The following is a 72,089-nucleotide window of genomic DNA, read 5'->3' on the forward strand; positions in this document are numbered from 1 at the left end:
AAGAGTAGGAAATAACTTCATTAAAGTTAATATTTTATATCAAAGTACATCTATCTAACCATCATAACCAACCTAAACAAAGTAGTCATACCCTGCCTAGGCATCATATTATCAACAAAATATTCATAACTTGCCTACACATCAGATTGTCAACAAAATATTCCTAACCTGCCTAAACATCATAATATCAACAAAAAGTAGTTCTTCACCATCATGGTGTCATCTAATTAGTCATTAGCTTTACAAAACATTCACAATTTTCCTTGATATGTTATCATGGCAGCGAGCACGTCATTGCAAAAAACTAGCATTCATATTCTTTGGACCATCACTTAGATGTCATTATGCATCCAAGTCTGCAACAAAGTAGTCACATATGTACTCTTCCTTTCATCAGACATGTTGAAAAATACCCTCAGAAAGTCATGTTATTTGGCCAAGAAGTTGGTGACTTTAAATAATTCCATGGGAGCCAAAAACTCCATTTTGCTCAACTCACCGTCAAGTTTTTGTTGCAACCAATGAAGAGAGCTCAACCCACAACTTTGTCCTCACTCTTTCTAATTTCATAAAGATGATGAATATTTGATTAATAAACATTTGTGAGCATAAAGTATTAGGGATAAAGTACTCTTCCTAAAAATACAACATTTGTGAGCATAAAAAAAATTAGGGATAATGTACTATTCCTAAACAATACAACATTCCAAAGATCATAGGTACACAATCCTGCGTATCAATCTTTTTCTTAACAAGTCAAATCATACCAAACAATGATAATCTTGTATCAGATGATCTAAAATGTCGTGAGTCCTAAATAACCTTCAGGGAAGATTATTTCTATGGTAAATAAATACTAGTCAACTATCGTTGTAGCCTTCGAGATCAAGACAGTGTGAACCTCACCAAGAAAGACAATGATGAGAGAAAATTCAATAAGCTGAATCAAACTCTGACCTTTCTGCTTCAAATTAAGACATGCAACTGGAATGTATCCTTGCATCATATGCTCTTCAAATACCTAGCTTTCTAAACCCAATAGGATCAACAAATTGCATAACCCAATTCAGAAGATCATCAAACACACAAATCCCAAATATCCCTGATCTAAGCATAAGGTCAAACAAATCCAAAAGGCAAATAAAAATAAAATTTTGCATCTTTGATTCTTCATACACCCAACTATGAAAAAAGAGATCCATTATGCAAATAAATAACTGTAAATCAACATTCAACTCAATAAATTCCCAATAACCCAATAATTCAAGTAAATTACATAAATGTAGAATATGCAGTAGAACAACAAATGTCAATCTACTTCAATCCACCATTTTCCCACATTTTCTTTGCAACCAATCACTCCCCCCAATACAAGATACAAAACAAAAAACATCAAAACAAATCAGACCCAATTCACAAATCCAAAAACCAATAACAAAGTTTCCAACTTTTATTGAAATTCAAAGTAAAAAACTTACAAGAACTAGTGGGTAGGAATCAACTCAGCCCCCTCTCTAACAAGTGAAGTGAAGTGAAGTGAAGGAAGCAATGAAAGATTCAACAGGATGCGAGGAAACACAATTAATGGAAAATCTTTCATTTATTTTGTATAAGAGGTCAGAGTCTTCATCCGAAAAACTCATTTATTGACTTCCCCATGTAGTTCAAAGCAAAAAATTCAAAACAGAGATAAAAATGCAAAAGAAATAGGAATTTACCTGTCCGTAATTATGACAAGAGATGCAGCTGAGAGAAGAGAGAAAGGAGTTGCGGATAAGAGAAGAGCGAAATGAGCTGCGTGAAAAGAAAAATGACGGTCTAGGGTTAAGGATAATCTTGAAAATAATGAAAGTAAGTGAGGGCATGAAGGGAAAAAAATTATCATTCTGATTGCTTAGGCAATCCGGAATCCAAATACCTTCTCTATGTTATGAATCCAAATCAGCCAAATCTTGGAATTGGATTTCATTTTTTGTGTGGGCCCCACACACTTTTGATTCTTCCCAATTTTAGTAAACACATGTATAATCCGTAATCGAAATCGGATTCCTTATTTTCATTCCGATTATGGGTTTGTAAATATGCTATCAATTCCTCCCACTCTCCTCTCTCTCTCTCCCGTTCTCAATCGAACCCTAGGCTTTCTCTCTCTTTATCTTTTCCCCAAATTTTTCTATTTCCCTCTTCAGTTCACATCGCACACCTCTCTCCCCCTCCCAACTCCTCCGACTCTCATCTCTCTCTCTCTCTCGTTCCCAATCGAACCGAATCTCTTCAACCCCAGGCTCTTTCTCTCTCTCTTTTATCTTTTTCCCAAAATTTTTCTATTTTGCAGATTCTATTTCTCTCGCCTCTCCCCTTCCCAATCGAACCGAGTCGAGTTCACATCTCACGCTAAAACAAAATTTGCAAATCCTTCCCCTTCAAATTTCACACACACTGCGAATAGGTGGCTCTCAACTCAAATCTCAAGTCGAGTTCACACATTCTCACAGACTCTGCAAATCATTCTCCTTCACACAGAATCTGCAAATCAGTCGGGCTTAACTCTCATCTCATCCCCAGTTCCTCTTCAGTTTAGTGTCTGCATAATGCAATTCCTTCCTCTCCACTTCGTTCCAGGTAAAATGGTAAGAACTTAGAACTTGTATTGGTTAATTTAGTTAATAATGATAGGATCAGACATGGTATAAAAGGGAAATTGCAAGAAAGTAAATGCAGAGAAAGGAAAAGAAAATCAAAGGAAATTCATATCTTCATTCATGCCCAATTTAGATGAACATAGTAGTTTAAATACACAAAATGATAGCTAGGGTTTAATAATCTTAGTGGGCTTAACATTAGCAATGGGCCTAATAAGTACTAGTAACCTATGGTGGCCCAAAGGGTCCTAACAATCTCGCCCCCTTAAAATAAGGCTTGTCCTCAAGCCTCTCAAACTGGGAAAGAAGCATTCAGCAATTGGGAAAGAGGTCAGCCATTTTGTCCAATGGAGTACCATACGCATATACAGTATTAGCTTTTGTATGGTCTTTAAATCACGAATCATGTCCATCCAAAGCTTCTTCAGTGTGTTCACCCAAAAAATAAAGATCAGTAACTGATATCCTGCCAAAATGGAATCATGCAGATTTGCCAAATACGCTGAGATGGAAGAAAATAGTTAAGCACTCTAATCTTGACAGCATCGAACAAGATAACAATCGGCGTTGGTGCATCACCGACCACCAACTCCCCAAAAGAATGACAAGTGTTGTCCAAATAGTTTTCAACATTTTGTGAAGCTGGTACCCAAGTCTCAGTACTTGTGGTCAAGAGTAGCCAACGTCGAATATTGGTATTCAGATTTTTAGGCTTAGTAACGCCCATTGGGTGGTCAATCCAACTTGTAGCGCTACGGATAATGAGAACACTGTTGGTGCTCATAAACAAATGCTCCCATAATTTGCAGACCCAATTACGGAAAATATGGAGAGATAAAGATACCATTGCGATTAAAAGTATCCCAAAACTAGTGAGTGAAGACAGCCATACACCCATACAATCAGAAGAGATCTTCCACCCGTGGAGGAATTCCATGATTGTGCTATGGAGACCAATGGTGTCTGAGTCTGAACCAAGTTTAGAGCTTACATTTGGCATTGTCAATTGAACAACTTGATAGTCCCTCAAGTAGAGCAGCAAATGTGCACGAGGCATCCCATACTTTCTCTTCTTATAATGCAAAAAGAGTGCTAAATTACCTAGACCCTTCCAATAATCGAAACATTTTGGCACACCACCAAATGGGTTTGTCATATGGTGCACTACAGAGCAAATAGGCCTGATCCAAACTGTAAATGAGATAGAGCTTGTGAAGAACCATATTATAAACTGTAAATGAGGTAGTTGCTCATCCACTCTCTCGTGTTTGACCCATGTCCACCTTGTGAAAGTAACAGTTGTACTCCTTCACCATAAAGAATATGAATCATGTTCACCAGAGCTAAAGCAAGTAAAGGAGTGTTATGGTCCCATTCATGTCGAACAGAGTAGAACTTCCAGCCATTAGTAATGAATTCCATGTACACTAGAGAGAACCATCTTCCAAAATCTAGTATGTCTCTCATATTTCCCGACGGAACTCTCGCTTTGTCATGATAATGAAAAAGATCTGCTAGAACAAAATTTCTGCTCAAAACTTCACTCCATGTGAAAAGTGGTATGAAAACTTTTCCCAACCCATTTGGCAACAAACACAACATCCACATTCAACCAATAATGAAGGGTGGCAGCAACAGGAGTTATCATCCCCACTGAGATATTATCTAATTCATGCTTATGAAGGTGAAAAAGCAAACCATGAATAAAAGTGGCCACCGGAGGCAGAACATGAGCATGAGACATTGAAGTAGTAGGACCAGAAAAATACCCCTTCATTAAATAAATGAGTCGTATGTGTCACAAACAGGGCTGCCATAAGATCGACATTACATGTAACATTGAAGTGGCACCATGTTAAACATTCTTCACTATCCCCATGCTTGCCAAAAGCAGATCTCAAAACAATGGAATCAATACCAATAAGTTGCATGTTCAGCGCTTCTTTGTGATGCATACCAATAAGTTGTGTTATCCAGCTTATCCACATGTTCTCAAATATTTCCATGAATTTCTCAACCGGCTTAAGGTGCAGGTACAAGGCAATTAATGCAGAATCGCTCTCTTTTAACCCACTCTTATGAAAAAAAGTAGCAATAACCCTATATAAGTGCATAGCTTCTGAGCTCCAGTATGCAGATGTCAATGCAAGGATAATATCCTCATATGAAAGGATATTAGTGTGAGTCATAAGAGGCATCAACACGAAGTCGACAGTACAACTAGCCTTAAAGTGATACTGCATATTTTCCTTGCTGGAGACTGTTTGGAAATGTCCAGAAATAATATAAAAATCTTCAAAGGGCAGAAACACTGCTGTAAGAATCTGTAATCCATAGCCTAACAGACAGCAGCGAGAGGCAACCCGCCCATATAGCCAGCGGGGAGGATGGCACATTGGTGGTCTTGTACCATGTAAATTGCTTAATTCCAAAGTCAAGAGAGTGAGCACTAGACTTATAGGAGACAAAACTGTAATGTCCACAATATCTGCATTTCATGGGAAACACCAGTGTCCATTACAGTTGTCGCTATTTCAGGTCCAATTTTTCTTCAAATATACTTCACTTGCAACTCTTAATATGAAAGTGACAACTCATTTTAAACAAGCAAGTAAACATGAAGCATGACCTCTGAGCCAGACTCAGTTGCATTATGATACAAGTCATGAATAAAATCCTCATGTGGACCCATCTACTTATACAAGAGTAAACAAGAATAGAAATTACGGTTGAGCTTCTACTGTTTTGTGTGTCCTCCCGGAGTTATTTCTCAGGCATTACATTTACATAGAAGGTTTACTTATTTTCTCTCTTAATTAATTTGAGGTTTGCATTTGGTATGTGATTTCTTGGTCTTGGAGTTAAATAACTGAGCTTGGATTGTGCAGACCTGGGTTTAGCTAAATTGGCTAAAGCAATGTGGTCCCCTATGTTGGGGAAAAACTTAGAGTACACAACTCTAACACAAGTGTTGGAGAGACAACACAAGTAAACAAATTACTTGTATTACACACACAAAATATTACAACACTCACAAGGACACAACTTAGAAGCAATGACACTCACTCACTTTCTAGAGACACACTCTAGATCACTCACACTCCTACAAGACTATTCTTGCTTCTCACTCTCACTTGGTTGCCTTCTTGATTGCTTGGTTGGTTACTTGGTTACTTGGTTGATACAAATGGTGTGGATGCCTTCTCCTTTTATAGGCATGGATGGAACCTTGGAGAAGCATGGAAACATCATGCTAGAGTTATCTAGATAATTCTACTAACTTCTCAAGCTAGAATTATCTACACTAATCTTGCATGTTGGTGGAAACCTCGCCATTCTTCTAGAATCTTCCACCAACTTAAGGAACAACCTTCTTTGCTAGAGTTTTCTAGCATATTCCCATTATAGAATCTTCTAGAGAAAACCATGCATGTTTGAACTAGACCAATCTAGTTCCTTTGTACCGATTGATCTTAATGGGCTGGTGTTGATCTTTAACACCCTAATCTGCACCCTAGTTTGAGTCCCTTTTTTCCAGAGTTTAGATAGTTTAGTGTAGATTGTCCCATTGTTTGTTCGAAAAAAGAAACTGAGGTTGCACTACTACATTTGTATAGTGATATCAAAACCTCAAGTGAATTGGCCACATTAGAAAGTTTTATTTTATTTTTGAAATTGTAGTATCAACTTAAGCATGGCTGAAGAGCAGGATTTGCATGAGCCAGTGAGCAAGTGGAAGATTCCTGTTGGTGTTTTCTTCTAAGATGCAAGGTATACAGTTTCAAATTTACCATATGTTAACTAGTAATTTGCTCTCTCTAATTTATTTTCTTCTTTGGGGACACCCTTTGCTATCTTAATTTAAGGTTGATAAGGGTAAAGTGCTAATTGATGTTTGGTTCTATGAACATGATTGCAGATGTGTTTTCAAATGGGGATATGCTCGGGAAGGAGATATTACAGAATGCATTCCCTGCTGCTCTTGCTGTAGTTGCTGATCCGGTTGCTTCTTTGATTGACACAACATTCATTGGTCATATAGGTATGTGTGTGTGTGTGTGTGTGTGTGTGTATATATATATATATGCCTTTGCTTTATATCTTGATTGTTCCAGGTGCTTATGTTTGCTTCGAATGGAAGGTGACTTGCTGTCACTTCGAATAGGTTTAGACTGGAAGGTGATTGACTAATTAACAAATATTGAGTTGTACATGTAATGTATTAGCCAATGGTACTTTTGGCTTTGGAAACTGTTATTCAGCTTTTTCATGGCACAATAATTAATTGGAAGGCCGTTCTTCCATTTTGCTCAAATTTGTTCATATTTCTTATTGATTGTACAATACAGGTTGATTGTCCACATTTGTGACTTGTCATTATGAACGCATTTGTACAATTCAGGTTGATTGTACAGCGAGTGGTTTTTCTTATTTGTACAGTAGGCAATGATTCTTTAAGGAAGTTGAACTGCCCAAATTTTTGTGTACTGACCCCGAATCAAATTGTTTGGGATTCCAAAGTGAAAGAAATAAGGCCTAATTGAAAATAAATCGAATTATTGATTGTGTACTTGTAAATGTGTGTTGGTTGTTCAGGTGCCATGGATACAATTTAGCAGGTCCCTGTCCCTGCTGTTAATGGTTAAGCCTCCAGTTTTCCTTGTGGTTGTTGGAATGGGAAGGTATGAAATTCGCCCTATTTCGTTGTGTTTTTCTGTTATCACGAGATTAATGCTTTAATACTATAGTAGAAATGGGAATTTATGCTCCTTTAGTTTATTTCAATGAAGTCACTTTTAGAATTAACAATTACCATGCATCCAATTCTAGGACTTTATATTTACTTGTTGGGGAGTTGAGTTTTTTTATACATTTTGTATGTGACTCCACTTCACATACTCTGCAAGTAGCTGAACTTGGTAATGGCAAGTAGCTGAACTTGGTAATGAATTTTTACAGGCAAGTCAGATGCTTTCTCAAACATGAACTCAAAGACAGATAGTATAATTGATATCAAAATAATGATGTTTTTTGTATGTTCTTAGGGTGCACTCCGTGTCTAATGATGTGTAATTTTTGTTACAAAAACAAAAGGTTTGTCTCTACTCAAAAATAATAATCCAAAAGTTATTATGTGATCTTCTTATTGCCTTTGTATCTAATAACTTTAAATCCAACGGTGTGTTCAAACTGAGTAGATTTGTTGGACATTATTCGTCTTAAGACGAGCCAGACTTATATTATGAGTGAGAAGCAACATTCATGTGATGAATTTGAATTTAGCAGTCTCTAGATAGCGTCCTAATAATTTGATGGGATGAGTGCATTGGCATCTACTTGCAGATTCTGCACATCAGCTTGTTAGTCTTTAATGCTCTTGCGATTAAGGGCGTTTCAGCTCTCTAATGGCAGTCGATTAGTGTTTTCCAAGAAAGAAAATGCTAATGCAGTTCTCCTTGTTGCAAGCCTAATGAGACATATGTACATCTATCCTCTCAAAACCTTGCACATTTCTTTTTCTTTCTAAAGTTTACTTTCTCTGACCACTATGAAATTTGTTTGCCCTCCAACTATTGAACTTCCTATCCTTGGTGAAAATGTGACTTGGTTTGCGATCTCTTGTAGGCCAAAATGACATTATTTAGGATAATTATCAACTTTTGTTGTTGTAAGTAGCAACTTACTACAAAGAATTATCAACTTTTGTCTTGCTTATCCACTTACTGATGTTTAGAATTTCAAGGTACGATGATGTTCTTATAGTGGAAAAACTTATATTTCAATTGCATATTGTTGGAGGTTCTATTCTTATGTATTAAGATTATCTTGTTTTACATTACCATAATCATTAAATTATTGAGTTTACTAATGTTGTTGTGTAGGAGGATAGGGAAAAACTATTTGAAGGAATACTTAAACAGAAATGGAAGATCTTCTCCTGATGATCATCTTCATTAATTCGTTTATGGAGCAGCAAATGAGGTGCAAGGATTGCTAGGGAAGATGCATTTGTCCAAAAATGTATGCTTTCAAGTTCTTTTTGCATTAGAGATGAAATATGTAACATTACAATATATGTTTGTGAGATTGAGAATGTATTGTAGGCTTTCTACATTTTATGAAAATTAAAAAATTAAAAAAAAACCTCAATTTCAGTTTCAAATTTTCAAATTATGATTTTTTTAATATTTAATTCATGCATGCACAATTACATTTTAAGTGCCAACATGGCTGGAAAAGGTAGTTTGACAACTTTGTCAGAACGAAGGCACAAAACACCCTTTATTTGTGCTGACATCATGAGCACATAACTCAGTATTGTGCCGTCTCTAGGTGTGCCCTCCTCTGAACAAAGGGCACACCTAGAGATGGCACATATACAAATTTAGTTGTTGCACTACATGCTATTGGTCTATGGGCACAATTGTTGGTGTTTTTTTGGCCTCAAAGGGCACAGATAATTTATTATGTGTAGTGCTCATTTTTGTTATAGTGTAGCATATGTAGGGCTGGAAAAAAATCCCAAAGATACCAAACCGAACCGAAAAATTCCTGAAACCAAATCGAAAAATTCCCAAACCAAAATTTCGGTACGGGAATCGGTCTCAAGTTTTTGGGATTTCGGTATTCCCAAACCAAACCGAAATTTTTTTTTTTTTTTAATTTTTAAATATATATTTAGAATTTTAATAACCGTTGGATTCTGTTGAGATTTATTCTCAGCCGTTGCATATAAATCAAAGTTACCCGTGTGTGTGTTTGACTCTCTATCTCTCTCAGTCTCTCGACTCGACACACACACACGGACCTCAGACCTTACTATCTCGACCCACCTTTTCTCTAGATCCTTCCCCCACCGTTTCACTCTAGACCCACCTTTTCTCTGCGTACTCCTGCTCTTCCCGTTTTCCTCCTCGTCTCACTCTTCTCTGCACCAAGCAGCTCGATTTAGGGTTTCACCATTTCTCTTTGAATCAAGGTCTCTATTTCTCTCCGTATTTTGCCAATCTAGGTTTCCCTCTCTCTGTGGAAAAACCCTAGATCTCGCCACTGCCGGAGATTCGAAGCTCGACACTTCGAGGTTCAATCCGCCTTACTGATCGCCTCCTCTCGGCGCCTCCACGGAACAACCTGCAACACCAGACGACATTTCAGAGCCTGCGTCTTGAACTTTCTTTCTCACGGAAACACCGCCACCACCATCTTTCGGCTCGAATTTTGTGTGTTCTGAAGAGCAGCAGCGACATGCAAATATGTGGTACCCTTTTCTTCTTTCTGTATATATTTTTTTTAATTTTATATTTTTTATTACATGCATGGTGGATTTATATTTGGTAACTATTAAATCGCTTTTGAATTGTGTTTAATTTGGATTTTTGTGTTTTGAATTTTGAATTTGCAGCCTGATCTTCCATTGGAGTATCCAAATTTTGCATTTGTGTATCCATTGACGGAAACCTTTACAAATTCAAAATTTGAAGCCAATATACCACCGTCCAAATACTTGCAACCCAAATATTGTTAAAAACGAAGAAACAATGTAAAAAATCCAAATTTTACATTTGGTTATAGCTTTTGTGTAAACGGAGCTTCTACTGAGCTCTTAGTTCTGGGTACGTCTTTGTTTTCATAATCCTTTAGAGGTTTTGGAATTTTGAGATTTTCTTCGTGGATTTTTTTAATTGGCTTGCTTTGTTGTGAATTTTCTGTTTATTTTATTTATTTATTTATAATCTTTAACTGATAATATGACATGTCTTTCAATTTCTAGCTGTTAATTTATGTTGTGATCTTTTGGTGATTACTCGGGTAATGATTTGCGTATGATTATTTATAGAACATTTGTTTATAGAACATTTGTTTATACCATATTTAGGGCCTCGTATATTTGGGCCTTGGGCCTTGTATTTGGGCCTCACACTAAAGCCCATACTTTGTAAAAGAGGAGGAGCCCCTTATTCTATAAAAGGGGACTCCTACCCTCATTCTAGAGGAGGCAAGGGGCCAAGTCTAAGAAGGCTAAGAGAAGCTCTCATTACATTCAGGAGAGACCTCACACCACCGAGGCTCTCCTCTCCCTTCTCTTCTTTCTCTGGGGGACTTCCCTCAAACACTTGTATCCATACACTTACAGAGAAACAGAATCAACTATCAGTGTGGACGTAGCCCAAACCTTGGGGTGAACCACGATAACTCTTGTGTCATTTACATTACTTGCAGATTCACGGTCGGATTTACGTTGTACCAAGACCATCCGGTTTTGTGCATCAACATTTGGCGCCGTCTGTGGGAATCGACACGAAAAGCTATGTCGGTTCTCCCTCAATTTTTCATACCACTGTGGATCTGCTAAATCACAAAAATCCAAAAAACCAAATCTCTATCTTTCTCCACTCTCGGTCAGTCCTACACAGAAACCAAAATAAAAAAAAAAAGAAATCAAAAGAAATAAAAAAAGAAATCCAAATGTAAATCTCTCTCTCTCCCTCTTCAACAGAGAAATACAATACAATCAGTGTGGACGTAGCCCAAACCTTGGGGTGAACCACGATAAAATCCTTGTGTTCTTCGTGTTCTTGAGCGTTTGTGCAGATTCACGGTCGGATTTACGTTGTTCCAAGACCTCCGGTTTTGTGCATCAACAACATTCATAATTATTTCACAAGATTTGTGCTTGCACACATATGCTATTAGGAGAAATTAAATAGGCAGATCACATAACTATTGTGCACAGATTCACATTGCAAACTGCACAGATTGGGCCACAGATTATGCACAGATTGCACAGATTGCAGATTGCAGATTTTAGTCCAACAAGAGCTTGGGCTGTAGATTGGCAGCCTGCCCAAAAGCCCAAATTTTCAATATAAAAGGTTGAATTTTAGCCCAAAACCCCAAAACCATTTCGGGATTCCCGATTTGTCCTGAAATCCCAAAACTATTTCGGGATTCCCGAAAATGTGGTTTGGGATCGGTATTGGAATTGGGATTCCCGAAAATTTCGGTTTGGGAATTGGGACAAGGGTTTCAGTATGGAATCTCATACCGAATCACCCCTAAGCATATGGGCACACACAAATTGTGAGAAAATATTTTTTTTTTGTTTTTGAAATAGAAGAAGAGAGGAAGAGAGTGATAGAGAAAGTGGGAGTGAGAAATTTATTTATTTATTTTTTTTTTAAATTAGAGATATGTTAGGATTACATGTAGGTGAGGCTTTGAAAAAAAAAACAAAATTTGGTTGTGTGAAATTACATTTCTACCCTATATTTCTTATTCATGGTTTGTTTTAATTAGATGGTTAAACTGGTAATTTCATAGGATTTTGGTTGACAATGAGTGTTTTATTAATTAGTAGAGATAACACGTACACTCATCCATGGTTAACTGAGTTGAGTTCATCATTCACAAAGCCATTTATTCTTTGCTGCTACTGTCTACTTTCACTGTATTAAAAAAATAGAAAACTAGATTTTAATCCCTAAATAAGATGAAGTTTAGATTAAAATTTGATTTTAGTCCCTAGACTCTATTAAATGCTAGCATATGTATTCAATGTCTCTTTTTTTTTTTATTAAAATTTTATGGTGTTCATAAATTAAATTTTATGAAAATATTATAAATTTTAATTCTCATTATGGTGAGTATCTTATATAAGAAAATATTTTCGTAGAGATTTTTCAGTACACTTATATTTTTGCATATTTTCTTATGTGCCACTAATTCATTATAATATATTTAGGTATGAACATTTTGATATATTGGGTTAGTATAATATATTTAGGTACAAACATTTTTTTTTGGTCAAAGGGAATTTTTATAACAAAGTCTAGAAGGACAAATTACAAAGACTCCACAAGTAAAAGAGAAATAAAATAGCCCAAAAACAAGGATCGGTACAGATAGGACGCCACATATGCACACAATGCATGAGTAAAAGTTCATTTATACCAAAAGCAAAAAATTACATAGGCGTCTAAAAGCTAAGGCCCAATTGTAGAGGCCCAAAAGTGACCACACAAAAAACCTAAAAATCCTAAACAAATCTTCACACGCCGCGTACGCAGCCAAATCGGTGAAGACACCACAACAAGGTGCACAACTCAAACCCATCATAGTCATTATGTTAGGGAAAAAGTGCCAAATCTTCAGATCTAATGAAACCACACCAATACCGAACGCCACGTTTCTAGTCCTCAGCTGATACCAAGCACACAAATGGCATCTAAATGTCGAGGACCAAGCTGCAACCAAAAAGGTCAGGTGGTGTAAACACCATTATGAAGAGATACCAGACCTTTGTAGGGGTGACAACATATAGTTGTCTTTGACTGCAAAGAAGCACGAAAAAAGCAGCAAGCAAGTGGTGAGGTGAGATCTACAAAATTTGGAATTTGATTCGAAGTTTTGGAAGATCTTGAGCTCAAAGCCCCAAATCATAGCCCAAAGGCTCCAAATCAGATTACCATGAGACATGGGCAAACAACCCGGAGATAATACTCCATCCACACCACCCGTAGATGGTGGGTTGCTCCACCATTCCTTGGCGGGAAATGGGACCATCGTAGGTGCGGGGAAAAACAAAAGGCCCATAGATGGTGCTTCATCCACTTATTCCGAAGAAGGTGTGTCGATCCCCAGATTAAAGATGGAAAAGGGGGCCATCACATGTGCTGGGTAGGAAGGGAAAGATAGAGAAGAGAAGGAGGAGGAAAACAAGCTTGAAAAGTTAGCTGCCACCGACCCCAAGCAGAAGCCAGAGGCCGGCGACAAGATAGGGGATGAAGTTTAGGGTTTCTTCTGAAGTTTTTTTGCTAGAGAGAAAAGGTACAAACATTTAGGTACACTAGTTTAATATAATATATTTATGATCTACATTTCAGTACACTAGTTTAGTATCATATAGTTAGGTACGAAATTTTTGGTACACTTATATTTTTGCATATTTTTTTATGTGCCACTAATTTACGACAATATGTTTAGGTACGGACATTTCGGTACACTAAATTAGTAAAATATATTATGATATGGACGTTTAGGTACACTAATTATAGGAAGTTAAATAAAATTAATGAATTAAAATGTGTATAATAATAAATTTAAAATTTAATGTAATGACATTAAACAAGATATCTATTAAATATTAAAACAAAAATATAATATAAATTTGAATTAAGTACACATTAAGGGACTAAAATCAACATCCAATCTAACACCAGATTTTTATTAAATTTTAATCTTCTTGAAGAATTAAAGTTCAAAAACCTCATTAAAAAAAAGGAAAACTAATGAAAAGGGCTTGAAAACTTTGAGTTTTAATGATAAGGACAAAATAAAGGGTAAAGTGAATAGTACAAGGATTGACTTTTTAGTGTAAAAATGTGGTTTTTTGTTAAAGTGAACAGTACCGGGAGCTTTTCGTTAAAGTTCCCTTAAAAAATGAAGATATATATATAGGAACTCTTTAAGGATAGGGATCCTCATTTTTTTTTTATAAAAATTGGGACTAGTTGTGGGGTTCACACTACATTGAACTTTAACGATCCAAACCGTCTATATTTTAAGTTGCACCTCATATATCATCCTTGCAAAATATTATCCAAATCGAAAATGTTTAAGACATCTAATTGAGTTCAAAGAGATTAACAAATACTTTGTTATATAAGAAACAATGAAATTTTATCTTGATAATTAAATAGACAAATGGTTTCGGATTGAATTGCATTTTTGCAAAAATGATCCATGAATCGAGACTTACAAAATAGATGGTTCGGATTGTTGAAATTCGATATGAAGTGAGCCCCACACCTAATTCCTATTTTTTGAAAAATAAAAATGAAAATTCCCTTGCATAAAGGCCTTGTATATAGGTAATGTAAGAATTTTAGGTACATACTTTTTTATTATAAAGTAGATAATAATATATAATATATTTGTTTAATAGTGGAGTAGGTAACTTTTTTTTATTATAATTAAGGGGTGTGATATCCACACACCTCATATTACTTCCCACACACCTTTTGAATTTTCGACCGTCGGATCGGATGAATTGAAGAAGATCAACGGACATAAATTATCAAGGGGTGTGTAAGAAGTAAAATGGAGTGTGTGGATAGCACATCCCATAATTAATAAGCCTAATGCTAGTGGTGGAAATCCATCTGACAGGGGAGTGGCTTTTGACGCCTCAGAATCGGCAAGGCTTTTATTTTGGGACTAGAATTCTCTCACATCCTCTTTTCATCACCTTTCCTCTTATCCTTTCACCTCCCTATTTTGTCTTTATTTTCTATATAAAATTAATATAAGATGTTGACATGGCTTAACTGTGACCGTTTAAGTAGGAAGGGAGGGGAAAAAAGAGGAGGAGAGAATCCTACTCTTTATTTTGGGGTTTCTGGTTTCCTCACCCTTCCTTTCTTCTTCGATTGCTCTGCCTGATTCCCCATCTTCTCCCCTAATTCCCATATTCTTCACCTAATTTCCATCTTTTTGCGCTGTAAATTTTTCCAAAACTATCATGAGCCCGGTCAAATTCCTCAAGCACAACGAAGAAATCTGAAGCTTCCAGGTCAAAGTTCTCGTTTTTTCCTGCAATTGCACTATTATGATTCCTTCTACAGATCTCTCTCACACTCACTCTTCACTCACTCTTTCTCGGTCTCTCTTTTCAAATTTTATGTCGTCACTTTTATCTCCTACGGGGTGCAGTGAAACGGCGAAACGTATAATATTTTAACAGAACCATCGCAGAGCCGCCTAGCTTGCCCAGTCGGCCACCTAGGCACCACCTAATACCCTTGCCGATTTACTAAACGTTTTTGAAATAATCGCAATGGATGCCGACGCCCAGCGTCTAGGCGGTCGCCCAGACCACGTTTTAGAACCGTGGTAAAGACACAGATAAACAATGTAGCTCTATGTCAGCGGCACAGTCAGCAATATCTTAACTAGGCTATTATATATTACTAGAAGGTTGAAATGTAATAATGGTCCCTGTGTTATAGCCATATGGCCAATTAGTCCCTGTGTTTTCGATTTGACTAATTTAGTCATCGCGTTTGTCTATGTTAGCCAATTAAGACATTTCATTCAATCTCTTTTAAAAAATTCATAAGAAAAATCACATGAGAAATAATTACCCTTTCTCTTTACATAAAAAATGCAAATAAATGAGAAATAACACATATAAGAAATAAAACTTCTAATATGAAAAATGATTAATGTTGTGACATAGCAAAGAGGAGGGGGTAATGTTAGGAATGAGGTTGGAGAGTTGGGAGGAGAAAAATTTTTCTTTTAATTTTTAATATTTTTCATTTTTAATATTTAAATAAAATAAAATATAATTTTATAATAATTTATAATTTTTTTACAGAAATTAGATGAAAATGTCTTTAATTGGCTAACGGCGATAAACACAATTACCAAATTAGCCAAATTGAAAACATGAGAACTAAATTAACCTAATAATTAAAAAATATGGACCATTTTAACATTTAAACCGTACTAAAAATAAAAATAAAAAGGTTAATTATATCTTGCGCCTATCTCTTTCTCAAACCTATTGTGCAAACAACATTCCCCCATCTATAGTTCTTTTATGATATTATACATATGCTAAAACCCCACACACAAAAACACTGTTCATTAACAGTGTTCTTCCATTTTCACCCCTGCTTCTTTTTTGTTATTTCAACTTTGCCCTTCTTCTTATATGTCAACCCAACTTTTCAATAGATGCTTCCCCACCGTTTCAGACTCTAAACCCACCTTTTCGACTCCTGCTCTCCCCGTCTCCCTCCTCGCCTCTCTTCTCTGCACCAAGCACCTCGATTTAGGGCTTCACCATTTCTCTTCGAATCAAGGTCTCTATTTCTCTCCCTATTTTGTGTTCCTCATTCTATTTTCGTATTTTTATGCTAAAGTTTCCAATTGTTTGATTAAATCGTTAATTAATCTTTTTTTCGTGAAATATTTGGGAAATCCGTCCAGAAAAGGATCGAATCGCATTAATTAGCTAATTTTCCATCTCATCTGATTGTAAATTGGTTTAAGTGAACTTTAATTTCATTGTTCAAAGTTCCTAGCTTTCGGTTTCATGGGAAATTTTCCTATTTAGTTGAAAAATAGGCATTCATTGGTGATTTGGGTTCGGAGCAGATCTGGATTCCATTGTTTGGTAGCCGAGTTTGGAGAAACAGAGAGTCTTGGGTTTTGGGAAGAGAGAAAAAGGAAGAGGTGGTGGTGTCCATTGCTTGGTAGCCGAGTTTGGAGAAACAAAGAGTCTTGGGTTTTGGGAAGAGAGAGAGAGGAAGAGGTGGTGGTGTGGGAGAGGGAGCGAGGAGAAAAGGGGTATATATGGTGAGAGATTAGGATTAAATTTTACTTGGAAAATTTGAATTATGTGGACCGAACCCACCTCATTTTTTTTTGTAATGTATGTTGCGGCAACCATATCTCTGTTCTTGACCCAATGCAAGAAGTCAGTAACTTGACCATGACACCTCCTTTTTTTGCATTGTTTGCTGCGGAAATCATATCTCTGTTCTTGACCCAATGCAAGAAGTCAGTAACTTGACCATGACATGCAGGATGTTTTCATGTGTTATTTTGTTTCGCTCATGATCTTCAGTAGATACCCCATGGGTGAAATTTTTGGCTTCCCAAACTGCCAGAAGAGTCAAATCCCTCTTGGGTTAATGCTTTATTCTTCATGCGATTTTTCAATGCTTTTTTATATGGCCCACTAAGTCTGTGAAGCTGAAGTTTTAAGCCCCAAATGATTATTTTCTTGCATGAAATTTTTGTCTGCAGGTTTTATGAAGGTGTTGTTTCTTCTTACGACCCCGCCTATGTCTTACATGGCCGGTCCCAAGCCCGGATAAAGGAGGAGGGGGAGGGCGTCAGGTAGTCGACAGCCGGCACTCCATGATCACGTCGAATCCTTATGAAAATGAATCCAGAACAAAATCGCGCTAAAGCTAGGGCGTCACCCGTAAGTGGCGCGCTGTGTGGCCCGAGCACAGTGATAAGTGAGCAAGGGTCGCTGTATCTCCATCGGCACCCAGATGCAGTGTTAAATGAGCAAGGGGGCCATAGAAACTTCTTTTCGAACGACTCCACTCAAAGTTGTTTGGGAGCATATGCTCCTATCAACTTTACCCGGGACACACAAAAGAAATACTTTGATCCTATTAGACGGGGGAGGGTGAAGAAGCTAGGACAGAAGGGTAGAGTTCAAGAGAGCAAAATGCGTTTAGGAACGTGGAATATAGGAACCTTAACGGGAAAATCTATGGAAGTAGTGGAAGTTATGGTGAGGAGAAGGATAAATATTATGTGCCTACAAGAAACTAAGTGGGTTGGTAGTAAGGCAAAGGATCTAGAAAACTCAGGGTTTAAACTTTGGTATTCGGGCACAAATAGAACGAGAAACGGTGTTGGCATCATCGTGGACAAGACCTTGGTACAAGATGTTGTAGATGTCAAGAGGGTAGGAGATAGAATCATGGCAATCAAGATTGTAATAGGACAAGAACTTATCAATGTGATTAGTGCGTACGCACCTCAAGTAGGGTTGGATACGAGTTCGAAGGAGAAATTTTGGGAAGATCTTGGAGACTTGGTGCAAGGAATTGCTCAGACGGAGAAGTTATTTATAGGAGGAGATTTAAATGGACACGTGGGCAGGGAGACATGCAACTATGGAGGTTTTCATGGTGGCCATGGTTTTGGGGAGAGAAACGAGGATGGGGAAGCTATCTTGGATTTTGCAATGGCATATGATCTCTTCTTAGCCAACACCTTCTTTAAGAAGAGAGAAGAACATGTGATCACCTACAAGAGTGGGTCGTCAAAAACACAAATAGATTTTCTTCTAATGAGGAAAGGGGATCGTATAACTTGTAAGGATTGCAAAGTTATACCAGGAGAGAGCGTGGCTAATCAACATCGCTTGTTGGTGATGGATGTACATATCAAAAGAGTAAGACAAAAGAACAAGACTTGGAAGTGCCCAAGGACTAGATGGTGGAATCTAAAAGAAGAAAAACAAGCCATTTTCAAAGAGAAGGTAATCACCCAATGTGTGTGGGATAGAGAGGGGGAAGCTAGCCAAATGTGGGATTCCATGGCTAGTTGTATCCGAAAAGTAGCAAAAGAGGTAATAGGAGAGTCCAAGGGCTTTGCCCCACACCAAAAGGAATCTTGGTGGTGGAATGAGGAGGTACAAACAAAGGTGAAGGCTAAGAAGGAATGTTGTAAAGCCTTATACAAGGAGAGGGCCGATGAAAATGGTGAAAGATATAGAAAAGCGAAGCAAGAGGCGAAGAAAGCTGTCAGAGAAGCTAAGTTAGCGGCTTACGACGATATGTATAAACGACTAGATACCAAAGAAGGAGAGTTGGATATCTATAAACTATCTAGAGCAAGGGAAAAGAAGACAAGGGACCTAAACCAAGTGAGGTGCATCAAGGATGAGGATGGAAAGGTTCTTGCTACAGAGAACGCGGTTAAAGACAGATGGAGAGGTTATTTTCATAATTTCTTCAATGAAGGACATGAAATGAGTGCTTCTTTAGGGGAGTTGAGTAACTCAGAAGAGTGTAAAAACTACTCTTTTTATCGTCGAATTCGGAAGGAAGAAGTGGTTGTAGCTTTGAAGAAGATGAAGCATAAAAAAGCAATAGGCCCAGACGATATACCAATCGAAGTGTGGAAACTTTTGGGAGAGACAGGTATAACATGGCTCACTGACCTTTTCAATAGGATTTTGAAAACGAAGAAGATGCCAAATGAGTGGCGAACGAGCATTTTGGTGCCTATCTACAAGAATAAGGGCGACGTACAAAATTGCATGAACTATAGGGGTATTAAGCTAATGAGTCATACAATGAAGCTCTGGGAGAGAGTCATTGAGCATAGATTGAGGCAAGAGACACGGGTTTCGGACAACCAATTCGGGTTCATGCCAGGGCGCTCAACCATGGAGGCAATCTATCTCTTACGAAGATTGATGGAAAGATATAGAGATGGGAAAAAGGATTTACACATGGTCTTTATAGATTTGGAAAAAGCGTATGATAGGGTCCCAAGAGACATTCTTTGGAGGATTTTAGAGAAGAAAGGAGTACGAGTAGCATATATCCAAGCTATAAAGGATATGTATGAAGGAGCAAAGACTGCCGTAAGAACTCATGAAGGACAAACCGAAAGCTTTCCCATAACTGTAGGATTACATCAAGGCTCATCCTTAAGTCCTTACCTTTTTGCGTTGGTAATGGATGAGTTAACAGGACATATTCAAGATGATATTCCTTGGTGTATGCTGTTCGCAGACGATATAGTGTTGATAGATGAAACTCAGGAAGGGGTAAATGCAAAGCTTAACCTTTGGAGAGAAGTGTTGGAATCTAAAGGTCTTCGCCTAAGCCGATCAAAGACAGAATATATGGAGTGCAAGTTCAGTGCAAATGGAGGCCAAAACGAGTTAGGGGTGAGGATCGGAGATCAAGAAATACCAAAGAGCGACCGTTTTCATTACCTAGGATCTATCTTGCAAAAGAACGGAGAATTAGATGGAGATCTCAACCATAGAATACAAGCTGGATGGATGAAGTGGAAGAGTGCATCCGGCGTGTTATGTGACCGCCGTATGCCACTGAAGCTCAAGGGAAAATTTTATAGGACGGCAATAAGGCCGGCGATGCTGTATGGCACAAAATGTTGGGCGGTGAAACATCAACACGTACACAAAATGGGTGTAGCGGAGATGAGGATGCTTCGTTGGATGTGTGGGCACACGAGAAAGGATAAGATTAGGAATGAGGATATCCGGGGTAAAGTAGGAGTAGCCGAAATTGAAGGAAAGATGAGAGAAAATCGGTTACGGTGGTTTGGACATGTGCAAAGAAGGCCTACTGACGCTCCGATTAGAAGATGCGACTATGGGACAGAGGTTCAGGGCCGAAGGGGTAGAGGAAGACCTAGGAAAACTTTGGAAGAGACTCTAAGAAAAGACTTAGAGTACTTGGATCTAACGAAGGACATGACACAGGATCGAGCACAATGGCGTTCTAAGATTCATATAGCCGATCCCACTCAGTGACTTGGATTTTCCAAGTCTCCAACCGAGAAGTTTTCCTCACTCGGAAAATTAAGGGAACACTACCCCAACCTACATGCTCCACTCAGAAAGCTTCAACATACAAGCTTCAACAAAAGAAAATTCAAAGAACTTAGCGAAGAAGGCTTTGGTGTATTTAACACAATACGTTGAAATGAAGGAAAGCTTATATATTGATATCCCCGATAAGCTACAAATATGTACATATACATGAGTCAAAATAAACACACAAGAGGGAGCCTTCACAAAGGTTGCTTAGGAGAAGTCTCAGCAGTCGGTTGAGCCCCAGAAAGAGAAGGCACCGGAGGGGGATCATTTGGAGCCTCAGTACTGGACAGAACCCTAGAAGGAGGAGGCATCAGAGGTTGATCATTTGGAGCTTCATTACGCGGTACAGCCCCAGAAGACGAAGGCAATAAATGCCTTTGGAACAAACCCACAAATCTCTGATGATCAAGTAAAACCTGACCATCAGTTTCCTTCATCTGGTCAAGCTTCCTCTTCATGTTTGTAGCATAGTCATGTGCGAGCCGGTGCAACTGTTTATTCTCATGCTTGAGCCCTCTAATCTCCTGTTTGAGACTCATCACTTCAGCCGCCAATGATTCAACTTGGCGGGTTCGAGCAAATAGGCGTTGGGCCATATTAGACACAGAACCTGCACACTGAACACTGAGAGCCAGCGAATCCTTAACAACTAACTGATCAGACCGTTTGGAAAGTAGTCTGTTATCTTTGGGAGTGAGAAGGTTCCTGGCCACCACCGCAGCGGTCATATCATTCTTCATCACGGAATCCCCAACGGTAAGAGGACCAGTAGGGGAGACGAAGCATGGGCGCCATATGTTGTCTGGAGAAGGCGGGGCTGCCTCTTCAACAAGGTTCAAGTCAAAACGACGGTCGGAGGGGCCAGACATTTTCAAAGGTGTTGAAGAGAGAAGAGGTCGGACAAATCAAGATCTTAGAAGTGCAAGAATGAAGCTTCTACTGGTGGAGATTCAAGTGTGCTTTGGAACTTAATGTCAGCCCCTATAAAAATCTGCACTCGACGGAGCTTCAGAAATCGAAGAGGCGCCTGCTCAGAAATCGAAGAGGCGTTTGCTTTCTCAAAAGCTGGGCTGCTTAGAGATCACGAGGGTTGATCTCAGAAATCGAAGAGGCGTTTGCTTTCTCAAAAGTTGGGCTGCTCAAAGACCTCGAAGGCTGATCTCAGAAATCGAAGAGGCGCTCGCTTTCTCAAAAGCTGGGCTCCCCAGAGACCACGAGGGCCGATCTCAGAAATCGAAGAGGCACCTACTTTTCCAGCCTTGTCAGCACCTGTCACACGCACACTCAGCTTTGCGGAAATTATGGGCATTCTGTCGAATACTTCTGGGGAAGTAGAAAACACATGAATCTTACTGTTCAATCACCCACTTCCCACACGCAACAATAGCTCATGGGTACCACAGATAACTTTGCCAAAGTTCTCTGCCAAAGTTGAGCACGTGAAGCTTGCAGCTCCCACTACATCGCTCTGACCAAGAAGGGTAAAAGAATAGCAAAGAAACAGCACTAACAAAGTTTAGACCCATAAATTTTGAAGGTCTAGCTACCATATTATTACCCACAAGGGTAAAGGAATAGTACCACTGCTGGATAATTGGAAAGTCCCTGTGTGTCAACCTCTGTGCTTCGTGGCAAGGTAGACTAGCAAACATGCCCAACCTTTACTCACATTCGAGAAAACACTCCCAATAAGATTGCTTGCTCCAAAATCGAAGAGGCACCGTCCTCCGAATCTCGAGAGCCAGACTCCCAACATGACTACTTTCTTAAAAATCGAAGAGAGGGTAAAGGAACAGTACCATTGCTGGATAATTGAGAAGTCCCTGTGTGTCAGCCTCTGTGCTTCGTGGCAAGGTAGACTAGCAAACATGCCCAACCTTTACTCACATTCGAGAAAATACTCCCAACAAGATTGCTTGCTCCAAAATCGAAGAGGCACCGCCCTCCGAATCTCGAGAGGCATACTCCCAACATGATTACTTTCTCAAAAATCGAAGAGACACTGCTCCCCGAATCTTCGAGAGCCAGACCCCCAGCATGATTGCTTTCTCAAAAATCGATGAGGCATCGTTCTCCGAATCAATCGAAGAGGCGCTCGCTTTCTCAAAAGCTGGGCTGCTTAGAGACCACGAGGGCCGATCTCAGAAATCGAAGAGGCACCTACTTTTCTAGCCTTGTCAGCACCTGTCACACGCACACTCAGCTTTGCAGAAATTATGGGCATTCTGTCGAAGACTTCTGGTGAAGTAGAAAGCACATGAATCTTACTGTTCAATCACCCACTTCCCACACGCAACAATAGCTCATGGGTACCACAGATAACTTTGCCAAAGTTCTCTGCCAAAGTTGAGCACGTGAAGCTTGCAACTCCCACTACATCGCTCTGACCAAGAAAGGTAAAAGAATAGCAAAGAAACAGCACTAACAAAGTTTAGACACATAAATTTTGAAGGTCTAGCTACCATATTATTACCCACAAGGGTAAAGGAACAGTACCACTGCTGGATAATTGGAAAGTCCTTGTTTGTCAACCTATGTGCTTCGTGGCAAGGTAGACTAGCAAACATGCCCAACCTTTACTCACATTCGAGAAAACACTCCCAACAAGATTGCTTGCTCCAAAATCGAAGAGACACTGTCCTCCGAATCTCGAGAGCCAGACTCCCAACATGACTACTTTCTCAAAATCGAAGAGAGGGTAAAGGAACAGTACCATTGCTGGATAATTGGAAAGTCCCTGTGTGTGTCAACCTTTGTGCTTCGTGGCAAGGTAGACTAGCAAACATGCCCAACCTTTACTCACATTCGAGACAACACTCCCAACAGATTGCTTGCTCCAAAATCGAAGAGACACTGCTCTCCGAATCTCGAGAGCCAGACCCCAGCATGATTGCTTTCTCAAAAATCGAAGAGGCATCGTTCTCCGAATCTCGAGAGCCAGATACCACAGACCACTTTTTCAAAGTGCTCTGACAGAGTTAAAACATGTGAAACTGGCAGCTCCCACTACCGTGCTATGACCAAGCAGGGTAAAGGAATAGCATTACTACTTCTTAGGGAGACTCCTATATATGTCGACCTCCATCCCCAACAGACAGGCAGACCTGCAAAAATGCTCAACCCTTCATCATATCTGAGAGGGCACTCCCAACGAAGCCTTTCGAAATATTCAGCTTTCCTTCCCCCCGATAATACCTCTGCAAACAAGCTATACTAGAGCAAGAATATCTCATATCATCAGGGTTAAAAGCAAGAGTATCCCATATCATGCTTTTTCCCTGTCTTTTCCTTTGGCCTTGTTTTTACCTGCAAGACAAGGAGAAAGAGAGCAATCAGTCAGCACTTGGAATCAAGCTTCCAGCCAGGAACTGACTGCCTGGAACCCCTTACCTGATTACTTACCTGGCATTGCTCTCGAGTACTCATCTTCAACATCTTATATTTCCAGGGAAGATTCCGCATCTGCTTGAGGAACAGATAGGGCAAGTGCGAAGGATACAAGGAAGCATGTGGAGACAAGCGTAACAGCACACGTGCCGATACATCCATTACTCTGTCAAAAGCAAAAGTATCCCATATCAGCAGGGTGGAACGTACTCTAGATTTGATGGACTTGTTTTGACCCTCAAATTCTTCAGTCGGCCTTATACTCTGGAGGAAACCAGAAAACCCTCCAGCTCAGTTCAAGAATAAGCCTGTGGAAAGTTACTTCTTCAAAAGCAAAAGTATCTCATATCATCTCTTCTCATTTTTCTTCTCTTTATCCTTCATGCTGCTGCAAGATGGGGAGAAGGTGAACAATCAGTCGGAGCTCTGATTGCTTACCTTGTCTGTCACCTCTTTCAGCAGACCCCATAGCTCGGCGACTTGGGGGACTCCTACTACATGGTTTGTATCGCGCTTGACCAAGCCTGAAACTACAAGTAAGCTTCAAGTGAAATTGATACATTACCTTGTGCATCTCCACCAGTTAAAGATACCACCCCTGGATGGAGGAAGAGTACTTCCAGAGAAGATGCCACATCTACCTATGAGACAGATAAGGCAAGTCAAGACGACACCACACTCCGATACTTAGAAGTTTCGTGATTACGAGATCATTCTCCCACAATATTTCCTAATGTCATTTGTACTAAATCATTCACTTGTACTCACTAAAGGAGAGCTTGAACCTATGTACTTGTGTAAACCCTTCACAATTAATGAGAACTCTTCTATTCCGTGGACGTAGCCAATCTGGGTGAACCACGTACATCTTGTGTTTGCTTTCCTATCTCTATCCATTTATATACTTATCCACGCTAATGACCGAAGCAATCTAGCGAAGATCACAAAAAGCGACCGTTTTCGCTACCTAGGATCTATCTTGCAAGAGAACGGAGAATTAGATGGAGATCTCAACCATAGAATACGAGCTGGATGGATGAAGTGTAAGAATGCATCCGGCGTGTTGTGTGACCGTCGTAGGCCACTGAAGCTCAAGGGAAAATTTTATAGGACGGCAATAAGGCCAGCGATGTTGTATGACACAGAATGTTGGGCGGTGAAGCATCAACACGTACACAAAATGGGTGTAGCGGAGATGAGGATGCTTCGTGGGATGTGTGGGCACACGAGAAAGGATAAGATTGGGAATGAGGATATCCGAGGTAAAGTAGGAGTAGCCGAAATTGTAGGAAAGATGAGAGAAAATCGGCTCCGGTGATTTGGACATGTGCAAAGAAGGCCGAATGACGCTCCGGTTCGAAGATGTGACTACGGGACAGAGGTTCAGGGCCGAAGGGGTAGAGGAAGACCTAGGAAAACTTTGGAAGAGACTCTAAGAAAAGACTTAGAGTACTTGGATCTAACGGAGGACATGACACAAAACCGAGCGCAATGGCGTTCTAGGATTCATATAGCCGATCCCACTTAGTGGGAAAAGGCTTTGTTGTTGTTGTTGTTGTTGTTGGTCTTCATGCTATATTGTATGTTTTCTTTTGCGTATCACAAAGATGAAATGTTAGATCGAAGATCTTCCACTACTAGAGTCCTTGAGTTCTAGACATGATCTGAGTAGATGTATTCAATCCTCTGTTGTTCACGGCATAACTTGCTGAGTGCTTTTGTAATTTAGCTATACTAATAAGAAGTCTCATTATTGCAAGTGTGAGATTGTTTTCTCTTTGTGATGTACTGATTTCCTAAATTGTTGTCCAAATATGTGTAATGGTTGATTATGGCTTGCATATGTTGTTCTTCGATTAGTAGTCAGGGTTGTTAATTTCTCTACTTTTTTGGTTTGATTCCGATAATATTTTTGGGTTTTTGGTTGGTTTGATTTGGGTTTTCGAAGTAAGTTTTGCATGTTTGTTGCCGCACAAGGTTTTGATTTTCCATTTTTTGTATGGCTTTTGTTAGTATCTCATGTGCTTTGGTTTTTTATTTCAGAAATTTTGTGCCTATTTTGGATTCAAATTGAACTTGGTTGAGACCGATCTAATCCGGCGTTTCCAGGTGGGTTTTGCATGTTTCTCAACGTATATGGTTTCAATTTTTTGTTCCGGTAATAGAAACTATGTCCTTTGACTCTGCTTACATGCTTTTTAACATGGAGAGAAATTGAATTGGTATTTCAGAATTAGTGTTCTTCTTGATGTCCAACAGTCTGAAAATAGTTTTTCGAATTGTAGTTTAGAATTAGTGATCTTGATTCAGAACTTAAAACACAAAAGATAAGAAACCTCTGTTTTATGTATAGATATATTTCCAAAATATTTTTAACACCCGCAGTGCGGACACTTTTTCTAGTAAGAAACTAAGAAAGAGGTAATTCGATTGAAGTTGGTGAAAAATTATTTTAGGTCGACGATTATGACACATGAAAGGTTGGATTGTCAATATTGTCCATTGAGAAAGATATGTTGTAAATGCTTGATTTCGAAAAATGTGCTCTTGATGATTTTGACTCTAGAAACACTAGAAGAAGATTCTTATATATTTATTTTAATCAAACAATTGGTTTTAAGCCCATAAAAGAGTTATATAGAAAAATACATTTTTTTTCTTTTCTAAATATTGTGTCGGAAAGGGCTCCATTTTACTTTCTGGCCTTTAGGCCACTAAAAACATAAGAACGGCTTTGAACAGTGGACTACCGTGTCGGCATAGAAATGGTGAACTACCATATTGTTTAATTATAGATTAATTAAACCTCATCATCACATTGCTGTCAATTGTAAATTCGGCCAATCAAAAATTCAAAAATTCAAAAATTCAAAATTCTTTGAATTCACGCGTAACATGGAGAAATTTTTAGTTGTGACGGGTACATGAATGGTACACCACGTGTTTTAATAGGAGTGATGAGAAATTTTATTTTTTAAGTTATTAACATTTTAGCACATATATCCTACTATTTTTATAGTGACACATGATGTACCGTCATGTGTATTAATCACACTGAAAAATTTCTCTATAACATGGGGTTTGGCTTTAAAGACTATTTCATCGTGTGAAGTAGAAGCCGCCTAAGTTTATAAACCACAATAAACCACTGGTGCTAAGGTCTTCTTATTGATCTCAAAACATATCTAACATCAATCATTTCATGTACCGGTCACATTGAAAAATCTGACCATAACATGGGGTTCGGCAATAAACACTATTTCATCGTGTGAAGTAGAAGCCCGCCTAAGTTTATAAACCACAATAAACCACTGGTACCAAGGCCTTCTTATTGATCTCAAAATATATCAAACATCAAGCACTCTACATATAAGGTTTAGATTGCTCTCTACGACGACGGAATGCTGTTGCTCTGGTAGAAGCTGCCATGCCCTTCACCTTTTGAGAACCCTTCTTCTCGCCGTTCTCCCACTGTAGTGGGCATCTGGAGATTAAAGCTTCCAAGTCCTTGGCCATGAGCACAAATGCTTCTACTTTTGTCAGACTTTTGACATGTTTGATGGAGACTGGAAGTTCGGTGAAACAGTGTGATGCCCGAAGCTCTTCCCCGTAAAAGTGACATTTCCCGAGGCGCTTGATGGCCGTTGATGAGATTCCTTGCCCAACTTGACTATCACTCGCCGCGTAGGTCCACATTGTCCCTTCGACAATGAACACCATGCAATCGAGTGGATCTCCCGTTCGAAAAACAAAGCTGTTCTCATTGAACGTCACTGGCTTCAGATGGTCGCACAGCAACGTCAACACATTGATCCATGTCTTTAAGCTTTTTAACCTGTACACATGCGCGCACGCAGAGACTTATATCATCAGAACAACATTACAGTGAAAATGGATGCAATTAATAAAGGAAACTTTAACGAAAAGCTTTTAGTATTGTTTACTTTAACGAAAAATCATATTTTTACACTAAAAAGTCAATTTTGGTACTATTTATTTTATATTTTATTTTATCCTTATCATTAAATTTCAAAGTTTTCAAATTCTTTTTATTAGTAAATGGAGAGAGATCGATTCTTGAAGAACATACTGTTCTAAGTGTATCCATGAAAAGATGGCGTTTTACAGAGTTTGGTTTTCCTGGGAAGAATAAGCAGGAATGGGTTGTGGACATCAGCAAATTTGTCTTTTTTCCATGCTTGCTCCATGTTATTCTCGATTTCTTCCTTGATATTATCAGAGAATTTATTTAAGGGAAACTAATGAAAAGTTCAAAAAAATTTCTTTTTTAACGAAAAGCCTTTTTTAAAGGTATAGTGAATAGTGTCAGTTAAAGATAAAAATGTGGTTTTTCATTAAAAGTGAACAGTACGAGGAGTGTTTTGTTAAAACTCCCATTTATTTATGGATATCCACGTGCGTACATCTACCTTCTTTATCCGAATCTTTCGTCTTGTCTCTTCCGATTTTGTAGCCTCCATCTGTATTAAAGTCTGCCTCACCACAAGTAGAATTCATTAATAAGCTCGATCCGTGATCTCCTATGTTCTAGCTAGCTACATACCAGAAAGGTATGTTTCACCGAAGAACTTACGTATCTTATACAATTTGAAATGGAACTTCGTTATAAACTTTTTATGCTCCGCGTTTTGATTCTTAAGAGAATCAAGAAATATTCCAAAGTTATATGAAGATGAAGCACCATCTGGAGTATCCAACGAGCAATGCTCATTTAGAAGTGTTATATTTCTTGCAGAAGTATTCTGACCATCCGCAGTAGAAAGTATCCGTACATCCCCTGTGATCTATACTAGGATTTACACAAGTCTCGTACCAACATGATACATCTCGTTGAATAGAAAAATGGTACCAAAAAGCTCCGAGTACCTAACATGCAAACACAAGGCCCTAGATAATTAGTCTCTATAAGAATAGAATAAATTAATACATAATCTTTTCTGTGATTAAAAGCATATATGTCAATTGTAATTAATTTAAGATTCCTACCACATGAGTTTCTCAAACCCTATTTAGGTTGTAAACATTGTACATGATTAATTCAAAGGAGTTATATTTGAACAATATCACTTTCAAAAAAACTACATCCATAATCCAATATTAATAATTATAATACAAAAATATTAAAATAGAACGATAATTAAGGTGAAACTTACATGGCTGGCAAAAATGTAGAGAAACAAGTTGAATAGACTCTTAGCCCATATCCCATAAATCCTCGGAACATATTGACCGAGAAGAAACACATTCACAACCTTTTGGTGTTCCACAAATCCTGAGCGTTTCATTGGGTAAAATACTATTAGCAGCTGCAGAAAATTAAAAGATAAAGGGTTAGAACATAGAAGTCCATCAATTTCAGCAAGATACGTACAAAAACAAGAAAAAAATTGGAGTTTAGTTCATTTCTCTTACTTGTGGAAGGGGAAGAAGAGCTAAAACGTCAAATATGATGGATAACCACGACATATTATCTATATACTAAAACCCGGTGAAAAATACTGTTCACGAGCAGTGTATTACCGAAAATAGCCCTCACCTGCTTCCTATTCTCAGCTTATTTTTTGTGTTGAACAGTTAATTTACGATTTTGACCCTCCTATACACGTGTTGCTCATCGTGGACGGGGAGAAGGATGGAACCAGAGTCTTCCATTTGCTTCCGGGCTCTTCCATTTGGTCTCATTTGCTTCCAAGAGAATCTTTCGACCTCTTTCTTAGAACCACGAAACATCCTCCTCTCTTCAACAGCATCTCCTTCCTCCTCCTCCAATGGACAACATCTCCCCTCCGGGCTCCTCCCTCATTCCTTCTCCTCCGTTGGACAACATCTCCTCCACTCTTTCTCTGGGTATTTATTTCATCTCTATTTTCCCTCATATCCCTTCTTTTCCTTCAATTTTTTTTTAGTAGATCTCACGTAAGCGTTTTTATATTTCTGTGTTTGTCTATATCATTTTTTTTTGTTTTACTGTGTTTGGATGTTAATCAATTGAATTGCTCCAACTAATTTAAAAATATAAAGTTGGATATCCTAATGGGTTTTCTGTGCAAATTTCGTTTTAATTATGATAAGGTGTTTATGGATTTGGAATTTTATGTGTTCATGGATTTTGGAATTTTCAATATGATTTTCCAATTTCCCTTTGCAGCATTCTTTTTTTGGTTTCTGAAGTATCTATGTGATTTATGTTCGTTCCAAGACATCATGACTTCAGTAGACATCTGATCTCCATCTTTTCTTTGTTCATGCAGTTGAAAGATTAGGTGGACAAGAAAGTAAGTGTAGTACATATAAATCAAAGCTAGGTTTTGGGATTAATTTATGAGATTAGCCTAGAGTCCCCGTTAGTTCTTATTTCCTAAATAATTGTGAATTAATGGTGCAGGGGCAACTCCGAAGTTGGTTCTTCAATTGATGAATTTTAAGGGTCTGGGAATAACTCATGTCAAGCGCCATCTTCAAGTAATTGATTTGATCCCATCAATTTCATGATCTATATATATTTTCTCTACTAATTGTACTATATATATAAGATTCAATACTTTGATTAAATATAAATTAAGGGTTCATCTCTGATTAATATTGTTCTACATTTTCTTCTTTGATTTCATCATCAGATGTATAGGAGCAAGAAGATGGAAAACCCCAATCGAGGTGAACAAATTAACAAATTGCACACAGGCTCATCTACTCTTCCAATAGTTAATACAAAAGTTAAGGTTTACATATTTATAAACTTGAGAGATCTTGCTTTCTTATTATATGACAGATCCAGCATAATAGCTCCAATCAAACGCATAGTGTCTATTTTAATTTTCTCAGTGTGAATTGGCCATTTCTCCTTTACAAAATGGTGCACAAAAATACTGGAGAGTCGGAATGTGAAACCAATTTAACTCTCACTTAAAAGCATAGATAATTTCAGTGTTATACAGCTGCAAGTTATGTTTTACTTATTCTTTGAACCCTTTACTTCCCTTCTAAGTCGCCAAGTCCCCAGACTGTTCCAAGGGCTAGGAGGTCATCCTTGAGCAACCTGGCATGTGGATTTTAACAACATGGTTGGGCTTCTGAACCTCATTATATTTCCCTTTTTTTTTTCTTATATAGAATGCATCTATCTGCAGATTTAAACAAGTCATTTTCTGAATTTTCAGGGCATTGAAATTCAAGCTCAGGCGGTACCCCTATTTCAAAGAAAATGAGACCACTTGAATATGGTAACCCAATTACTTTCTTTGTTGTTTTTCCTTAATGGGATATCGATTCCTTGCTTTTTAATGAATTTTTGGCTTAGGTATTTTGAATTTCTGAGTTTCAAGGCACAGTTGCCCAGTATGTATAATTGTTTTCGTAATTTTATATCAGCACCGCTTGCCAATTTATTGTATGAATACTTTCAATATCAATGTAAAACTAAAATATTCAATAAAGAACAAATAATCATACTTCATCCTGTACTCTATATTAAATTATGTTTAGTCAAACCAATCTAAAGTATGATGCATTTAATGTTTTTAATTTCAAAACATTTTTATACACCAACATTATTATTCTAATCAAAAGTTGTCTCTGGTAAAGTTTTTTGCATGATGGTATAGCAACGGTTATAGCTATAGCTATAGCTAATAATAATATATGTATATGTCAACGATAGTATATGCCATTGCATAAATATATCAGTATGTGAAGGTTAATGGCATACTTGATCCTTGCATGACATGTACCTGAAATACTAAGTTTCATACCACTGCATAATATATACCTCAAATTCTGTGGCATGCAACCACCATTTTTAATCTGCATGATGTCATATTAGTTTCATTACATAAAAAGTTCCTGTTGATAAATTTGTGCTGACATCATGCTCTGCGTGATTTTGTTCATGCTCATCTCTTAAGGATTGAAGATGAGGAGCACCCAGAGATATTCGAGGTGCCTATTCAGTTTCTGTTGTGCCGTTTACTGCCTTTGCCAAGGTATGCTTATACGTGCTTTCTTGGTGGTTTTGATGTTGCCAGTGTGATTTTTTTAATAAGCATTAGGTTGTTGGATATCAAATGGGAGAAAAAGGTTTTACATTTGGTTAATCAGGTTGTATGAATGTGGGGTATTCATGTGTTGCTACTGTTGAGTTGTTTTTGGTGGCATGTACGGTTTACAATTGTGTTAAGGGGGTATTGTTATTGTTAATTATATGATAATATTGGTGGTTTGATTTGTTTTTAATGAGAATTGAGTATTAATAGGCTCCGTTTATGATGCCAAACTCAACATTTGAGAGACGGAGGTAGAAGTTTAATTGGAACACTTGGTTAGTTTGTGTTACTAATAAAACAGTTGTGATACTAATCTAGAGCTACTTTCATATTGATTCATCATCATTGATAAGTTTTCTTTGGACCCTATAGAAATCATAATTAACTATTCACTAATATGCTGCTTTATTGTCACTGACTCTTTAGATTGGGAAGCACCATATTATTTCCAAATGATTAGTTTGATAGGTACTTAACAATTTCCCAAGGCATGAGGCACTTGCTTTTTTTTTTTGTGTGTAAAAGACTAATACCATGCGTCCATGATAACTATTATAATTAAGAACCAATTTGTTTAAAAATACCTCAATTATTGAGAACGACATATATGTCCTTGATAACTATTATAATTAAGAACCAATTTGTTTAAAAATACCTCAATTATTGAGAACGACATATATGTCCGATTAGTTTGATTGAAACTAATAATTGTTCAAATTGCAAAGAAAATGAAACATTCTCTCTCTCCTCTTTCTCTCTCCTATTGCATTTGGGTTTATCCCTGTTTCTTTTTTGGTTGATCTAATTTGGGGTGAAGTTGAATTTTGGTTGAACTAGAATGTGGATTTAATTGTGTTTGGTTTTGTTTGTCAATTCTATTTTCGTATGATTGGCGTGTGGTTTTTCAGACCTTTATGGCCATTTTGGGTCTGGCAAAGGTACTAATTTTACTCTTCATTCCACCACTTTCATTTGAATGCCTGGAAAAATTTGGAATTGAAAACATGATTGGGTTGTATTAGTTTTTGTGAAGATTACTTCTTGATTTGAGGTGTGTGAAAATATATTTTGATGATTAGGAGATGAGAGTACACGTTTTCGCTTCTATCTGGACATTCAAGAACCACCAAATTGCATTATGTTTTCATCACCGAATTCAGGACAAGAAAGCTGTACATGCCTCATGTATTACGTATAATCACTTGCTTACATTCTGTTTCTCATTTGTACCTAATTGGTTCAGATTTTTGTTTTTTTATAAATAGTAATATGTTCTATGACAAGCTGGCTCTGTTTCTGATTTCATTCTTATTTTGGATTTATATATAAACCTGCAAGCATGCAGTTGATTAGTATATTTGGTGTTTTCCCTCTTAATGGACAAACTTGCAGTTACATAATATATAAGTTTGGTACGATCTGATTATTGTGTTTTGTCTCATTACTTCAACAGCACAAAAAATCTGTCATAATTAAGCTAAGTAGTTAAGCGAAAGAAGCCCCCATACCTACTTTTCTTTATGTGTATATAATTTTGGTATAGATAATTTCTATTCCCGCAGCAACGCGCGGGTTTCAATTTCTAGTTCTGAGCTATTTCCTTGTTATATTGAATCAACTCTCTGATTTTCGATTTCTTTCCCGAATTTCCCCCGGTTTGTTCCCCCGCCGCGGAGGGTCCATTTTTGGGGGTGTTCGTTTTGGAAGTCCCCGGCTTTGTTTCCATTGTCTCATTCGAATTTCCCCTGGTTTGTTCCACTGGCGCGAAGAGTCCATTTTCTAGCACACCAGTCCATGAGTTTCTTCTCTCTTTTCAATTTTGTCTTTTGAACAGTCACAAATTTCACATATAAAATGCACCAGGAAAATGACATCTGTGAGTGATCGCATAAGAAAAGCAACAATTTTCAACGTTTTATCCATTTGAATGCACTTTTTATCCTGATCGATGATTACAACATAAAAGAACAAAGGATCCATAGAGACAGCAAATACACATGATATCACAAATATGATGTTCCACATTCGAAGGTAAGGCGCCTGATGCACAGTAAAAATGTCCTTTATTTTTTTCCCCCAATTTTTTTCCTTCATCTTCCGGTTTTTGGGCACTCGTCTCATTTCCAGCCATTGGTTTCGAACGTTCATTTCTGGGAAACACGCAACAAAAGAAATTCATAAGCATTCACCCTAAACCCTAATATGAGCCTCGAGCTAACAAATTAAACAAGATAAAATCAAACAAAAATCAGATTGTCATATAGGTACATTTCAGATGGCTAAAACAAGTATCTGTCCTTGCATGTAACGAAAAATAATAAGGACAGTGCTACACTTACAATTTAATTTTACCATCATTTGTATTATTTTTCTAATATAAGTAGCGTCCACTAACACATGTGGTCTCATTTCTATTAAAAAGATGGTACAATTAGATGGTAAAAAAAGCATTATTGTGATCGTGGTGTGTTGCTATACTTTGAGAGCGACAGACAGGAGCATGCTAATTTCAGAATTCGAAATACTTAAAGAGAGTAGAGAGCAGAGTACGAACTATTAACAGAAATGCAGAAAGAGCATGTATCGAAGAAATGCAGAGAGAGAAAGAGAGAGAGTGTGATTGATTACATTGATACTTAATTAATTTTTACAACAATGAGAATACAGTTTATATAGCCATCATGACTAGCTTGCAGCATAAGCTATTTAACTAACTAATTCGATAACAACTATAACAACGCAGCCACATTCTCAACTGTCTAACTAACTATTGTTGAGCTGGAATGATATATTCAATACGAACCTGTCTGTTTTCTCTTATGCCTGGTTCTCCACATCTGAATTTCTTTCCTCGACGTTTTTACCCATAATAACTCAAATATATATGTACTCAATGACCTTGATGATGAGTAAAGAAGATTACTTAAATAAAGCTACAACAAGATCTTCAGTTTACAAGGTGGCGAGAGAACAGCATGCAGAGAGCTAGTATGGGAGTTAATAGGCAGAAACTGAAGTTGCTAGCTGCATTGCCATTCTTTTAAAGACAACTGAATTCAATGTCTTTTTATACGAAGTTGGTCTTTTAACATGACACAAGTCCTCTAATATGACGTAAGTCCTTTAATATGACGTAGGTCGTTTAATATGACGCAAGTCTTTTTGCATTATGCACATAATTTAAATAGATAGAGTATTAAATTCTTACTCATGCATCATGTGCTCTCCAAAAATATAATAGTTTCATATGCTTCCTTGCTTCCTTCTTCTCTCTCACCTTAATAAGGCCAATTTTTTGACACGATTTCTGAGAGCCCACTCCATATCATTTTGCTAAAATTTTGAACCGCCTAAATTTCTATTCATTATTTGTAGATTACATATGAATGAGGATTCTCTTCGAATTCTCTTTGTGAGAATCTAAAGGATTCTTTAATCATATTCATTTATCGTGAATCATGTATTCATTTTTTGTTAGGTCTTATTTGTGTAAAATTTTAAATAAAATTTTTAAATGATTTCTAACCGCGCGATGCACGATAAATAGATACAATTAAAAGATCATCGGGATCCTCACAGGATCCGGAAAGGATCCTCATTCATCACAATACTCCATCGACACAACAGTGCAAACATAATATGCCACCTTTTCTGGGAAGATTCAGTAAACATTTAGATTCCAGTAAAGATTAGGAATGCAACAAACACGAGCATTGTCACTTAATTTACGGTCTAGTAGTATTCATCTTCACTGGTAAGTAAGAGGGCTTAGGTTCAATTCTTGTCAAAAGCGAATTTAAACCACATTATTGATAACCCATTATGAGACTAAGTCCATCATTTTCCGTTAATGCAGATAATATTGATTGTTCAAAAAATAAAACAAACAAACAAACACTATCATTCCTGCTCTTTGCCTACCGAAAACTATACATGCCTTGTTTTACTAGAACCGTTTGGACCACCAATGCCAACTGTTACAGTGTCCTCTTTGTTCTCTGTAGCAAATAATATCCGTTATCAAAGGACTGCTAGAAAACCCGGCAGTAATTAGGGCATCTCATATTTAGTATATATGATATAATAAAGCATTGCTAGAAATCCCCCATTAATAGGTGAGATCCCCGAAAATACACGGATGAAAGATTCAAGCACATCCGGATTTTATTATAACCCAATTAGTAGAAACACAACTTTTAGTATTCGGCAGTCAAAATCAACTTATGCAATGTACAAAACAACCTAGTAGACAAACATTATAGCAAGAATGCTCCATGACATGTTTACCAGCGGGAACACAATCCAAAAACCAAATATGAATCCAAGTCCCAAGCTTAGATAGCACCACATGTTGCTTGTTCAATTAAGGTCAAAATACACAACAAATCGAAACATTTTTTTTTCTTTTTTGGTAAGAGAAACTTCTCTGTTAACCAAACACGAATCCAAGTATAAAAAGTTGAAACCGTTGGATAATAGCAAAAATGTTTTTGAATTCCTCAACGCCTTTCCATGTTCTCCAATCTGTTTCGACATTAGATTTTGGTGTTATTTTTTAATTTGGTGTAAAGTTGGGTGAAGAGTGCTACTATATGGGTTCAAATAAAATTTATCGTGAAAAAAATGTGTCAAGATATACAATGTTTCTTTGTGTCTTACGTCAATGATCATGTGTACTAAAAATCACTTAAATCTGAAACTATATAACGGTTGGATTAAATTTAGTGTTTCTTTGTAGAACCATATTAGTCTATATTTTTCACTACAAATGAATTTCTTAACGGTTTTTGAATTTGTCTTAATGTTTTGTAAGGATGGTCTATGAATGTTGTACTAAAGTATAAATTGTTTGGATTGTTGAAATAATTACAAAATGTTTGTCAAAAACGTGTGTCCCTGAATTCTAACATAATGTATATATAGGATCCAAGGACACCTATTTTGACACTCAATTTGAAACATTTTCTTGTGGTTCTCATTTCATAACTTTTTTAATGGGACCTATCATCGAAGATGTAAAGCATTTGTTGTCATTAATCGCTGGAGCTGCTGCGACCCACATCCGTCTCCAAGCCAACGACATTGCTTATAGACTTGCTCGTTTTGCTCTCCACTCCACTCCACTCCACTCCGGTGTGATTGTATTTGGTTAGATGAAGCTCCTACTATTGTTTGTGATCTTATTGAGGAACAAGCTTCATTTCCTTGTATTATCTAGCCTATTAATGGCTTCTAATGAAAATATGGTGTCCATTTACTAAAAAAAAAAAATATGGACAATCTATATTTCAATTTATCATTTATAAAAATCATCTTTATAAAAATTAGATAAATTCAAAACAATCAATACATTCAAATGTTGGAAAAGTCAAGTATTGTGTGAATTTAAATTTTGTTCGCATAAAGACATCTATAAAAAATGAGACTCTTCATCAACTCTCTGTCACCTCATATTTTTTGCATAATATATTTATAATGTTGACATAAAAATTGACATTAAATTATGGGATGTCTTGATAGTTCATAAAGTGTCCACTTTAACAAAATCCCTTTAGCATTCCTCTATTTGCAGTGGAGGCACATTTGTCCCCTCAAGTGCATCAAAATATCAAAGTCTCTTTCATTGGTTTAATTGCTCGCCTGTGGGAACAGCCAAGCAATTTTCTAAACAAAGGACAATAACATCAAATTAATATTGACTTATACGCTCGTTTGGTCGGTTTAACAGTTGAAATGGCTTTTTAGCTACGGTCAGCTGTATCATTGCAAGATAATAACTAAGTAAAGTCGTGTTTGGGCCCAAAATAATAGTTTAGGCCGAGTATAGAATCATTCTCGCCCCGAAAGGCCTTGCGACAAGAATACCATGGATCGTTCAGTACGTGGGCCTCCAAACCTAGGTCGGCTAGGTCATAACGCAAGAAGTCAAGTCCTAGTGCAATGAGGAGTCTCGGCAGGACTAATAACCCGGAAGCGAATCCGGCTCGGTTAAGGACTAGGTTCACAATCCTAGTGAAAATAGGACTGGTCGAGTTGGTGCTGATCAGGAGAAGAAGACCTAGTCCGAGTAGGTTTTTAACTCGACCTTAGGAGGAGCTGTTGCTATAAATAGAAAAGGTTGTGCATCATTCAAAGCCCTGCAAATCAATACAAAACTGCCATGCGCAAACTCTCAACAACTTGAGATTTTTTTCCTTCTTTTTCGCTGACACATCTTCCGTTGGCATCAACAGCACTGTGGAAGCAACCAGTGATATCTTAAGTCGGCATAGATAGCTCTGTCACCGTAGAATCAGTCGATCTCGCAGTATCTTCCGTTGGCATCAACAACACTGCGGCGAGAACGGTTGGTTACCTATCCAAGTCTCGGTCGAGGAGGATTTCCGGGTCCTTATTGATTGAGGTCATCTCATCAGCCTTCTCGGCGAAGGGAGGTGTTACGGTGTATCGAGCTCAGCGCATTGCACGCCGAGTTGTTTTATGATTGGATACTCCCAAGTAGGATTTAGAGTTCGGCATTCAGACGGTCGAACCACATTCACCATCAAGACTTATATTTGTTTTAAGTATTTATGCCCTTACACTTTGGTGTCGATTCGGCGAGAGTTTACTCTGACGAATAACATTACTGTGACCGAATCTGATGACGACGATTCGTGAACTTCGTAAAGAATAGTAACCTTGTCTTCAAGTTCGAGAACCCAAGAGGCCGAGACGCGTTCCTTCCTCGGTCGTAATCGCAAAACGTAGAAGTCAGCCGCGCACCCAACGCGACATCAACAAATTTACTCCTCGGCCGAGTTCGACCGATGAGTTGGCACGCCCTGCATTCATCGAAAGACGTAGTTAGCTTATAGATTACTCGGCATGCGCGCCACGTAGGCTTAGTAGTTTCTAGGGTCAACATTTTGGTACGCCCAGTGGGACCCGATGCTAAACTACGAAGTTCATGCCAATTGAAACACGATCGGTAAAAAAGAAAACAGCTATGGGAAAGTCAACAGCCGATCTACCAAATCAGAGCATAGGACACCATGTGCCACAAGCGCAAAATCCCATCAGCGCCGTGAGACCTGAGTCCACGAGTGCAACTCGCCGAGAAAGGGAAGTTAATCTCGGCAGTCAGGTTCGCAGTCTTGAAATTCCCGATAGGAACAATTGCGTTCTCAATGAAGGAGTAATAGAAGATTGTGATGAAGATGGTGGCGAAGGATTCGATCCACCCACAAGGTCGTTTCTTCGAAAACGGCTTGACGAGCAATCTCGGACGGTTGAACAGACATTGAATCGAGAAATTGATAAGCTTCATGACGTGATACGCAATTCCAGTGAAGCACAAACCAGATTACTCGAAATACTAGTTAGTAAGGTCAGCGATGGTAGAATTTTCGATCTTGCCCAGCATTTGCCGCCGAGGAATAATCTATTATCAGGTGCACCAGCGAGCCAATTCCTGCTCGGCTCAGGCCAATTCAATTGGAAAGAGGAGGAGGGTCGAATAGTAGGTCAGAAGGATCCGACCATAGAGTGGAAGTAACGCCCGTCGATATGACCGAAGTTCAACGGATGATCGATTCGACCATGAAGAAAGGGTCGAAGTTCCCTAAGTTTATACACCCGTATCCAGCTTACGTAGAACAGGTTGAATACCCTAGAGGTTTCAAGATCCCGGATTTTAGTCTTTTTGCCAGAGAATCATCTTTATCCTCGTTAGAACATGTAGCTCGCTTCACCGCACAATGCGGAGACGTTAATAGTGATTTTCACAAGCTGCGACTTTTCAATTTTTTGTTGACCGGCTCAGCGTTCGCTTGGTGTATTAACCTCCCACCGAACTCCGTCCAGAGTTGGGAGGAGTTGGTCGAGAAATTTCATGAGCAGTTTTATCGGCCGGGAATGGAAATGTCAGTATCCTCACTAGCAATGATGGCTCAGGCGTCCGACGAATCACCAATGGATTATCTTACTAGATTCAAATCAGCCAGGAATTGGTGCCGAGTACCTCTCCCCGAAGTTGAATTCGTTAGACTCGCTCTGAACGGTCTTGACATTGAGTACAAAAAGAAATTCTTGGGGGCAAACTTTCGGGATATGTACGAATTAGCCCAACATGTCGAGCAGTATGATTATTTGCTTCGCGAGGAAAAGATTTCGAAAGCTCCATCTCGGGGGATGATTTACAAGAATCCTGCTGTCAATTATGCATCAACCGAGGATGAATGCGTTAGTGTGAATGCAGCTGAGATAGTGATAGATAAGCCATACGTTTGCAAGGCACTGACTCAAGTTGACTCTAAGGAAGTCAAAATCCGCTCGGCTACTGCATGAGCACTGAAACCGTCAAAAGTTTATACTTTTGATATTACAAAGGCCGATGCAATTTTTGATCAACTGTTATCAGCAAGGATCATCAAACTTCAGCCTGGGCACAACATTCCCAAGGCTGAAGAGCTTAAAGGAAAGATATATTGCAAATACCACAATTCGAGCAAACACACGACAAACAATTGCGTCGTGTTTCGAGATAACTTCTAAAGTTGGATTGATAATGGCAAACTGAAATTCCAAAGAAGAAGATGAGTGTTGATACTAACCCGTTCCCCACGACAACAGTAAATATGGTCGATGCGTGCCTACCTAAAGACAAAGGGAAAGGGAAGGCCGAAGATGTTGCGACGCAACGTTTTCGGTATCAGAATTCTCGGCCACGTTTCATGGCTGATTTTCGTTCAAACAAACCGCCTACAGCTTTAACGGGACCCACTATTGTCAAACCTATGATGGATTATAGCACCGATGAAGACAGTGGGACGGCAGTTTTGTGCAGTAAATGTAGAGCAAAGGTCGGCAGTGAGGCAGAGGAGAAGCCCTCTTCGCTTATAACGGAACGACCTACGGTCGCAACCCAGCAAAAGGTTGCCAACGTAAGCTAACATCAAGGGGTTTTTTATAGGCTCGGTCCTAAAGTGAGGATGGAAGAGGCACCCTCAGTCAGGCGGCGCCTTGATTTTGATGCTTCATTTTATGACGAGGACTACTATAAACGTAATTCTAGCAGTTCAGAATCATCGCGGAGCCAAAAAACTTTCAAACCTCCCAAACCTAGCGATCAACGTTGGTATACATATCATTTTTCGAAATGCGTCTACATTGCACTATCCAAATCCCAGAAACGCCGGCACCAAAGGATAGATTGCATGGCCCGCCGATAAGCGGCCCAAGAAACTTTGGTCCCTCAATGGCAGCCGAAGGACACAATTGTTACTGATGATGAACGACCACCCCCAGCTATTATGACAGAGTTGGTTCAAGGGAAACGGCTGGTCAACCAAGATGTCGAAACCATGTTTGAAGAGGCTGATAAACGGATCAAACTCCTTCTTCGGTCGGGGGAGATGAAGGCACGCCTCGAACATTTCAGGCAAGAGGCCGAAAGCAAATTAGCCCCGCCAGCCATACAAAAACCTTTGATCAAAATTCGACGGAATTTGCACCCACTGTTCCTCGGGGAGGCTTTGGAATACATGCGAGAATTTCATAAGAAACATTCGGCCAATGATCTGTATGGTTTGCCGAAGGCATGTCAGGATACAATTGATCTAGTCCTGACTTGTCCTGATGCCGAGCGAATTATTCAGAAGACCTCAGACCCAGGATTGAAAGCAAGGTTCCAGCACATACGAGAAGCTCGTGTCCTTGGATTTGAAGTCGACCCATACACTGATATCGACGCAGCCGACCTTCCTTTCTCAATGGAGGACCTTCAGTATTTACGATATCACTTCGAAGTATTTTTGGCTGTTTCTCTCTTCGGCCTTACGACCGATGAAATAGCACGTGTTGCGCGATTGGATGCTTATCTCGACACCAGGGATGCCCGGATACACTACCAGGAGTAGGCTCGGATCTTGACCCTAAGCACACTGTCGATCTCAACCTCACTTGAGGCAATCACGCAAAACCAACAAGCTGTCGAAGCAGCACCGCATGATCAAACCATTGAAGAAGGAGCAGAAGAGTCTCTTTGTCCAACTCCGACAACAACGGAAGCAGTAGTCGCCGACCAGACGAGAGATGAGGCTAGCGATGAGGATCCTAACTCGATGGGCCCATTAGTCTTAGATAACATGGAAATCAGTATGGTCCATGTGTTACCCGCTGTTTTTCAATCCAACACAGCTCAGCCGAATTTCCTCGATGGTGATGTAGTCGCCGAGGAAGCCGGCCATGTTGATTTTGTATCTGTTGCTGAAGTTGACTCTACAACAAAAGATGACAATATCAGAGCAGCTTTGGTCAAATTGTTTCCTCGCTCACTGTCGGCCAACCTCTATCATTTAAAGCCATTGTATGTGACGGCCCATATCGAGGGATATCCAATTTCTAAAGTTTTTGTCGACTGTGGAGGTACCGTCAATATCATGCCTATGAACATCATGAAGGCCTTACGTCGCTCTAATGACGAACTTATTCCGTCAGGGATCACAATGAGTAATTTCGTCGGCGACAAATCCTAAACCAAAGGTGTACTTCCGTTAACAGTGAATATTGCCGGTCGTAGTCACATGACCGCCTTTTTCGTGGTTGATTCCAAAACCGAGTATAATGCATTACTCGGTTGAGATTGGATTCACCAAACCAGTTGTATTCCTTCCTCATTGTATCAAGTGCTCATTTTTTGGGACGGCAAATCGGCCACTGTTCACCCGACCGATAGCCAACCCTTCAAAACTAACATGATCCAAGCACGGTATTATGATGACCACGTCGGCTACATTACTTTGCAAGGCTTCAATGATGAAGGACGGCCGACTCGGATTTCTGTTCAGAAAGCTATCGAGGTTGGCGCCGAGACTGTCCACCAGGATTCGGCGAGACTCGGATTAGCCAACTTCCTTCCCGAAGCCAATGTTTGACACCGATCGGGAAGAACGTAGGGTCGCGGTTTCATCTACTATGGAACAACTGCTGGCCCATTGGTATACTATATCTAAACAACCAAATTCAGGCGTTAACCTCGTCGAGTTCCTTGCCGAAGGAAATAATGGTCCTGTCTTATCTCTTGACAAAGTTTAAGCCACCCCGGCCGAGCTCGAAGATCATCAGCCCCAAGTTAAGGACCACCTGGAAGAGATTAATGTTGGGACGGCCGACGACCCACAACCTTTGTTTATTAGTGCTTTACGTCCCCAACAAAAGAAGGACGAACTTCGTGCCTTGCTTACGGAGTTCAAAGATTGTTTTGCTTGGAGCTACCATGAAATACCCGGCTTAGATCGTACTCTTGTCGAGCATGAATTACGTATTAAGCCCGGATGTAAACCTTTCCGGCAGCCACCTCGTCGATTCTCGACCGAAGTGCAACTCGGCATCAAAGACGAACTGATTCGACTTTTGAAAGCCGGGTTCATTCGGACAGCTCGATATGTGGAATGGTTGGCGAATATCGTTCTTGTCTTAAAGAAGAATGGTGCATTGCGCATCTGCATCGATTTCAGAAGTCTGAATTTGGCAACTCCCAAAGATGAGTATATAATGCCAATTTCAGATCTGTTAATCGATGCCGCGGCGAATCATGCGATCTTATCCTTTATGGATGGACATGCTGGGTACAACCAAATTTTCATTGCCGAAGCCGATGTGCACAAAATTGCTTTCCGCTACCCGGGGGCACTCGGCACTTACGAATGGGTTGTTATGCCATTCGGCCTCAAAAATGCCGGCGCCACATACCAACGGGCAATGAACACCATATTTCATGATTTAATTGGAACCATCGTCGAAGTCTATATCGACGATGTTGTAATTAAATCCAAACAACGGCGGACTCATGTGGATGATCTCCGACAGGCTTTCCTTCGTATGCGCCAACACAATCTCAAAATGAATCATGCCAAATGTGCATTCGGTGTGTCGGCCGGTAATTTTCTCGGTTTCTTGGTACATCACTATGGGATTGAAGTGGACGAAAATAAACCACGTGCAATCATCAGTGCTCCACCCCCGACTACGAAGAAACAGCTGCAGTCCTTACTCGGCAAGATAAATTTTCTCCGCCGATTTATAACTAACTCGGCAGGGAAAATGAAAGCGTTTTCAACGCTTTTGAAACTTAAAGACTCAGATGCATTTATGTGGGCTGACGAGCATCAGGCGGCGTTTACCCAAATCAAAGTCTCCCTCACGACACCACCTGTCCTTGTTCCACCTCGGTGCGGCTGAAGAGTCCATCGGCTGCCTCATTGCCCAAGATAACGATGCCGGGCGAAAGCAGGCCATTTTTTACCTCAGTCGAAATCTTAATCAACCGGAGATCAATTATCCCGCCGTTGAGAAGCTCTATCTTACCGTGTTCTTCGCCGCCTCCAAGCTTCGGCATTACATGTTTCCGTCGGTCACACAAGTCATTGCCCATACCGACGTTATCCGGTACATGCTAACCCGGCCAATCGTAAAAGGGAGAATTGGGAAGTGGACGATGGCGTTGTCCGAGTTTAGCTTACAATACGTGCCCCAGAAAGCTGTCAAAGGCCAAACATTGGCCGATTTCCTTGCTCACCACCCCTCCCCCTACGGTTTTAAGGACACCGATGTTGAAATCGGCATGGTTGAAACACACGACAACTATTGGACGATGTATTTTGACGGTTCCAGTACTTCATCCTCGGCCGGCGTTGGGGTTATCATTCAATCTCCTAATCACGATCGTTGGTATTTTTCGCTTAAGTTGGATTTTGACTGCACCAATAATCAGGCCGAATATGAAGCCCTTATCATCGACCTTGGCCTCCTTCATGACTTGCGGGCCACCCGTGCCCTCATCCTCGACGACTCTGAGCTTGTGATTAACCAACTTAATGGGTCTTTCCGCTGCATGAGTTGTACCCTGGCACCCTACCATATGGTTGCCAGCTATTTAGCCGAGTTCTTCGACGGTATTACGTTCGAACATATTTCTCGGATCCATAATACCGACGCGGACGAGTTGGCTCAAATTGCCTCTGGTGCACAACTCTTGGGAGGCAAGCTAGGCCGAGAAATACCGGTGTTACGACAACTATACCCGACCTTGGTTAACCAGTAAATCCTCTGGCGCGACGATGTAATACGCACTCGAGTCATGTCTTTACCTTCGTTGCTAGACCGACAAGACACTATAGAGGTTTGTACCATCGAGGCAACACCAGATGATTGGAGAAAACCCATTATGCAGTACCTTGACAATCCCAATGGAAAACACAGTCGCAAGACACGAGTCCATGCCACGAACTATGTCACGTACCAAAACGAGTTATACCGAAAAGGGGAGGATGGATTGCTACTGCTATGCCTCGGCCCCCAAGAGGGTGTTCGGGCGATCACAGAAGTCCATGAAGGGGTTTGCGGAGCTCATCAATCCGGACGAAAAATGCAATGGCTACTTCGATGACACGGTTATTTTTTGCCAAGAATACTAAAGGATTGTATCGAGTTTGCACGAGGATGCGTACAGTGCCAAATCCACAGGCCTATACAAAGGGTCCCGGTCGAATCATTGCATTCGGTCATTAAACCATGGCCGTTTAGAGCATGGGCCATGGACGTAATCGGTAAAATCACGCCATCCTCCGGAGCTCCCAAGCACGCATGGATAATAGTCGCAACCGATTACTTTACTAAGGAGGTCGAAGCAAAATCATATGCCGAGCTAACGTCTAAAGAAGTTTGCGACTTCGTGGAGGAACACATTGTGACCAGATTTGGCGTACCAGAAACGATCACAACTAACAATGGAACAATCTTCACAGCCGAAAGGTTTAAAGAGTATACGGTAAATTTAAAAATTCAGCTCGAACAGTCTACGCCGTATTATCCATAAGCGAATGGGCAGGCCGAGGCAAGTAATAAAGTGTTGATCGGCATCCTCGAAAAAATAATAAAAGAAAGACCCGACATGTGGCATTTGATGTTGAACAAGGCATTATGGGCATATCGAACATCGCCCCGATCGGCGACTGCGACAACCCCGTATGCATTAACCTACGGACATGATGCAATGTTACCAGTCGAGTTAAGCATAAATTCGTTGCGATTAATTGAACAAAGTAGTTTGTTTAGCGCCGAATATAATCAGTCAATGAGACAGGAATTAAAGGATTTGGAAGAAGCGCGACTTGATGCTTATAACTTACTGGTGGCACAAAAACGGATTACCGAGCGAGCCTATAATAAAAAAGTGCGTCAGAAAACATTCGGCGAGGGTGAATTGGTTTGGCAAACGGTATTACCCGTAGGACTAAAAGACCCTAAGTTCGGCAAGTGGTCGCCAAATTGGGAAGGGCCGTTCGTTGTGCATAAAGTATACGGAAAAAGGGCGTATCATCTTAAAGACCGGACCGGTGTAGTCCACAGATTACCAATCAATGGGAAGTTTTTGAAGAAATACTATCCGGTCACATGGGAAATGCGAGAATAGAAAACCAGTTCATTCAGATTGATAAGCATGTACAAAATGAGTAAGTCGATCGGTTTACATTCAAATACATTTAAGGTGAAGAAGGTAGAAGAGTGCCGAGCAGGGCCTTCAGCTACAACCACCGCACCTCGGCGAAGTGAGGTGTTACGGTGTATCGAGCTCGGCGCATTGCACGCCGAGTTGTTTTATGATTGGATACTCCCAAGTAGGATTTAGAGTTCGGCATTCGGACGGTCGAACCACATTCACCATCAAGACTTATATCTGTTTTGAGTATTTATGCCCTTACACTTTGGTGTCGATTCGGCGAGAGTTTACTCTGACGAATAACATTACTGTGACCGAATCCGACGACGACGATTCCTAAACTTCGTAGAGAATAGTAACCTTGTCTTCAGGTTCGAGAACCCAAGAGGCCGAGACGCGTTCCTTCCTCGGTCGCAATCGCAAGACGTAGAAGTCAGCCGCGCACCCAACGCGACATCAACAAATTTACTCCGAGGCCGAGTTCGACCGACGAGTTGGCACGCCCCGCATTCATCGAAAGACGTAGTTAGCTTATAGATTACTCGGCCTGCGCGCCACGTAGGCTTGGTAGTTTCTAGGGTCAACAAGTCGTCAATCAAGTTTGCTTTTTATATGACATAGGTCTTTTAATCTGACGTGACGTAGGTCTTTTATATGACGCAAGTCATTTTGTAATATGCATGGTCTAATAATTTAGTAGATAAGATTCATATATATTAGAAAAATTGTATAAATATAATATAAAAATTTTGATAAGAGTAAAATTTCGATTTTACAATGAAAGCGTAAATCTGTTACCAGAGTAATAATAGAGGCCCAACTCATCAAAGTGTATAGAAATAATTACGGTAAAATGACAACTTTTTTGGTTCTTTGTCTATAGAAAGATTGGTTGAGAACTTGAGATCAAACACGCACGACTACTAAACTCCTCTCTCTTCCCCTCTCCCTCATCATTAGAGCAACTCCACCGGGAACAAAATGTCCCAGCCCTCAGTCCAAAAAACAAGCCAGCCCTCAGTGAATTTGCTCCAGCCCACAAAATGTCCCAGCCCCCAGCCCATGCCAGGCAACAGGCCAGCCCATTTCGGACAGACCCAGATGCCGGCCTATTGGCTGGCGCGTGCAGCAGAATCGCGCCTGTGCGCGAGTAGAAGACAGGGTTGCAGGCGGCGGGGCCCACTTGTCAGCCCACTTGTGTTCACCCGGAATAGGGCTACGTGGCCCTCCTCAGTGCCGTTGGATTTCCAACGGCTATTTTTTGTAGACCGTTGGATTTCCAACGGTAAAAAAAAATTAAATTTGACTTTTAAAAAGGACCGTCCGATCATAGATCAACGTTAATTAACTAAATTAAAAATTATTAAAAAATACAGAAAAGTTTAAAAAAAAAAAGAAAAAAAATTCTATAAATACCTAACCCTCATCTTCCACCTTACACCACATTTCAATATTTTCTACACTTTCTACCAAAGCTTTCATATACTTTTTGTGTGAAAAAAAATACCAAAAAGCTTGTGGTTGAAGAATAAAGTGTATTTGATGAGTTTATGTAATTTCATTTTAGTGTGTTTTTTTATAGTTTATTTGATGAGTATGTAATTTTATTTTAGTGTGTATTTTTTTTAAGTTTATTTGAAATTTTATCCGAAATTGGTTAAAAATCTTATCCGAAATAAACTTTAAAAAAAAACACACCAAATAAATGCGCTGGGTGCCAGCGCATTTTTTAGGGGTGGAGATGCCTTGGTCTATTACTATTCACTCCAGTCTATTACTGTTCACTTGAGTGGATAAATGCGCTGGGTGCTGGCGCAAAGTCCTTAGGGGTGAAATTGCTCTTAGCCACTTTGTAGGTCCTACCTTCTTATTAGTGGGTTTTTGTTTTTTTTTTATTATTATTTTTTTATGGTAACTTTGAATTAGCTTAAAAATGCTTTGAACGGCTCATAATAATAGGAGGGAACAAGACCGAAGGGTAGCAAATTCGAATACTTACAACAGGTAACACATAATTATTGAATCATGTTGTTGTATATTTAAAGTAATTTTAGAATATATCTTTTCACTATTTAATAATATAGTATAACGATATTCTTCTTTATTTATAACTGATACACATAATTATTGAATCATGTTGTTGTATATTTAAAGTAATTTTAGAATATATCTTTTCACTATTTAATAATACGGTCTAACGATATTTTTCTTTATCTATAACTGATACGTTTTAAGTTTGGTTCTTATTAAAGACAAATTTGAACCAAATTATATAGCTATCTCATTCTGAAACTTAACACATTCTCTCACTTTTTAGCGTAGATAATGTTGTATACATATTTCAAATAAAAAATTACATATCATCTTCTCAAAGAGTAGAAACATTGTTCAACTCTCAACTTTCTGGTTCATCACTTGGAACCAAATGGTATAGATGCACAATGAAAAGCACGCAGATTTATTTGTTAATTACTTGTGGGGTCCAGTGTGACCATCCAAAGTGAAAAATACAGGTTTATTTGTCAATTACTTGAGGGGTTCACGGTGACCCACCAACGTAGAAAATGAAAGAAAGTTGTTGACTACTTTCTATATTATTAATTGGTTTTATGATGTAATTTTAACTTTCTTTGTATCATAATCACGAGTGTACAGCCATACAATGGATGAAGTATTTGGCCAGCCAAAGCCAGTACAGATATAAGTCCCAGTGTTTGATACAAAATTGTATCTGAAAAAATTACAGACAAAAAATTGCAGTCTTAATGTAAAGAAGTGCTTACCTTGCCTGGTTCTCCACATCTAAAGCTTTTCTTCCATAAGCCATAACTACTGAATCGACTTTATGATACATCGTGATGATCAGTAATTCAGTATTCCCCGGTAGCTTGACAGTAAAAAGAAATTGTGTGTGTGTGAGAGAGAGAGAGAGAGAGAGAGAGAGAGAGAGAGAGAGAGAGAGAGAGAGTTTAGCTAAATGGAAGCTTACAGCAACGATGCCTGAATGGTTTAGTTTGGGAGGCTTTCACTTTACAATGTGGATCAAGTAGAGAGAGAGAGCAGATTCGAGTGGCAGAAACCGAAGTTTGGTAGCATCCTCTGCAGCAAATAGCTAGTTGTTTCATGCAGATGATGATGTTATCGATTCAGAAAATCCCTTTTCTTAAACAAATCAGAGTTCTACTTATTAACATGCAGTTGGTCTGGACTAATTAGTGTTTCGTTTAAACGGGCATTTTAAGTTCCTGGGTAAGAGAAAATTTTCATTATAACTGGAACACGATGGTACTTTGGTTACTGTTAGAGAGACTAAATTTTAAAAATTAAAATACAAGGAAGTTGATGATTGGTTTATTACTTAAGCATTGATACACGTACTCATTTTTACTGATGACATATCGTTTAGCTTGCAAATTTAGTTTGCGATAAAATTCCATAGAGTATTGAATATGAACCACAAATATCTCGATTACATCTTTAAACATTCTTACACACACCCAATTTTCCTTTAAAGTTATAAATAGATTAAGAACAGAGACATCTCTTTTTGGTGTATATATATCTACATACAAAAATTCTTAAAGTATTCCAAAGTACTCAGTACTCTAGATGTTTTAACCAATAAATCTTAAATTTTATATGTTTAACAAAAATTTAACGATTAATAACATCCAAGAAAGTCCCCTCTACATGTAGGAAAACCAAGTGTTGGGTGAATTCAAATTTTATTCACACAAAGACATCTCTTGGTATATCTACATTGTAGGTAGCTGGATGCACATTTGTCACCTCAAGTGCATCAAAATATCTGAGTCTCTTTCATTGGTTTAAGGGAGTTTTAATAAAAAAACTTGTGATACTCTTTATTTCAACGAAAAATCACATTTTTATACTGAAAAATCAAACCTGTTACTATTCATTTTTTAATTTATTTTGTCTTTATCGTTAAAATTCAAAATTTTTAAATCATTTTCATTAGTTTTCCTTTGATTTAATTACTCAGGTGGGAACAGCCAAGCAATTTTCTACACAAAGGACAATAACATCAAATCAACATCAGAAAAAATATGGACTCATGCTGGTTTGGTTGGTTTCACACTTAACGACCGCCCGCTGTATCAGATCAACATAATAACTACCCAAGGCAAGTCGTCAACTGTTTCCAAAGGAAAGAATAGTCGTCGTCGACGTAAACTCTAATCCACCAAATAATTGTCAATGATAAAACTAATCAAAACAAGAAAAAAAAAATGGAAATTTTGAATATTTAGTTTATTAAAAAGTATTTTGTAACTCAGTTGCTTAAAATTATTTTATACATCACATATTTGATGACGAAATTAATATTTACTAAATTATAATGTATCAACTAAACGAATATATTTTTTGTATTGACTAAGATGAATATAACAGTTAAACGGTAAAGAATCCGTTATTCAATGAGTATACTTATGGATAATGCCCGATAATTATTTTGTGGTTGTAGATATGGTTAATTTTTGTGGTTATAGATATAAATATAACATTTTCGTTCCCAAATAGAATCGTTGCTATCCCTACAAATAAGCATATATGGATTCTTTTATTATTTGTAAAAAAAAAAAAAAAAAAATCTTGATTATTTACTAAATAAATGGTTTTGGACTTTGCTTTTGATCCACCAAAGACTCACAATTATTTCAAAGGAAAACCAAGGAAAAATGTTTGAAAACTTTGAGTTTAAATGATAAGGACAAAATAAAAGGTAAAATGAATAGTACTAGGTTTGACTTTTTAATGTAAAAATATAATTTTTCGTTAAAGTAAATAGTACTGTAAATTTTTCGTTAAAACACACTTCTTTCTATTGAGATCGTCCTTTATCCTGTTACGTGAGATGGCACTGGCTCTATTCTGTTGGGATCCACTTGGAAGAGGGTTCTGTTCAGCCTAGGAAATTCTTAATACTCTCTTGGACGAGAATTTCTATGCAATTATAATGTTATCGTAGCAATATATTTAAACCTGTTGACAAATAACTACGTAAAAATTTGAAAAACGTAATTAACTCATAATAACTCACATCATCACATGTTGGATAAATTGCCGCCAATTTGGCAGGGACTGAAGCTGCTGGCTGCATTGCAATTTTCTTTAAGGGACAAGGATTGTCAATCCTCTACTTTCGGTGTCCTTTCGTGCTCTCCTGTTTTGTGTGATCACAGCTAAACTACGTCAATATTTTATATTTTTTTTATAGAGATAATAAAACAAAAATGAATAGTAATATAAAATATTGACGTGGCTTAACCGTGACCACACAAACAGAAAGGCGCGAGAGAGCAGACAATCCTTGTCCTTCTTTAAGAGCAAGTCCACCCCTAAAGACTTTGCGCCAGCACCCAGCGTATTTATCCACTCAACTGAACAGTAATAGACTCTACAGTAATAGGCCAAAGCATCTCCACCCCTAAAAAAATAGCCTAGTCAGTTTATTAAAATATTATTATTTTATTATAAAATAATAAAAAATAATACTTTTATTTTTAATTTTTGACTTTATAAAAAAATAAAATATTATTATTATTATTAAAATATTTTTATTTTCTCATCTTCCCCATTTCCCTTCCCTTCCATTCCTGCACGCCATCCACCCCAGCACAGATAATCCATTCCCAACGCCGCCATCTCCACACCTCCTCCCATCCTCCGACGCTGTTGCCCTCCTGTCCTTCAAATCCTAAGCCGACCTCAACAACAAGCTCCTCTACACCTCCTGCATCTCCACACCTCCTGTCCTTCAACGTCGTCGCTTCGTCCTCCTGCATCTCTACACCTTCGATGTCGTCGCTTCATCCTCCATCCTTCTCCCTCTGTGGCTCCTTCCCTCCAGACACCCTCTCCCGCCTCGACCAGCTCCACAACAGCTCCCTCTCTGGCGCCAAAAAAAAAATGACTGACATCATATGGCCTCCGACGCCACGCTGACGTCAGATGGACCGGTCCAAGGTCTGTCAATTTTGGGCTAGCCTGGAGACCAGCTTGGGCTAGGTACTAGGCAATGGAACAAACTGGAGTGGATTGCCTAAGTGCCAGCCTTGTTTTTTGGCTGAGTGCCGGCCTAACCACCTCCCGATGGAACCACTCTAAGACCTAGTTTGGGAGTGAGGTGCTTAAAAAAATAGCACCCATGAAAAAAAGCTGTGAGGGTTTTAGGTGTTTGGTAAACTAAAAAAAATGGCTTATTTTGGAAGCTGCTGTGAGAATAAGCTGAAATTAAAGGAAAAAGCTGAAGCTGTTATTTGCAGCTTTGGAAAAGTGGCTTTTTTTCAATGCACACGGAGCTACAGTGCTTCTTTAATGAAAATACCTACTATTAGACTGCTTTTTTTTCCAAAAGCACTTTTACAAAAAAGTTTACCAAACACTCTGCTGATTTATTTCACAGCCGCTTATTCTCACAGTAGCTTTTTTTCAAATCACAGCAATACCAAACCAGCCCTAAGACAATTGAATTCAAGTTTGTCCTTTCATATGACGTTATGAGGTGACGTAGGTCTTTTATATGACGCAAGTCATTTTGTAGGAATAGCGTGTGAAATCAAATGTTGTTCACACAAAGACATGTCCTGGGACCTGGTGTGTGTGTGTATATCTCTACAATGTTGCTACTTGGTTGTTGGCTGCACATTTGTCAGTGCATCAAAATATGAGTCTGTTTTGTTGGTTTAATTGCTTACCTGCTTACCTGTGGAAACAGCCAAGCAATTTTCTACCCAAAGGACAATAACATAAAATTAACATCAGAAAAATAATGACTCATGGTCAGTTTTGTTGGTTTCACACTTAGCTACTGCCAGCTGTATCATAGCAATATAATAACTATTTAAGTCAAGTCGTCAACCGTTTATAAAATAAAAGTCAAGACTTAAACGTAAACTCCTCCCTTTTTTTAACCCAAAAAAAAAAAAAGCCGAAGGAAAATTTAAGCTCTTAGGCGATCCCTAACCGACCCAATTAAAGAGTCATAAGTCAAAACATAGTTTGTTTTGATATGAAAATCATCTTTAATCGAGGATTAGACCAAAGAGCTTGTGGATTCCATCAAGCCATAATTCATCCACTAGGCCAACAGGCTGGCCAAAAAGAGCTAGCCAGCCAGCCAGCCCATTTGCACAAGCCCAAACCCATGCTAGTTGACGTTAGGTTATTGTTGGATTTGATTTTTTTTTTAGACGAATTTTTTTTCCTAAAAATTCAAAATTTTTTCCTATAAATACCTAAGTCATTTCTACCTCATTTTATTTAAATTCTTCACCAATTTTTCACATCCTTTTCATTATGTAAAGATAAGAATTCCGGAGGCTTATTCATTTAGCGACAAGTAATACTCAAAATATGTCCGAAAACTTTATTTTAATATGGTAGTTTAATTCAATCAACCATATTAATTCAATTAAAATAATAAATTATTGATGCAACGACCCGTCCCCAATTATTATGATTTTTATAATGTTAAAAAGTGAATTTACAAAAATGCCCTTCAAGGCAAATGCGTTGACTTTTGTGGACTGCCTTGTCGAGTTACGTAAGATTCATTTTCTTGGCGTACCCTCATAGTAATCATCGCTATAGACGCGTGGACGCAAACAGAACATGATTTGGAGTTATAATGAAGAAGATATTAGCGAATGAAGTTGAGGCCAAAATTGTAAATCAATTATTTTCTGGAATACTACAGATTTTTGGAGTAAAGTCTAGAAATCCACGTGTGTGGCCTAGATTAAAGGAAAAAAAATGAGGGGTGGTGGAGATCAAAGATAAAGGAGAGAAATGAGGGATAAGCCGAACCAATTAGGAAATGGAGAAAAGGAGAGAACCAATGGGAGATGAGAGAAATGAGGGGAAAGGAGAGGAAAGAGGTGCACCGGATCACCTTGATCCATTTCCAACCCACCGACCCGGTTACTTGACCCGGTCATATCTCCTCCGTTCGAACTCCGTTTTGGGTGATCTTGGTGTTCATGGAAAGCCCTTGACAAGTCCTACATCTCTTAATGTTAGATTACCCAATTTCTTTCCCATTTTTCCAGTTTGAAGCCACAAAGCTCACGACCTTTCTAGTTGCTTTGATCTTTTTCCGGTGACTCCGGCGAGCTTCACTGTCAATGAACACCACCAAAAGACTTCTATCAACTCCAGGAGCAAGGCCCAAGCCTTGGTTGAGGTGTCAGAGCTTGTTTGGAGGACGAAGCAAGAAATACCCAAATTTTAGGGTCTCGGTGAGTTCATGGCGATTTGAGGCTCTTCCTGGCCAAATTGGACTTGGCCACAGGTAAAAAACTTGCTCCACTAATTGAGATATTCATTCCTGTAAAATTTGAGAATTTTTAGAAATAGTTGAATTTTCCGACGAGTCGGGGCGGCTGACCACAACCTGCGGCGACGCTTGGCCAGTGGGCCGCCGACACTAGTTTACACTAAATTGATATCTTGATATCAGATTTGATATCCATATGATGTGATTTGATTATTGTGAATCTAGTTTGATTAAGGTGCGTTACTTGATTATTATAGCAATTGACGATCCGACTGTTGGATCATCACCAAACTCTGATATGTTATAGTACATAATATTTGAGGATATTAGAAACTTACAGATCGGGAATCCGACTTACGGATCTTCCCGAATAAGATATGTAAGTTATATGTTCTATTGATAAGAATTCTAAGATATGATTTGATAATTGTTCTAGGCGCCAATCGTTCATAACGCCTTGATGTTTGTGCTAGGGAGTTGTAGCACGGACTCCAGGTGAGTGGACTTTTGGTTTTCTCTATATATATATGTATATATGTTTTCCATTTTCACAGAAAATGTTTTAAATGGATTTAAGTTTTTAAATGCCATGTCAATTGCATTACATTTTATTATATGCATTAGTATTGATATGCATATTATTGCATGACGCTGCGGACGTCCAGGTAAGCTTCAGGTGAGTGCATATTGATGATAGTGATTGCAGTGTGTATGGTTATGTTTAACTGCATTTAGTGCTCATTATCTTGCACCCCGGTGTTAGTGCTCTGCTCGAGCTTAGGGTCAGCCATCACGTGATCGTTCACCTCCCGCACCGCACACTCACCTTGGATCTAAGATAGGTGCCAGCCTGTCGTACAGACCACATTAGGTGGTTCTGACTCGTAGGTGACTTGCGATATTTCACACAACTTTCACGTGATCGTAGCACTTGAGCATACTTATTTACACCGAGCCTGTCGTACAGACCACATTAGGTGGTTCCGACTCGTGTGCAGGAATTAGTTAATGAGCTATAGGTTCAGTCGTACAAGTCACGTTAGGTGACTCCAGCTGGCATATCATTTTACATTGATTTATTTCACCTGACTTACTTATTTCATTGCTGAGATACTATTTAGTTTTCATTACTCTTGAGCATGATTTCTATATACATATGTATTACTATTTTCTGGTAAATTATACGGGTTTTACGGCTAGGGGTTATAACGTTTTCAAAAGGTTTTTATTAAAAACTTTATTTTCAGGCCCGCTCACCTTTGTTTTGCGCCCCGCCAGGTTTTAGCTACTGAAAGTCCATATCGACGAAGATTCGTGGCGAATCTCAGTATAGACGGATACCTTTGAGGGTATGATCCTTATCCACACTACTGTACTTTACTTATGCTCTGACGTCACGTGTGAAATTGGTTTATCCCCACTCACAGCGCACTCTTGTCTTTAGGTACTTTTAGGTTTAAATTTATTCACATTTTCCACATCATTATACTTTACGGCTTCGTCACCTTTCAGGTGTCGGCCAACACAACTGGATTTAGAGTCCTAGTGGACATTCTGGGTCGGGGTGTGTCAATTGAGGGGGCTAAAAAATAGCTCCCTTTGGCTGGAGATGGGTTTTTTGTCAAACAGGCTATGTTTTGGCCGATGACCCTTTGGCCCTCTCGGTTGAAGATGCTATAAATATGGTCTAACATTGTTCATTAAAAAAAAAAAATTCTTGCAGGGCTATATGGCTAAATATGGCCATTTGGCCCCCTTTTAGTTGGAGAAATTGTATAGAAATGACTTAGGTATTTATAGAAAAAAAATTAGAATTTTTAAATTTTTTTCTTAAATTTCGTCTAAAAATAAAAAGATGACATGACGTCAGCTAGCAGCACAGCACAGCTGAGCCTATAGTAAAAAAAATAATAATAATTAAAAAATATATGTATATATAAATAAATAAATATAAAAAAAAGAATGAGAAAAAAAAATTATTATTCTTATATATATATATTTTTTCTTATTTAAAATAAAAAATAATAATAAAAGATAATAAAAAAATAAAAAATAAAAAAATAAAAAAATAGAAAAGAAAAAATAGTATTTTTTTTTCTTATTTATTATTTTTTATTTTCAGGACTGGTTCGCTGGCTATGTTTGCCTTAAACATTTTTACCTATACACATGCACGAGCACATACGTATATCATCAGAACAACATTGCAGTGAAAATGGATGCGACTAATAGATGGAGAGAGATCGATTTTTGAAGAACTTGCTCTTTTTAGTGTATCCATGAAAAGAGAGCGTTTAACAGATCTTTTGGTTTGCCAGGGAAGAATAAGGAATGGCTTTGTGGACATCAGCATCTTTGTCTTTTTTTTCAATATTTTCTCTATGCTATCCACGATTTCCAGTAGGGTGCTGTTTTGGAGAGAATTAGAGTTTATGAGTGTATGTAAGCTACTATGAGCATTCTGTAGTGTGAAGCATACATAACGGCTGCGTGATGTAGAAGGACATGCATATGAGAGTTCATGAGAAAAAACAGGCACACAGATGAAACGGAAAGAAACTAAATGCTCGGCATTGGAAAGCGTCAGGTGATATTGAAACACAAATGACTTAAATTGTCCCAACGCAATATATAAGTGAAGCTTGTGCATGGATCATAATCACGAGTTACAGCCATACGATCGATGAAGTATTTTGACCAGCCAATGCCAGTACAGGTACGAGTCCCAGTGTTTGCTACAAACTTATATTTGAAAAAAATGACAGACAAAAAAATTGCAGTCTTAAGGAAAAGAAGTACTAACCCCTCTGCCGGGTTCTCCACATCTAAATCTTCTCTTTTGTTAGCCATAACTACTCAATCAAGTTTATGATACTCCGTGACCCTGCTATCCTGACAGTAAAAACAAATTGTGTGAGAGAGAGAGAGAGAGAGAGAGAGTTAAGCTACATGGAACCTTACAGCAATGAGACCTGAATGGCTAAGTTTAGGAGGCTTTCAGTTTACAAGGTAGATCCAGTAGAGAGGGAGAGCGCATTCAAGTGGCAGAAACCAAAGTTTGGTATCATTCTCTGCAGCAAACAGCTATATGCTTCATGCGAATGATGATGTTATCGATCCAGAAAAATCACATTTCGAAAACAAATCAAAGTTCTTTCTTTTTCTCACTATTTAAAGTAGTGCTTCTTTAAACTTTTTCGCTTCTAATAAAAATACTCCTTTTTGAAATTTCGCACCTCTAACTTGAAATAGTTTCTATGCATCTAGTTGTGTTTGATGGTTTTCATTTTTGTTGTTATTATTATTATTTTTTCAGGTGAAGCTCGTTCACTGAAAGTAGAAAATATTCTGTATAGGGGGAAATCAGAGTTCCAAGAGATTTTGGTGTTTGAGGTTTGTCATTTTTGTGTTAGACAGTTGAATTTGGTTGTTTATCTACCTTGTGTTCCTTCTTTTAGTCTTATTTATGACGTGAATTCCTTTTTATGCAGTCCTCAATATATGGAAAAGTCCTTGTTCTTGATGGCCTTGTCCAGCTGAGTGAGAAAGATGAATGTGCATACCAGGAGATGATAGCACATCTACCTCTTTGTTCAATTCCATCCCCCAAGACAGTAATTTTACATGATCCATCCCTTGTGTTTTTTGTTGTGCGTGTTTAAAGTCTGAATCTCTTGATCAAACGATCACTCATGACCATGAGAACAGATAGTATAACTAGATTAAGATCAATTTTTAGCGTTTATTTCCAAAAGTAAAATACTTTATCTGGGATTTGAATAGAGTTTGAATGTTCTTCATGCACTTTTCTTTTGCATGTTCTGGTGTTATTCAGTAGTTTCAGTGGGTATTGAATGGGAAGCTTAAGATGGTAATGGTCAGCTGAACCCGAATAGATGAGCTCATGGTCATGTTGCTGACTGTACTATGAATTGTAAAGGCTATATATACATTTTGGGATCCCTTGTTAGTTACGACTTACGAGCCAGGCATCAGATATAGTGTTTAGCTCATAAAATTGTAGTTATCTACCTCCTGTTGGCTGGACTTGGATGCAATGATTTTGTAGCCATATCTGCACAATGGTATTACTCTGTCACAGTGCGAGTGGATTTAGTAGAAGTTATCCTGTAGATGACCATTTGCTCTGTGAACAAGTTTCCTTGTTCGGCAAAGAATAGGGCATCGAATATGAAATGGTGTTAGTATGAATTCAAAACCCACGTCCTTATAATAATTGGACTTGGTTACAGCCTGGTGATTGCAGTTTGATTTACTTTTGTGCTGGAAATGAGAAGCATTTTGCCTTCATATATTTGTTTTTGTTTTCTTATATCGCCTACAGTGAAGTGTTATATGATTTTTTGTGCAGGTTCTGGTTGTTGGCGATGGTGATGGTGGGGTTCTTAGGGAGGTTTCTCGCCATCCTTCTGTTGAGCATATTGATATATGTGAGATAGATAAGATGGTTATTGATGTAAGTGGTGTAATGTCCTCCATGTATTTTATGTTAAGAATATGAGATGACTAACTAATTTCTTTTGTTTGGCTTTTTGTAGGTGTCCAAGAAGTTTTTTCCTCGGTTGGCTGTTGGATTTGAGGACCCTCGCGTGCACCTTCACATCGCTGATGGTAGGTTTAATACTTACTATTTGTTGATTAAATTGTTAATGTCAAATTGACTTTGTATTTGGATTATATCTCATTTTTAATCCATGACAGCTACTGAATTCTTAAGGCTTGCACCTGTTGGTATGTTTTTTACTTTTACAATAGTTTTGCCGTGCACTTATTGGCTGGCTGACTTCAAATTATTGTTGAATTGATTTGTGATCATATAAATATTACCAGATGACATGTTTGTTTCTGGTTACTTTCTTTTCTGTGCCCCCCTCCTCCCTATCTCCCTTGGTTGATCTCGATGTGCAATATAAAGACTTGTTATAATAAGATTTCTAAATCTAGTGCTTAAACGTACGGTTTCCTTTGGATGCAGGTCCCGCCCAAGAGCTTGTAGAGAAGCCATTTTTTGAGACAATAGCTAGAGCATTAAGGCCTGGTGGTGTTCTCTGTAACATGGCAGAGAGCATGTGGCTCCATACACATCTTATTCAAGATCTGATCTCTGTTTGCCATCAAACATTCAAGGGGTCTGTCGAATATGCTTGGGCGAGTGTTCCTACGTATCCAAGGTAACACTGTAGTTTCCTTTCCTCGCATTAATCTACTCTCTCACTCTCAACCTTTACATATATTTATAAGTTTTTAGCATAGAAAAGATGTCTTGAGCTTCCGCGTGAAGTTGTATAGACTAACACCTTGCTTATCCGGTCCTTCTTAAGACCAGGTAGATATAATGAAATCACTCTTACTTGTGAGATTACTTGTCATGCAGTGGTGTGATAGGTTTTCTGCTGTGCTCAACAGCGTGGCCTCCCGTTGATTTCAAAAACCCCGTCAATTCTATTGAGAAGTTAGAAGGAGCTCTCAAACATAAGAGAGAACTCCAGTTCTATAACTCCGAGGTAGGAGTCATTTTCTGATTCAGCTGACATAACAATCTGCTGTATTTGCATCCTTTTCGCTTGCTTTAGATATACTTGTAAGGCAGAATAACAGCGTCGTTCTTTTGGCAGATGCACTCAGCTGCCTTTGCGTTGCCTTCTTTCTTGAGAAGGGAGGTGAGTGCGCTACATGAATCTTCAACTCCGGCAAGACAAATCGGGGATAAGTAGTTATTAGTAGAGACAACGGTTGCTTGAGTAGCAAATGGAAAGCTAGAAAATAGGTAATTTGTCAAGTGTTGGTGGGTTGGGTTCATGAGCTCTTCTTTCGGAGGCATTGGTGGGATTTCGATAATTGTGGATGATATGGACATTTGACATTTAATGTTATTGGAAAGTTTACCATGGCTATCAAATAATTATGTATCCGACTTTAAATTATGGTTTTATACTTTATACTCGAAATTCTGATTTTCTCAGGTACCTGTTCGGGGCTAGGTTTGGATATTATTTTGTGTTCTAATAACAATAACATCATGATTTATCCTAATTATTTTGAAGTGCTAATGACAATAACACGACTTATGAGACTATTTTAGTGCGCTAATAACATAACGACTTTTGGATTTATGTTTAGGGTTAGCCCAAGTTGTAACGGTGAGTGGGAAAATTAGTTAGGATTATGATAGATTAAGCGTTCTGTGTCTTCCATCAAAACAAAAAGTATTTCCTCATAGGCCCAATGGGTTACTACGAAACCCACTTTCTTGTAATCTGCATGTTTAAACCAGGCCCAATGGGCCATATTAGACCTTTCTGTTCCATTAAACAATGCCACGAGAGAATTCAAAGACATGCCACATAGACCAAAACAGGAGAAAGAGAAAGTTAAAAAACTGCTGTTCATAAGGTACATGCACATGGGACGTGCAGGACGACTAATTGGGGCGCATAGCAGGTTCGAAATACCGGACTCCTGGTGTCGAGGCCGTAGAGCTCTCGAAGCCCCTCAGTAAGGGCTGTCCATAATGAGTAACGTTCATATTATTGTTGTTGTTGTTGTTGTTGTTGTTGTTGTTGTTGTTGTTGTTGTTGTTGTCGTGGTTCATGTTGTTCGGCAACAACGATCTGCATTTGGAGACTATACTTGTCCAGTCCTTGGCCATAAGAACAAAAGCTTCGACTTTTGTATGGCATTTAACGGTTTGTGGGGAGATAGGAAGTTGCGACGGAGATGACTGCCGGTAGAGAAGCTCTTCGCCGTAGAACTGGCCTTTCTTAAGCATGTTGGTTGGCATTGATGAGGATTGAGAACCCGATGATGATCCACCACCATGTCGATTCTGATCACCGCCCACATAAGTCCATATAAACCCTTCCGTAATGAAGATCATCCGATCGAGAATGTCTCCTGTTCGCACAACGAAGCTATTCTCGTCGTACGTCACTGGCCTCAGATAGTCGCAGATCATTTTCAACACTTTTTCATCCATTTCTTTGAGCATTGGTACCTATATATGTTATTTGCATGCATGCATATTAGCTTAATCATATCTAATTAATCGCATCATATAGATTATTGATCATATAAAGATATAAGAGGGGTTGAGGTTGCACATACTGTCCTTAGGGTATTCATGAACAGAAAACGCTTTAGGGGTTTCATGGTGTACCAAGGAAGAATGGAGAACAGATTCCCCAGATCAGCGTCTTTGTTTTCTTTCAGTTTTTGTTTTACGTTTTTCTTGATCTCTTTTTTAAAATCTTCTGGGAGATCATTTTTCTCCATCCACTCTTCTATATGTCGCTCTTTCATCTTAATCTTCTGTCTTATATCCTCCGACCTTGTAGTTGCCAATTGCATAAACGTCTGTATGTACGTACGTCACACAACAAATACTTGTTATTGGTAATTCTATTTAACACAAAAAGAAAACTGATATGACACTCTATAATACATATTGAAAATAAACCATAATCAAGAAGGAAATTAAATGAAAATTTTAAGGACAAATAACAGAGGGAGTGCTTTAAAATGATTGAAAGACTTTTGATGAAAATATTTTTGGAACCAATCTTAGTAAAAAGCAAGTGAATATTGGAAAAATATTCGAAGTGCTTTGTGGAAAAAGTACTTAACTGTTGTTTTCTCCAAGAAGCACTTCAAGTGATTTCTGGAACCCAAAAATGTTTTTTCTAAAAATATTTTCGATCATTTTAAAAGCACTTTTAAATAAGCTTAAAGATTTAATACCAACCTGTGCATTTCCTATGAGATATAAAAATAGGAATATTCCAATGATAGAAATAAGAATTGCAAAGATGTTTTCCCACACATATGTACTTGTTGTCAGATTTGTGCCAAAGTTGCTGCAAAAAAAAAAAAATTCAAACGATGATCAAGAAATGTGACAAAATAAGATAAAATGTACATAATAATTAGTTGTCGATGAATTGCCAACCTTAAATTTCGCAGTCCCCACCAAGACGAGTAGATCACCTTGCCCAGAATATCCAACGACGCCGCGTTTCCAGATTGAAGAGAATCAAGAAATATTCCGAAATCAAACGGCGGTGTAGTATTTGCAGGAACATTTATGGGACAAGATTCATCTAGAAATGATATATTATTTCTTGCCGTAGCACGGTCGTCACAGTAAAAAGTACCCAAGTCTGTCATGTTAGGTTTTTTTAATGCCCGATACCAACATGATGTCTCTCGTTGAATAGAAAAAAAATACCAAAAGGCTCCAAGTACCTAAAACACAAAAAACTAATTAATTATATATCGTAAAATTAAGGGTAAATTCTTAATTAGTACAAATGGTTAAGTCAAACAATAGTTAGTTTTACCAAACTAAAGACTCAAGTGAATTACCGCTCTGAGTTAGTCAAATGGCAAAGGAGAGTAGGATGATAGGTAGGGGTAAGTTAATTTAAAGACAAATAAATTGACAATGAGAAGGAAACTTACATGACTTGCAATGATGTAAAGGAACAAATTGAATGCACATTTGGCCCATATGCCAGTTCGTGTAAGGTTGTGAGAGGATAGGTGAATTCGATAAATCCTCGGAAGATATTGGGCAAGAAGGAAAAAAGATAGAACCGATCTTTTGACCACATATCCAGATACTTTAATTTTGAAGTAAACACCTACTAAAAGCACCTGGGCAAAACAAACAAACAAAGCAAGTTAAACTTAAAGCTAATCATATAATTCACAAAAAACATTAGGAAGTTGTTATTAGGGTTTAGACGCTCCAAAAAAAGTCATTCTGTACTTTAAACATGTGAATATAAGAGATAAAAAGAGCTTGGAGGAGTGCAGACCGATTTTTCTGGAGTTCCAATAACAACATCTAAAAATTGATCAAACTTTAATTCTAATTGCCTTACCTGTGGGATGGGAAGAACAGCAAGAATGTCAGTAACGATCGAGCGCCACGACAACTTTCTGGCTACTGCCATAGCTTCCCAACCGGGATTTTCCATTTCATGTGAGTTGACAGATTTAATGGCCTGACGAATTTGATGAATAATATGCACTACGAAAATGGTATCTGTGAGCAGTCGCAAAACAAGAGTTGCATTCTTCAGCTTCTTGTCCATTCCAAGGCACTTATTTTTTTCATCGATGTATGGAATGTAAAAGAAGAGAGGGTCCAGTGACACAGCAAACGCACATGAAAGTACAAATATTTCGTTCCACAGTAGATCATTTGCAAGAAGTCGATCCAGTTTTGGCCCTTTAAATTTTGTACTAGGTGAAGCTACTCCAGGTTGCGGGTTAAGTCTGTTGGGATTGAAAGGTGTTTGGCTGAGAAGAAAATGCAAATCAGAAGGGGGGTTAAACACAAATTTGTGCCATAACTCTAAATTATGAATTACTTTTCAGATCGTACTTCCTTTCTTTTTGAGAGAAACTAACCTTAATTCAATGGTGTACTCATTATTTGGGACATGCATCATTGGACACTGTTTACGTTCGACCGATTGTCCTGAAAAATTGAAAGAATATATGAACAGGTAGAGTAATTTACTTCTTTGGGAAAGAAAGCATGAACTAATACTGGTAGCAGTATGTATAATGTATTGATGAACTTACAAGCTAGAAAGATAACAGGGGGTTTCTTTGGAAGCAAATGATTGGCAATGTGGAAGAGAACATTGTGTCAGATTCAATTTTATTAGCAATTAGGGTTTAACCATTGTTTGGACATATTCATTGACGAAGAACTTGTCCAAGTCTTTCCAAATATTCTCCTAATCTTCCTTCTTCATTTAATTTAATTTAAGTTCAACTTGTAGTTCCAAACGACGCTGCCAAATTGCTTGATAAGCTTGTTTTTTTCCCCATATAGAGATGAACTTAATCTAGCTGCTCTTTTTGACTAAACTCTTAAAAGAATAGTGAGGAATCAATAATTGAAAGGTATACAAAACGAATACCTCTATCTCAAGTTGTAATATTATTCAAATTTCCTAGAAGGAGGCGCGCAAACGAATGAAACTCTAGCTCAAGTTGTAATATTATTCAAATTTCCAAGAAGGAGGCGCATGCGCGCGCACACGCACGCCCATCTATCAGCTCTCCCTTCTTAAAAGAGACTATATTACACTGTAGCAACAACACCCATATATAATTTTTTTGGTCCAACGATAAGTTTGTTATTTTAGATGTTAAATTAGGAAGTTGACAAGATTTAAACTTACGATGTGATGCTAGAACAACACTCATCTCCACCAATGTGGTAGAAGATACTTGCCCTATATATCATTCGATATATCCAATTGTATCCTTAAACTGTTGATCAAATTCCAATTAATCTACGAGCACTTTTTTTTTTCTTTGGCACATACCAATTTACCAAATACTAAATACTCATTATTTTTTGGGCATAATATGTTGTAAGCTCAAGAGACATTGCAAACAAAACATGAGGAGAGTGAGCAAAACAAGAGACACAAGTACGGCTTTAAAGCTACATAGCATTGAATACTACAAGTGTTTTAGTATTACGGTTAGTGATATTTCTCTTCAGCTGTAAGAATTCTTGAGTTAGAATCTCGTGAATGACAAATTTGTAACCAATTTATTTCCCAACAGCCCAGTACACAAAATGAGATTGCCAACAAGCAGATACGGATATAAGCTTCTTTAGGCGGACATGCAAATAGGTAGCTAGGCATACTCCACTACGCGAACAAGTAGGCTCTGCTACAAGCAGACAGGCAGGCAAGCAAATTCCAGATATATGGCAGATGAATATAGATTGAGATGGTGGATTGTAGATAGTTTCAAGCAGGCAAATGTTGAAGTATGAACTCTGTCACTAAACGGACGAGATTCCTATTTTCCAATTGGAGTCATGCTCTCCTAAGGTACTTATTTTGAGGACCTATAAAAATCAAATGCATATTAATCAAAAGATTATATTAGTTTAGATTCAAAGGCTGAAATATTTGACAACTTAATCAAAACAAGAAGATGAGTTTTCTAATGGTTCATAGATTTTAAGTTGATTTTGGTTCATTAAATTATCAAATATTTTAAACCTTTAAACCTAAACTAATATAATATTGTGTATCCTCAAAATAAAGACCTTAGAAGAGTAAGACTGATTTGAACCTTATCGACAAACAAACATGTAGAAACTTGGACAACAATCAATGAAGTGGACTGGTAGGAATCGCTGTGGGAAACAGACTTGCAAGTCGAAACAAGAAACTTTTCTTAGGTTCTTCCATGTGGGCCTCAAACCCAATTAGTGGCCCAATTTTTTAATTTTCCCTTTACTGTATGTTTTCCTCTTCTTATTAGTGGTTTCTTTTTCATGGTAAGTTTTGGCATAATCTTGAACTTTAAATTAACTTGAAAATATTTTGAACGGCTCAGAATAAAAGGAGGGTACAAGACTGGAGGGGAGAAAATTCGAATCCTTACAATAGGTAACACATAATTATTGAATCCCATTATTCTATATTCAAAGTAATTTTAGAATATATTTTTTCGCCACTTAGTATTACGGTCTACTAATTTTTATGTGGAAACATTGTTCAACTCTCAACTTTCAATTTTATCACTTCCCGGAACCAAATAGTGTAGATGCACTATGAAAGCATGTAGGTTTATTTGTTAGAACCCAGATCATCTCCAGATCTAAAAAAACTAAACCTAAAAAACAAATGATTTGTGCCTTTGAAATTTGATCTAACGGCTACAAACAGGGGACCCTCTAAAAGTTATAATAATTGTAGCTGTTGGATCAAATTTCAACAACCCGGATCAATTGATCCTTAGGCTTAGTTTTTATGAGATCTAGAGATGATATGGGTTTTATTTGTTAATTATTGAGAGGTTTAGGTTAACCCACCAACGTGAAAAACGTGAATTATTTGTTAATTATTTGAGGGGCTCAAGGTAACCCACCAACATGGAAAATGAAGGAAAGGTGTCGATCACATTGGAGTGGTTAGATGTCTTCTTGTGCTTTTCTGGGTTAGTGGGATGATTCGCTGCATCATCGATTAACAAATCCGAAATCGGCATTGTATACTCATATTTGGGAGTTAACAGATTCAATTTTTTTAAGTCGATGCGAATGCGCAAATCACCATTTTTCTTTGAAACATGAACGATATTGGCCAACCATTCAACGTAGCGCGCTGTCCGAATGAACCCTGCTTTCAAGAGATGAACCAATTCATCCTTGATGCCGAGTTTCACTTCGATCGAGAATCGTCGAGGTGGTTGACGGAAGGGTTTACACCCAGGTTTAATACGTAACTCATGCTCGATGAGAATGCGATCTAAGCCAGGCATCTCGTGGTAGCTCTAAGCAAAACAATCTTTGAACTCCTGAAGCAGGGCACGAAGTTCGGCTTTCATAGGTTGGGGAAGCAAAGCACTAATAAATAGAGGTCGTGGGTCATCGGCCATCCCAACATTAATTTCTTCTAATGGATCCTTGACATGGGGCCGATTGTCTTCGAGCTCGGACAGGGTGGCTTGAATTTTGTCAAAAGATAAGACATGACGATTATCTCATTCGGCGAGAAACTCTACGAGGTTAACACCTGAATCTGGTTACTTAGATATAGTATACCAATGAGCCAGCAGTCGTTCCATAGTAAATGAAACTGCGGCCCGACGTTTCTCTCGATCGGTGTCAAACATCAGGGTCGGGGATGAAGTTAGCTAACCCGAGTCTCGTCGAATCCTGGTGGATAGTTTCGGCGCCAACTTCGATAGCTTTCTGAATAGAAATCCGAGTCGGCCGCCATTCATCATTGAAACCTTGTAAGGTGATGTAGTCGACGTGGTCATCATAATACCGTGCTTGGATCATGTTAGCTTCGAAGGGCTGACTATCGGTCGGGTGAACAATGATCGATTTACCGTCCCAAAAAACGAGCGCCTGATACAATGATGAAGGAATACAGCTGGTTTGATGAATCCAGTCTTGACCGATCAGTGCATTATACTCGGTCTTGGAGTTAACGATGAAAAAGGCAGTCATGTGATTACGGCCGGTAATGTTTACTGCTAAAGGAAGCACCTCTTTCGTTTGGGATTTGTCTCCAACAAAGCTGCTCATTGTGATCCCAGGGGGGATAAGTTCGTCATTGGAGCGGCGTAATGCCTTCATGACGTTTACAGGCATGATATTGACAGTGGCTCCACAGTCAATAAAAACTTTGGAGACTGGATACCCTTCGATATGTGCCATTACATACAATGGCTTCAAATGATGAAGTTTGGCCGATGATGATCGAGGAAATAATTTGCATTGAGGTTGTCATCTTTTGTTGTTGACTCGACTTCAGCAATAGTTACAAAATCAACGTGACCGGCTTCTTCAGCAACTACATTGCCATTGAAGAAATTCGGTTGAGATGTGCTCGACTGAAAATCAGCAGGCAAAACATGGACCATATTGATTTCCATGTTATCCAAGACCGACGGGCCCATCGGGTTACGATCATCCTCTTCAGGCTATTCTCTTCCCTGGTCACCGGCTGCGGCATCTGCTTCCATCGAAGTTGTACTAAAAGACTCATATGCTCATTCTTCAATAGTTTGTTCCCGCGGTGTCTCTTCGGAAGCCTGTTTGTTCTGTGTATGTGCCTCAGGTGCATCTGAAATCGGAATTATGCCCGGTATTGGTGCCAGGATACGAGCTTGCTCTTGGTACATTATACGGGCATCCCTGGTGTCGAGATAAGCATCCAACCGTGCGACTCGTTTTATTTCATCGGTCGTAAGGCCGAAGAGAGAAACGGCCGAGAAGACTTTGAAGTGGTATCGTAAATACTGGAGGTCCTCCAATGAGAAAGGAAGGTCGGCCACATCGATATCAGTGTATGGGTCGACTTCAAAGCCAAGGACTCGAGCTTTTCGTATGTGTTGGAACCTAGCTTTCAATCCTAAGTCTGAGTTTTTCTGAATAATTTGCTCGGCATCCGGGCAAGTTAAGACGAGATCGATTGTATCTTGACACGCTTTTGGCAAACCATACAGATCGTTAGCCAAATGATTTTTATGAAACTCTTGCATATATTCCAAAGCCTCCTCGAGGAATGGTGGATGTAAATTCTGTCGAATCTTGATCAAAGGTTCTCGTGGGGTTGGTGAGGACAGTTTGCTTTCAGCTATTTGCCTGAAATGCTCGAAGCGTGCCTTAATTTCCCCAGGGCGAAGAAGAAGTTTGATCCTTTTATCAGCCTCCTCAAACGTGGTTTCAATATCTCGATTGACTAGTTGTTTCCCTTGAACCAGCTATGTCATAATAGTTAGGGATGATCGTTCATCATCATTGGCAACTGTTTTCTTCGGCCGCCATTTAGGGACCGAAGTTTCTTGGGCTGCTCGTTGGCGGGCCATGCAGTCTATTCTTTAGTGCCGACATTTTTGGGATTTAGACAGTGCAATGTAGACGCCTTTCGAAGAGTGATATGTATACCAACACTGGTCTCGAGGTTTAGAAGGTTTGAAAGTTTTTCGGCTTTGTGATGATTCTGAGCTGCTAGAATTGCGTGTGTAATAATCTTCATCATAAAACGGAGCATCAAAATCGAGGTGCCGTCTGACTGAAGATGTCTCTTCCACCCGCACTTTAAGGCCGAGCCTATCAAAAACCCCTTGATGTTGGCCTGCGTTGAGCACCTTTTGCTGTGTTGCGGTTGTAGGTTGTTCCACTATCGCCGAAGATGACTTTTCCTTCGGCTCAGTGTTGACATTTGCTTTACACTTTCGGCATAAAACCGCCGACCCACTGTCTTCATCAGTGTTATAATCTGTCATGGGCTTGACAATAGCAGGTCCCATTAGAGCTGTAGATGGTTTGTTTGAATGAAAATCAGCATTGAAACGTGGCCAAGAATTCTGATTCAGAGAGTTGTGACGATCTCTGCCTTCCATTTTCCTTTGTCCCTAGGTAAGCGAGCATCTACCATATTTACTGTTGCCGTGGGAAATGGGTCGGTATCAACACTCATCTTCTTCTCCGGAAATCTAAGTTTGCCGTTATCAATCCAGTTTTGGACGTTGTCTCGAAACACGACGTAATTATTTGTCGTATGTTTGCTTGAATTATGGTATTTACAATATATCTTTCCTTTAAGCTCTTCGGCCTTGGGAGTGTTATGCCCGGGCTGAAGTTTGATGATCTTTGCTGATAAAAATTGATCAAAAATTGCATCGGCCTTTGTAATATCAAAAGTATAAACTTTTGACGTTTTCATTGTTTCTTCAGTGGCCGAGTGGGTTTTGACTTCCTTAGAGTCAATTTGAGTCAGTGTTTTGCAAATGTATGGCTTATCTATTACTATCTCAGCTGCGTCCACGCTGACGCATTCACCTTTAGTCGATGCATAACTGACAGTGGGATTTTTGTAGATCATCCTTCGGGATGGAGCTTTCGAGATCTTCTATTCACGGAGCAAATAATCATATTTCTCAACATGCTGGGCTAGTTCATACATATCTCGAAAGTTTGCCCCCAAGAATTTCTTTTTGTATTCTACGTCAAGACCGTTTAGAGCAAGTCTGATAAATTTGACTTCGGGGAGCGGTACTCGGCACCAATTCCTGGCCGATTTAAATCTGGTAAGATAATCCATTGGTGACTCATCAGATTCTTGAGCCATCCTTGCTAATGAGGACACTGACATTTCCATCCATGGGCGATAAAACTACTCATGAAATTTCTCAACCAACTTCTCCCAACTCTGGACGGAATTCGACGGGAGGTTGATATACCAAGCAAATGCTGACCCAGTTAGCGAAAAGTTGAAAAGTCGCAGCTTGTGAAAGTCGTTATTGACATCTCCACATTACGCGGTGAAACGAGCCACATGCTCTAACGAGGATAAGGATGATTCTCAGGTAAAAAGGCTAAAATATGGGATTTTGAAACCTCTAGGGTATTCGAGCTGTTCCATATAAGCTAGATATGGATGTATAAATTTAGGGAACTTCGACCCTTTTTTCATGGCCGAATCGATCATCTGCTGAACCTCAGTCATATCAATGGGTGTGGCTTCTACTCTATGGTCGGACCCGCTTGGCCTACTATTCGATCATTCTCTTTTTTCAGAGTCAATTGGCTTGAGCCGAGCAGGAATTGACTCGGCCTGTACGATTGGTGGCAGATTATTCCTTGGTGGCAAGTGCTAAAAAAGATAGAAATACCTAGGGTCGCTGACCTTACTAACCAGTATTTCGAGCAATCTGGTTCGTGTCTTACTAGTACTACGTATCACGTCATGCAGTTTATCGATTCCTCGACTAAGCATATGTTCAACCGTCCGAGACTGCTCGTCAAGTCGTTTTCGAAGAAACGATCTTGTTGGTGGATCAGATCTTTCGCCACCATCCTCGTCACAATACTCCACTATCCCTTCATCGAGAATGCAGGTGTTTCAGTTAGGGACGTCGAGACTGTGAAACTGATTGCCGAGATTAACTTCCCTTTCTCGACAAGTCGCGCTTGTGGACTCAGGTGTCACGGCGCTCAAGGGATTCTGCACCTGCGGCACACTTTGTCCTATGTTTTGAATTGGCAAATCGGCTGTTGACTTTCCCATAACTGTTTTCTTTTTTACCGATCGCATTTCAATTGGCATGAACTTCGTAGTTTAGAACTTGCTCCTACCGGCCTGCCAAAATGTTAACCCTAAAAACTACTAAGCCTACGTGGCGCGCAGGCCGAGTAATCTATAAGCTAACTACGTCATTCGGTTGAATGCGGGGCGTGCCAACTTGTCGGCCGAGCTCGGCCGAGGAGTAAAATTTGTTGATGTTGCGTTGGGTGCGTGGCTGACTTCTGCGTCTTGCGATTGCGACCGAGGAATAAACACGTCTCAGCCTCTTAGGTTCTCGAACTTGAAGACAAGGCTACTATTCTTACGAAGTTCATGAATCGTCGTCGTTGGATTCGGTCACAGTGATGGTATTCATCAGAGTAAACTCACGCCGAATCGACACCAAAGTGTAAGGGCACAGATACTCAAAGCGGATATAAGTCTTAATGGTG

At 38.8% G+C, this 72,089-nt stretch overlaps 3 protein-coding genes and 1 pseudogene across 15 annotated transcripts; 2 read left to right on the forward strand and 2 right to left on the reverse strand.

The window, feature by feature from the left end:
* Positions 1-27,567: 27,567 nt before the first annotated feature.
* Positions 27,568-35,288, reverse strand: LOC114825923 (cyclic nucleotide-gated ion channel 1-like; annotated as a pseudogene).
* LOC103439881 (myb family transcription factor MOF1-like) lies at positions 29,869-33,690 on the forward strand. 13 transcript variants are annotated; one of them, XR_011582939.1, is made up of 9 exons: positions 29,869-30,072; positions 30,477-30,500; positions 30,611-30,687; positions 30,843-30,879; positions 31,211-31,286; positions 31,383-31,445; positions 32,127-32,204; positions 33,173-33,202; positions 33,344-33,690. XR_011582939.1 is itself a non-coding variant. In XM_070825017.1 (5 exons), the coding sequence occupies exons 1-5, from the start codon at positions 29,994-29,996 to the stop codon at positions 31,003-31,005; spliced, it is 228 nt and encodes a 75-aa protein (XP_070681118.1). In that variant the 5' UTR covers positions 29,869-29,993; the 3' UTR covers positions 31,006-31,038. The 13 variants fall into 13 exon arrangements, 1 of the variants encoding a protein (XP_070681118.1); XR_011582937.1 differs by having other exon boundaries at positions 30,843-30,938; positions 32,135-32,204; positions 33,344-33,569; XR_011582936.1 differs by lacking the exon at positions 33,173-33,202 and having other exon boundaries at positions 30,843-30,938; positions 32,135-32,204; positions 33,344-33,569.
* Positions 35,289-57,822: 22,534 nt separating the features above from the next.
* On the forward strand, positions 57,823-61,014 carry LOC103420795 (spermine synthase-like). The gene is made up of 8 exons (XM_070825018.1): positions 57,823-58,438; positions 58,537-58,659; positions 59,418-59,522; positions 59,605-59,677; positions 59,768-59,820; positions 60,011-60,237; positions 60,441-60,570; positions 60,682-61,014. Exons 1-8 carry the CDS (start codon positions 58,322-58,324, stop codon positions 60,778-60,780), a joined length of 927 nt encoding a protein of 308 aa, XP_070681119.1. The 5' UTR covers positions 57,823-58,321; the 3' UTR covers positions 60,781-61,014.
* A 316-nt stretch (positions 61,015-61,330) lies between these two features.
* LOC103420845 (cyclic nucleotide-gated ion channel 1-like) lies at positions 61,331-64,882 on the reverse strand. Its single transcript, XM_017328222.3, has 8 exons — positions 64,658-64,882; positions 64,481-64,550; positions 63,949-64,369; positions 63,524-63,718; positions 63,012-63,307; positions 62,808-62,919; positions 62,171-62,419; positions 61,331-62,060 (listed from the first exon to the last, which is right to left on the reverse strand). Exons 2-8 carry the CDS (start codon positions 64,519-64,521, stop codon positions 61,488-61,490), a joined length of 1,887 nt encoding a protein of 628 aa, XP_017183711.3. The 5' UTR covers positions 64,522-64,550; positions 64,658-64,882; the 3' UTR covers positions 61,331-61,487.
* Between the last annotated feature and the right edge of the window lie 7,207 nt (positions 64,883-72,089).

Source organism: Malus domestica, chromosome 07 (genome assembly GCF_042453785.1).
Source record: "Malus domestica chromosome 07, GDT2T_hap1".
Taxonomy (NCBI): domain Eukaryota; kingdom Viridiplantae; phylum Streptophyta; class Magnoliopsida; order Rosales; family Rosaceae; genus Malus; species Malus domestica.

Excerpts from the sequence above, each read along its gene's own strand:
- LOC103439881 (XM_070825017.1), top strand. The coding sequence starts at position 29,994 with ATGGACAACATCTCCCCTCCGGGCTCCTCCCTCATTCCTTCTCCTCCG. Across the intron at positions 30,501-30,610 it reads AAGATTAGGTGGACAAGAAA|GGGCAACTCCGAAGTTGGTT; the intron begins GTAAGTGTAGTA and ends TTAATGGTGCAG. Across the intron at positions 30,688-30,842 it reads ATGTCAAGCGCCATCTTCAA|ATGTATAGGAGCAAGAAGAT; the intron begins GTAATTGATTTG and ends TTTCATCATCAG.
- LOC103420795 (XM_070825018.1), top strand. The coding sequence starts at position 58,322 with ATGGTTTTCATTTTTGTTGTTATTATTATTATTTTTTCAGGTGAAGCT. Across the intron at positions 59,523-59,604 it reads TAGATAAGATGGTTATTGAT|GTGTCCAAGAAGTTTTTTCC; the intron begins GTAAGTGGTGTA and ends GGCTTTTTGTAG. Across the intron at positions 59,678-59,767 it reads GCACCTTCACATCGCTGATG|CTACTGAATTCTTAAGGCTT; the intron begins GTAGGTTTAATA and ends AATCCATGACAG.
- LOC103420845 (XM_017328222.3), bottom strand. The coding sequence starts at position 64,521 with ATGATGCATGTCCCAAATAATGAGTACACCATTGAATTAAG. Across the intron at positions 64,370-64,480 it reads GAGTACACCATTGAATTAAG|CCAAACACCTTTCAATCCCA; the intron begins GTTAGTTTCTCT and ends TTTTCTTCTCAG. Across the intron at positions 62,920-63,011 it reads TGGGGACTGCGAAATTTAAG|CAACTTTGGCACAAATCTGA; the intron begins GTTGGCAATTCA and ends TTTTTTTTGCAG.